At 41.7% G+C, this 72,089-nt stretch overlaps 1 protein-coding gene across 2 annotated transcripts; it reads right to left on the bottom strand.

The window, feature by feature from the left end:
- Nucleotides 1–14,800: 14,800 nt before the first annotated feature.
- On the bottom strand, nt 14,801–68,688 carry cxxc5b (CXXC finger protein 5b). Of its 2 annotated transcripts, none has more exons than XM_060915276.1 (3): nt 68,023–68,688; nt 46,316–47,347; nt 14,801–16,187 (listed from the first exon to the last, which is right to left on the bottom strand). In XM_060915276.1, the coding sequence occupies exons 2-3, from the start codon at nt 47,141–47,143 to the stop codon at nt 16,143–16,145; spliced, it is 873 nt and encodes a 290-aa protein (XP_060771259.1). In that variant the 5' UTR covers nt 47,144–47,347; nt 68,023–68,688; the 3' UTR covers nt 14,801–16,142. The 2 variants fall into 2 exon arrangements, with proteins under 2 accessions (XP_060771259.1, XP_060771260.1); XM_060915277.1 differs by having other exon boundaries at nt 14,801–16,184.
- Nucleotides 68,689–72,089: the final 3,401 nt, after the last annotated feature.

The raw sequence follows: 72,089 nt of genomic DNA, 5'->3' as shown, positions 1-72,089 counted from the left end.
TGGTCCCCATTAGTAAAACTGTTTTTTTTTTTATCTTTTTTTAAACTAAATATTTTGTTTTAAAAATAAAATCAAGAGCCAAAAGATGTCCTTTTGGTCACTGAGGTTAAGGTTCAGGTTAGATTTAGGTGCAGCATAGCATGAATTATTTGTTTATCATTATGCCAGAAGAAGGTCCTCAGTAAGTATGTCACTGAAAGGTCCTCAGAATGTTAGTAAGATAAATATGTGTGTTTGTTTGTGTGTGAGTTTGTGTGTGGATGCACACCTTACAGCACTAGAGTCTGGGTTGTGCTGATAACGTTGAAAGGGTCTCCAATCTGTCCCTCAGTGTCAGCCGTTCCGTTCCCACAGGTCACACATTGATGCATGCAAGCTTTCTGGAAAAGACATGGATGGTGAAGTAATGTCTAATAACCATGCACCTGTAGCGCCGGGAAAAAAAAAAAAAACACCGGATGCACAGGACACACCCGCAACGGCTCACTCTTTTCCAGTGGTATGTTCATGATGGGTCATGTGATCACTATGGAAAAAATTCCACCCAAACTTGTTATTCTTGTGGTGTTTGCTACTTTGGAAATTTTCTGATCGCTCAGAGACCACAAGTTGTCTGCAGTGTTGACGGGAAGCAGTATGACGAATAGTGGTCGATTCTCTACAGAATTACAATCCAATTTCACTTATAAATATTTGAGGAAAATGTTAATATTCCAGATAGTTTTGTTTGATTCTTATTGTCACATTGACTGTATACGATACTTATCAGTGAGGTGATAGTGAGCTAAATCATTAGACCCAGAGGGGAACCGTCAGAGCCTTCTAGGCCTTCAGAGAAGACCCAAACAGATCAGCATTTCAAATGTTATATTTAATTTCTTTCATTCTTTCATTATCATTATTCTCTTCTAATTCTAATTCGGACTCATTTTCTATCAAATGTGCTTCAGAAATGAAAGGGTTACTGTCCTGAAAACATTAAAATCGAGTTATCCAATGAGATTTTTTTGTTCGTTGTCTCTAGGCTGAGAAGAGTTTAGAGCTGCTCACTCATTGGTTAGGACTTCATTGCCGGGACAGAAGGCCATGGCAGTTTATGTTTATGTAGGAAGTGACAGATGACTGATTAACCAATCAGATTTTGATTTATAGTGGGAGGGACCAAAATTTATCACCCTAGACCTTCTTGAAGGCCAACGTGAGCTTAACCGTGACTCGACACCATCAGTGCAGCAGTGAAGTCACCTTCCAGCCAGTGTAGCATTCATCAGTAGTGTTAGCGAATGCTAATAAAGCAGTCAATCCAATGCTATCAAGAGCAAGTAACACAGGCTAACGACCGAGAAACTAAGATTTCTGTCTCCAGACTCTTCTTCCACGCTGCACGCTCACTACAGTATTTTTCACTCAGACTTAAGTATTCATTTCCCTGTGTAATTTACTTAGTTACTTTTAAAATCAACATCGACAGCTACACACAACGGAGTGACCTGGCAGCCTGCCGCTAATCCCTTGTAAAATCCTTTGCCCTGGTGTTTTTTTGGTGTCCGGCTAAGTTTTAGCTGAGCTCAAGTCCCAACTCTAATTGTAACAGTTTGCCAGTGTATAGTATAGCTATCACTCTGTCCGTCCGTCTGTCTGTCCATCTGTAAACATTTTAGTTTCTAGAGCATAACTCAAAAACTATTAGGAATTTTGTTCACGAAACCTCACCGTTATGTTAAGTGCCTAGAGAAGTTGTGCCTTTTGACATTTTGGGCTTTCTGTGATTTTTATTTTTTCCATATTTCCATGGCAACCAATTAAACTTAGGAAAATCTGGATTGGGGTTTTGTGTACGCGCTGGGGAGATATGTCATCTCCTGATGACTCTTGGTGTTTTTTTGTTTGTTTGTTTGTTTGTTTGTTTGTTTGTTTGTTTGTTTGTTTGTTTGTTTGTTTTAGCTATCACGTAAGAAAACCCTTAGCCTATAAAATAATAATCCTAACATTTTAGGTAAACATATTTTAAACAATCACTAACTATTTTCCACCACAAATTAACTCTATATAATGTAAAATAAAGAATTTACTGTCAGCTTGTGATACTTCCTGGTTTCCCCCGTTCTACAGCGCAGTGGAATGATTCGTTTCTGGAGAAACACGTGACTGAAATACGACACATGAAAGTGGATAAGTTTAAATCTGATTGTTGTGAGTTTGCTGTTTTCAGAGCAACACAAGAACATCGATGGACAAGACGCACATTCATATGAAACCAAACAGCAAACTAGTGATGTCGTTATAGCGACCGTTGCCCAGCTTATGTCACCTCAGCATTCCTACTGGTGGTGCGAATGCAAACAGAGAAAAAGCCCTTGAAAGTATGTAGTTCTAGGGGGAGCTTTACATGTGGTAGTTCCTCTCAATGAATCCCTAGAACAATAGTTTTGCACCTATTCTTGGGTTTCACATGACATCGCATCCACCTCATTAGTTATTCAAAACTTTAGCTGGCGGTCTACCAAAACTTAGTTGACAAAGTGTTTATACGGAGAAGCTGCATTGCTCGCATGAAAAATGCCTCACGCTTGGGTTGTTTTAGGTTGTTCGAATCGATTAAACTGTGAAACTGATAAAAGTTTCTTCAGGGTTCCCCGTGAACTAATAAAAAAGGGTGAACGAACACAGGATTTCACAAAAAGACGTGGAGAAAGGTGGCTTTCGAACCTCTCACTGAAATCGAAGGGAGCCGAGTCGAAGCGTGCTCGAGTTTGCAGTGATCACTTGGTGAAAGGTTTGTATTTCCCTCTCAGCTACGGCCTTAGTGTTTTCCAAGTACTTTTTTTGCTATGTGTCGTTATTTTACGGTACTTTTTTTTTTTACAAAGCGCTAAAGTCCCCAGCTGTTTCTTTGTTTACTCTTCACAAAGTCCATATGCATGAAGGTCGCGACAAAATTCTTCCCCAGCCGTACAGTTACAATGCGCCGTGATCACTTCTCCGTCCTGTTTAACTAAGATCCAGGTCTTTAAAGGGGTTTCTGATGATCTTTGTGAATGATTTAGCTGAGAGATAAGAGCCAACACAAGTGAGAATCAAGCCAACTGTTGTTTGTTTGCACTTCGTTATAAAGACACAAAAGAAAAGGTTAAAAAAACATACTTACACGGACAAAAACAATACAGGATTCATTGGGCAACGACTTGATAGCGAGGTCCTTTACCCAGCCACATACAAAAAAGTTGTAAGCCTCCATACTCTTCCACGCTTTCATCTGTTTTGCGGTGTAGAAGGACGTCTGCAACACTAGATAGTTCGAGATGTCGGGGAACTTGACTGTAGGGTTTTCAAGATCGTATGACAAATCCTTCTTTCCCAGACTGTAGGGGTCGATTCCATTGCACACAGCAATCTTCTGAATAGATCTAAAGCCAGCAGTGGCTTCTAGATTACGAGCGTACTCTGATAACATTGCTAGTTGTTTGCACTACGGCAGCCGTTTTGGTTTGCTAGAACACCAGCTGTTTCACCAGAAGTGAAATCGCTAAGAAAAGTCACGTGACTGAAACCCAAGAATAGTTACCTTCACTAACTTTGTTGGAGGTTATGTTTTCGCCTCTGTTTGTTTGTCCCCAGTGTAACTCTAAAATAAAAATAATGAACAGATTTTGATGAAATTTGGAGGAAAGGTGGACCATGGGTCAAGGAACAATTGATTAGATTTGGATGCAAATCTGGTGGATCCAGGATTTTTTTTCCTTTCTGTTCCCAACATAACTCAAAAAGTAGTGAACAGATTTGGATGAAATTTGGTGTACAGCTCAAGTATTATCCCTGGCGACTTGTCCAGGGTGTACCCCGCCTTTCGCCCATAGTCAGCTGGGATAGGCTCCAGCTTGCCTGCGACCCTGTAGAAGGATAAAGCGGCTAGAGATAATGAGATGAGATGAGCTCGAGTATTATCCTCACTTCACATGATTTGGTTTTGATGTTGATAATATATTGCTTGGTGGAGGTATGCACTCTACCGAGTGCCTTTCTAGTTAATTTTGTGTTTCTCATCTCATCATCTCTAGCCGCTTTGTCCTGTTCTACAGGGTCGCAGGCAAGCTGGAGCCTATCCCAGCTGACTACGGGCGAAAGGCGGGGTACACCCTGGACAAGTTGCCAGGTCATCACAGGGCTGACACATAGACACAGACAACCATTCACACTCACATTCACACCTACGCTCAATTTAGAGTCACCAGTTAACCTAACCTGCATGTCTTTGGACTGTGGGGGAAATCGGAGCACCCGGAGGAAACCCACGCGGACACCGGGGAGAACATGCAAACTCCGCACAGAAAGGCCCTTGCCGGCCACGGGGCTTGAACCTGGACCTTCTTGCTGTGAGGCGACAGCGCTAACCACTACACCACCGTGCTGCCCTAATTTTGTGTTTGTCTTTAAAAAGTCTTGCCTTTTATATCACTCCTCAAGTGTTCTCCATATTAGCTGTCTCATTACCTGTTAATGGGATGTGCACGTACTCTTTGCTACCAAGATGAAGGCAGGTAACATTTCTGACAATCATTTTACTCCACTGCTCTCGTGGATTAATACTGTATTTCTTAGCAAAGTCTTTACCCTTTGAATATTCCATGTTGATCCAGCAGCCACCACAAATAAATGGATAGCTAGTCATGTAAGCTAGCTGAATCATTAGCTCGATATGCTGCTCTGGTTGCCTAGCAACAGTGTTCTTACAACTTTACCCACTTGAGTGGCGCCGTGTCTTTGCCTTCTCGTGCTAAAAGCACTAACGCTCTTGTCCGTGTTCTCCCAGAGGGCCTCATTTATCCAACTGGATACAAATGAATGAATTCGTTCATCATTCATAGGAACATTTACACAAGAAATGTGGTATTCAAGAAAATCCAGTTATATCATTAAAATGTATTAAAATCATGTCCTGCAAGAGCTCCTTAGTGCCTTAGGTGGCTCAGTAATGTGAACTTCAATTGATCGCCTCAAATTACAATTAACTGGTGATTAGTTACTATAATTTTATACACGGATTACACTGTCGAGCTTAAACAGCCTATTTATTTCAATCACACATAAACGTACTGGAAGTTTTGTGAAACTCAAGTCATTTGCATATTAATGACTTCAAAGAAAGCAATCGAAAACAAATCTATAAATTAATACAAGTAAAACTAGCTGTTCTGTTCGGTCAAAAGAAATGGCACCCTGGGACAGGAGGAAGAGTTAAGGCCAATTTATATTTCTGCGTCAAATCTATTACAGTCATGTGAAAAAGAAAGTACACCCTCTTTCAAGTTTAGGTTTTAAGTGTCAGGACATAATAAAAAAATCAGCTGGTCCTTACCAGGTCTTCAGATTAGACAAATACAAGCTCAGATGACCAATAACACATGACATATTCACCCTGTCATTATTTATTTAACACAAAGTAAGCCAAAAATGCAGTAGCTGTGTCTCATCTCATCTCATTATCTCTAGCCGCTTTATCCTGTTCTACAGGGTCGCAGGCAAGCTGGAGCCTATCCCAGCTGACTACGGGTGAAAGGCGGGGTACACCCTGGACAAGTCGCCAGGTCATCACAGGGCTGACACATAGACACACAACCATTCACACTCACATTCACACCTACGGTCAATTTAGAGTCACCAGTTAACCTAACCTGCATGTCTTTGGACTGTGGGGGAAACCGGAGCACCCGGAGGAAACCCACGCGGACACGGGGAGAACATGCAAACTCCACACAGAAAGGCCCTCGGCGGCCACGGGGCTCGAACCCGGACCTTCTTGCTGTGAGGCGACAACACTAACCACTACACCACCATGCCGCCCTCAGTAGCTGTGTGTGAAAAATTAAGTACATCCTTACTGCTTCCATAGGAATTATGTAGGCAATTAGCAGCCAGGTGTTGCTGATCAAATGAATTTGATTAATTGATCATCAGCAAGTGTGGCCACTTCTTAAAAATCAGAAGTTTTGGCAGTTTGCTGGTCTGGAGCACTCAGGTGTATGTTAACACAATGCCAAGGAGGAAAGACATCAGCAATGATCTTAGAGAAGCAATTGTTGCTGCACATCAGTCTGGGAAGGGTTATAAGGCCATTTCCATACAATTTGAAATCCATCATTCTACTGCTAGAAAGATTATTCAGAAGTGGAAAACATTCAAGACAGTTGCCAATCTTCCCAGGAGTGGACGTCCCAGCAAATTTACTCCAAGGTCAGACCGTGCAATGCTCAGAGAAATTGCAAAAAAAAACAAGAACTACATCTAGGACTCTACAGGCCACGGTTAGCATGTTAAATGTTAAAGTTCATGACAGTACAATTAGAAAAAGACTGCAAGTATGGCTTGTTTGGAAGGGTTGCCAGAAGAAAGCCTCTTCTATCTAAAAAGAACAAGGCAGCACGGCTTAGGTTTGCAAAAATGCATCTGAACAAGCCACAAGCCTTCTGGAACAATGTCCTTTGGACAGATGAGACCAAAGTGGAAATGTTTGTCCATAATGCACAGTGCCATGTTTGGTGAAAACCAAACACAGCATATCAGCACAAACCCCTTATAACAACCATCAAGCACGGTGGTGGAGGGGTGATGATTTGGGCTTGTTTTGCAGCCACAGGGCTTGGGCACCTTGCAGTCATTGAATCAACCATGAACTCCTCTGTATACCAAAGTATTCTAAAGGCAAACTTGAGGCCATCTGTCCAACAGCTAAAGCTTGGCTGCAATTGGGTCATGCAACAGGACAATAATCCCAAGCAGACCAGCAAATCTACAGCAGAATGGCTGAAAAACAAAAGAATCAAGGTGTTGGAATGGCCAAGTCAAAGTCCAGACCTCAACCCAAGTGAAATGCTGTGGCGGGACCTTAAGAGAGCTGTGCATAAACAAATGCCCTCAAACATGAATGAACTGAAGCAATGTTGTAAAGAAGAGTGGGCCATATTTCCTCCACAACGATGTGAGAGACTGATAAAATCATACAGAAAATGATTGCTTCAAGTTATTGCTGCAAAAGGTGGTTCTACAAGCTATCGAATCATGGGGTGTACTTACTTTTTCACACATGGATTCTGCATTTTCATTTAATTTTTTTTAAATAAATAATGACATGTTGTGTGTTGCTTTACACCTAAGGTTAGAGTTGCATAGGACCTGGTAAGGATCAGATGATTTTTTTTTTTGTTATGTCTTGATTGGTAAAACCATGTAACTGGAAGAGGGTGTTTTTCACACAACTGTACATAGGGCACATCTTTGATGCGTTCCCAATAACATAACCTGATGCACACCTCCCAAAAAATGTAAGTACATGCCATGGCAATGCAGAACGCAACAACTGTGATTGGTCCACTTGGTAGCATTACATTTCCTGTACTGCTCCTTCGTCTCTGAGAAAATTGGAAATCTACGATCACCATATTGTCTCGTCTCGTCATCTCTAGCCGCTTTATCCTGTTCTACAGGGTCGCAGGCAAGCTGGAGCCTATCCCAGCTGACTAATGGGCGAAAGGCGGGGTACACCCTGGACAAGTCGCCAGGTCATCACAGGGCTGACACATAGACACAGACAACCATTCACACTCACATTCACACCTACGGTCAATTTAGAGTCACCAGTTAACCTAACCTGCATGTCTTTGGACTGTGGGGGAAACCGGAGCACCCGGAGGAAACCCACGCGGACACGGGGAGAACATGCAAACTCCGCACAGAAAGGCCCTCGCCGGCCACGGGGCTCGAACCCGGACCTTCTTGCTGTGAGGCGACAGCGCTAACCACTACACCACCATGCCGCCCCCTCACCATATGGTGTTAATATAAATATATAAAGTGTGGCGGCACAGTAGTGCACAGCAAGAAGGTTCCAGGTTCGAATTTCACAGCCAACAGGGGCTTTTCTGTGTGGACTTTTCATGTTCTCCCCATTCCAAGGTTTCCTCCAGGTGCTCCGGTTTCCACCACAGTTCAAAGACATGCAGATTAGGTAAAACTATCCAGCCATTGGGGTTGTACAAGCCGGTGCATATTTAGTACCAGTCCCAAGCCCGGATAGATTGGGGAGGGTTGCGTCAGGAAGGGCATCCGGTGTAAAAAAAAAAAACCTATGCCAAATCAAATATGCGGATCATGATGATCCGCTGTGGCGACCCATTAGGGGAGCAGCCGAAAGAAGAAGAAGAAGAAGAAGAAGAAATATATAAAGTAGATCATTATAACAGACAGTTTAATCCTGCAAGATCGCACATGTTTTGATATTTTTCTTCTTCCCAGTGAACACAGCGTGTCCGGTCTAAATCGTAGCGACTCAATAAAAATAATAAACCATCCGTCAGTCAGTGACTGATAGAATTCTGGAATTAAACCTTAGTTACGGTGAAGTGCTTCGAGCTGCTCATCCTACTGAATACAGACGAGTTCAAAGAGTTCAGAAATGTCTTCAGTGAGAATTCACAATTCACTTGGTTCATAATTAACCATGTGTAAAATTTATAATCCCGTGTAAAATTTGTTTCAAGGCAACATTTGGTTTATTATTCCTACAGTGAAACACTGAACTCGTGTTACTTTTTCCACGCCGATGCGTTAAATCAGTAAACACTGGTGTGTTTCATGCGACAGCACCTCCTAGATGAGACACACAACTTATGCGCAAGTATAAATATTTCACCATCAATGCCGTACCTACGGTACAGTGTGGATCCTACGCAGGAGAATAAATCAGCCTTTAGTGTGCAATTAAGGTAGCTGATTTGTTGCGGTGGCTGAACTGCATTACTAAAAGATTTAAAGAACTGAAGTCATTTTTAAACTTGCTTTATTTCTTAATTAACGTGTTAGTCAATTACGTTTTCAGTTTTAGTAACCTTATATTGCGACTCGTATCGGCAATTAAATATTATACTTATCAGCCTATTCGGTTTGTAGCCGTGTTGAATTGAGTTCGTTTGGTCCACGGCAGGCGTCGCTTATCCGCGCGATCTTCACGAGACTTGTGCGAGACTTCAAAACGTCAAGTGTCAGCCAGGTGTCAGTGCGGCCATTTTGAAAACTGTTTTCCAAACGAAGTATTGCACAAAAACGAGTTTAAATGACGATTACTGCCTACTTTTTTCAAACTTTCCTGATTGCTATCAAAACAAACAAAACTTCCAGCTTGATTACGTCAGCATTCGAAAGAGGGCGCGTGCATCTTTTGACAATATTGGCAGATGTCGGTCGCTTTGATTTCCGCTGTACGTTTTACTTCCGTCCTACGATGTCTCGCACAGGTCTCAACTAATCTCGTTTACGGCCATCGCTTTGACATATGGACTGATATATTACAGAGCATATTTCAAACACTCATAACTTGCTATAGCAGCAACAAAATAGCGATCAAAAATGCATTCCGATATTTAATAAAATGAGAGAAATACAATTTTGATAATAAAAAATTTGCCTTCAGTCCTCCTTTAATGCGTGTCATACCTAGTAGGCTCTCTTTCACCCTTTCACTATTTAATTGTCATTTTGTCTTTTTCAGCTGTCAGTTTCGCCTTTTAGGGTGTTTTACAGACGTCAATTCATATAAATCAGCTGTGTTGTGATCACTCTTGGTAATTTATGGGTGATTAGCATATATCAATTTATTCTATCCACATTCACTGGATATGAGCAATCAGGCACTCTGATTGGCTACTCTACTACTAGGATATCAGCTCATATACCGTGAGTAGAGAAAAACAAAATGGCGGAGCACATCAAGTCAGATATATCACTTTGTTATCAAGTACTTAAAAGAAACAAAAATAGCTAAAAGAATATATACAGCGCCCTCCACAATTATTGGCACCCCTCGTTAAGATATGTTCTTTGGCTTCTAATAAATTCAGGGGTTTTTAAAAATAATATAGGACAACAGTGCAAAAAAAGAGAAAAATCCAACCTTTAATTCAAGTGCATTTATTCAGTGGGAAAAAACTCCCACATTAAGAAATAATTATTTTCCATGAAATCATGTGTGCCACAATTATTGGCACCCCGATGTTAATACTTTGTACAACTCCCTTTTGCCAACAAGACAGCACTTAATATTCTCCTATAACATTTCACAAGATGGGAGAATACAGAGAGAGGGATATTCGACCGTTCCTCTTTGCACAAACTCTCTAAATCATCCAGAGTCCTGGGTCCTCTCCTATGCACTCTCCTCTTCAGCTCATCCCACAGGTTTTCAATTGGGTTGAGGTCTGGGGACTGAGATGGCCATGGGAGGAGCTTGATTTTGTGTCTGGTGAACCATTTTTGTGTAGATTTGGCCACATGTTTAGGGTCATTATCTTGCTGAAAGACCCAGTGATGACCCATCTTCAGCTTTCGGGCAGAGGCCACCAGATTTTGATTTAAAATATCCTGGTATTTCAAAGAGTTCATGATGCCATGCACCCTAACAAGGTTCCCGGGGCCTTTGGAAGAGAAACAGGTCCACAGCATCACCGATCCTCCCCCATATTTCACAGTGGGCATGAGGTGCTTTTCTGCATACTCATCTTTTGTGATGTATTAGAGTGTTTGTTGCCAAAAAGCTCTATCTTGGTCTCATCTGACCAAAGCACACAGTCCCAGTTGAAGTCCCAGTACCGCTTAGCGAACTCCAGATGTTTACGTTTATGCTTGTAAGTGAGAAAAGGCTTTTTCCATGCATGCCTCCCAAACAGCTTGTTGGCATGTAGATAGCGCCTGATGGGTGTTATGGAGACTTTGTGACCCCAAGATGCTACTCTTTGATGCAATTCTCTAACAGTGAGCTTTGGAGAACTTTTTCCTTCTCTTCCCATCCTCCTCACTGTGCGTGGTGGCGAGATAAACTCGCATCCTCGTCCAGGCTTATTTGCCACTGTTCCAATTGTTTTAAACTCCTTGATGATTCCTCTGACTGTAGATATGGGCCGGTGTAGGCGAGCGGCTATTTTCTTGTAGCCATTGCCTGACTTATGAAGGTCGACACACATCTGCCTTACTTGAACGGTGTGTTCTCTTGTCTTTCCCATGTTGAAGAGTGGATAAGAGAAATGGGCCTCTGTGTCACATCATATTTATACCCCAGGGAAACAGGATGTGATGAATTACTAATTAAAGGTTCCTAGATACTCTGATCAACTTTATAAACTACAGTAGAAATGACAGAAATGCTTCAATTACATTTATTTTCTAAGAATTGTTATGGGTGCCAATAATTGTGGAACAGGTGATTTTATGAAAAATAATTATTTCTTAGTCAGGGATTTATTTTTTTTAATTCACTTGAGTTAAGAGTTACATTTTTCTACAATTTTCAGTGTGAGATTATGCTTCTGCAATAAAAACTGAATTTATTTTAAGGCTTTTAACACATCTTAACCAGGGGTGCCAATAATTGTGGAGGGTGCTGTATATATTTTTTCCCCCAGTATCTCCTGTTCCACACTCCAGCCCAGTTGGTGACAGTAATGCACTTTTAAGTTGGTTTGCCAACCAGAAAAAACACCCTAAAGAAGAAGAAGAAAATGGTGGACCGTGTTGCTGAACCAACCGAGGACGAAATAAGACTCTACTCGAAAACAAAACCCCCAAAAATATTTTTAAAAAAGCAACAAAACATGGAATGAAAGTATTTCATGGTAAGAACGTCTCATTTTTATTGTTCAAGAATTATTATTATTATTATTATTATTATTATTATTATAGCATTTTTCACAAATTGTTCCTGTCATTTCACCGGTTTGTTCACATTCTAAGCGGAAATGATTCTGTTGGACGTTTTGTATAAAGTTTTTATTTATCGAATTTGCAAAGAATAAAAATAAAAATGCTCTGTTTCTCAAAATCCAGTGAATGTGGATAGAATAAAGCCCTATTCGCACGGGATTAGTATTACCTGTGAACCTCTGGCGATTTGTAATAATTGCAGAGAATGTCTGAGATGTTAGTCCCGTGCGAATGCACCATGTCTGTAATTTGTAAAGTAATAATTCTGCTGCGGGCGGCACGGTGGTGTAGTGGTTAGCGCTGTCGCCTCACAGCAAGAAGGTCCTGGGTTCGAGCCCCGGGGCCGGCGAGGGCCTTTCTGTGCGGAGTTTGCATGTTCTCCCCGTGTCCGCGTGGGTTTCCTCCGGGTGCTCCGGTTTCCCCCACAGTCCAAAGACATGCAGGTTAGGTTAACTGGTGACTCTAAATTGACCGTAGGTGTGAATGTGAGTGTGAATGGTTGTCTGTGTCTATGTGTCAGCCCTGTGATGACCTGGCGACTTGTCCAGGGTGTACCCCGCCTTTCGCCCGTAGTCAGCTGGGATAGGCTCCAGCTTGCCTGCGACCCTGTAGAAGGATAAAGCGGCTAGAGATGATGAGATGAGATGAGAATAATTCCGCCGCAAATTACCTACTATATTTTGTCAAACACAGACGTCCAGTGACAATACTAGTCCGTGTTTGTTATTGTAATTGCGCGCGTTTTATATCTTTTCCCGTTACTGTGAGTAGGCTAATGGAGGCTACGGTTGAAATTTTCATGAGTACTGTTTTAGGGGCAAGTGGTAGTCGTGCCCCATACCACACTACATGGAATCCGCTTCCCAAAAACAGCAAGAAATCCAAGAGGAGAGCTCGAAGATTTTTGACCTGGATGACTTGTGTGGCTGCTTTCAGTAAGGAACATTTTTAATATTTCATAGCTATAGCCAGGCCATATCCTCCATGGATTAGGGATGGCGAAAACTAAAAAAAATCTTGACCGACCACCGAGCCTCATTAGCCGGTTAAAGTCGGTTAACCTATGAGTTTAAACAGGGATGCAAACGGCGCGCCTTTTTCACGGCTCGTGCAGATCCGATTTTTTTTTTGGGGGGGGGGCGTTGGAGTGTCTGAATAATTTCATCAGAGTAAATTCTGTATTAAAATTACTACATAAGCAAATGCCGTTACAGTCCATGAAAAAGCCGTGAAAAAGTCGGCATCTGCGCCTTTAGTTTGTGTGGAGAGATCTGATCTGCAGTAACATGCATTGTTGGCTACAGACCAAAACATACTTTCAGAATGCACTGGCCAAGGCAGGACTAAACTCCATGTGCCTTCTAATAATAATTTTAAAAAAAACAGAATAGTAATTTGTAAGCTAAAAAGCCTGTGTCTACACTTTTTTCTTTCGCCGAGTGGCAGCGGGAGGGCGGGACATGACTGAATGGGTGTTTCTGATTTGTCAGCTGTCTTTAACTGGGGCGGGAGGGCAGGACATGACTGAATGGGTGTTTCTGATTTGTCAGCTGTCTTTAACTGGGGCGGGAGGGCAGGACATGACTGAATGGGTGTTTCTGATTTGTCAGCTGTCTTTAACTGTGGCGGGAGGGCGGGACATGACTGAATGGGTGTTTCTGATTTGTCAGCTGTCTTTAATTGGGGCAGGAGGGCGGGACATGACTGAATGGGTGTTTCTGATTTGTCAGCTGTCTTTAATTGGGGCAGGAGGGCGGGACATGACTGAATGGGTGTTTCTGATTTGTCAGCTGTCTTTAATTGGGGTGGGAGGGCGGGACATGACTGAATGGGTGTTTCTGATTTGTCAGCTGTCTTTAATTGGGGCGGGAGGGCGGGACATGACTGAATGGGTGTTTCTGATTTGTCAGCTGTCTTTAACTGGGGCGGGAGGGCAGGACATGACTGAATGGGTGTTTCTGATTTGTCAGCTGTCTTTAACTGGGGCGGGAGGGCAGGACATGACTGAATGGGTGTTTCTGATTTGTCAGCTGTCTTTAATTGGGGTGGGAGGGCGGGACATGACTGAATGGGTGTTTCTGATTTGTCAGCTGTCTTTAACTGGGGCGGGAGGGCAGGACATGACTGAATGGGTGTTTCTGATTTGTCAGCTGTCTTTAATTGGGGCGGGAGGGCGGGACATGACTGAATGGGTGTTTCTGATTTGTCAGCTGTCTTTAACTGGGGCGGGAGGGCGGGACATGACTGAATGGGTGTTTCTGATTTGTCAGCTGTCTTTAATTGGGGCGGGAGGGCGGGACATGACTGAATGGGTGTTTCTGAAGTACAGGATGTTACGACATATCCGGTCGTGATGTCTGTAAATTGAGTAAATTACGGACTTTGCTTATCCCGTGCGAATGCAAGGGATTTAACACAGAGGTTGGGTGGGAATTTACAAATTACTATAGGTTCACAGATAATACTAATCCCGTGCGAATAGTGCTTAAAACAGTTATTCCACTCAATCTGGTCGTACATGGCTTATAGCCGACTCGGCGCTATCAGCTCATGTACGACTCGATTTCGTGGAATAACTGCAAAATATGTACGAAGAAAATCAGCATTAATGAAACTTTTATAAACCTGTTGTGATTTTTTTTAAATGGTGTGGCTTATGAAGACATTACGCACAACCTTAGTGAACGATTCATAAATGAGGCCCGTTATTTCTGTACCTTGAAGGCTGAAGATTTAATCCAGGCAGAGCTTAGACACAGCGAGGAAAAGAAAAGGACAAAAACAAAACCCAGCCCGAGACACTCATTCACTCCTACACTTCAAACAAAAATACACTGATGTGACTGTTTTTTCCCCCACATGCAGGCTATAAATCCTCCCTACAGACTTTACTACTAAACACATTGTGACGTGGGAATGCGGAAATTTGCCTGGGCATCGATTTCACCCTGAATGACCTTTGTCGCAGCACCTGATCTGTTTTCTGATGATCCTTCGTTTCCGATAAACTTTGCACTCCAAGTGACACATTTACATATTCCAGGGTCAGGCAGTGTTGGTTGGTATTTCTATTTATTCCAAAGCTGAGGAAAGCTGAAACCTCAGAGCTGTCGCTTTCTAACACAGATACATGCATTTGTTTATTCAGTTTACAAACGCAGCCCTCAGGATGATGGCTGTGGAGACACGGATGCCGCACCAAACACCTTCAGACACTTTAGGGACCTGGGCTTCGTCCTTTTCTTGCTAGGCTTCAAGACAAAAATCAGAACAGAACACCACCAGCGTGACTGATTAATCGGATTGTGGTCAGCCATCCAAGATGGCCTCCACCATGTGGTTATGGTGCAGGAGGGAGGGATGTCTTTTGTCCTTGAGCTTTTTTAATCTCACTTGGAATCTCGCAAGCTAGGTAAAAGAAAAGTACAGATAGCTTTCTGATGTGCTTGAGTATGATAAGAACCTCTAGATTTTTTTGTTTTGAGATCTCTGGTGTGTTAGTGATTTCCGTTTGACCAATCAGAATCCGGTCGAGCAACAACCTGACGTGGAAAGTAATCTGATCTGTAAACGCTGCCGGCTGGTGTTCGTGCTCTTTTTTTCCGTTTGTCTCAGCCGTCCTTGAATGACGTCAGTGCAGAACTACATTGATTCTGTTTCACAATACAAAAAAAAAAAAACGGTAGATCTTTTTTTTTTAGTTTGTATGTTTGCCAAAAGGGATGCTACATCATCATCATGATTTCTGTCTTTTCATCTGGTTTGATATCAAACATCAATCTGAAAATCAGTTTTGTTGTTTTTTATGACAAACTATTCCCTCCCTCCCCAAAAAAAATAAAATAAAAAAGCCAAATCCAAATATACTCAACTCAAGCAGTCAGTAAGAACGTCGGTGCTAACTGTACAATAGTGCTCTGGATTAATAACTAGCTTTAACACAGAGTCTCGAGTTTACATTCTCTAATGCAAATACAGCATTCCTCCACACATGGACAAAACACAAAAAACACAGAAAATAAAATGATTGTACATCTTCTGTTTGGCGGTCCAGAGTTCCCAACGAAGGACACGACTCCACAATAAGAAGTCGAACCGTTCCCGATTGGAACATTCAGAACAATGGATGAACGAACAAACAAACAAACAAACAAAAAAAAACACCCAAAGCAGTGTCACACTGCTCTGGCAGTCTATTTTTGGTTCAGAAGAACTAGCTTCGTCCTCGTTTAGTGCCTTCTTTTTTTCCTCTCGGTTCGTAGAGGCTGTTTGTTTAGTCGTTTTGTTATTTGTGGCCAGTGTTTATAAGCCAGCAGCAGTCCGAGTGGGCGTTGGCATTGCGCGTGATTGGCAGTTTGTTAATTTGAGCTCGCCGGGGAGTCCGGTTGGCCGTCGTTCTACTGGAACCAGCGGAAAGGAGCTCCGGTGGGCAGCATCACCTTCTTAGAGACACAGGGAAGTAAAGGAGGGGGAGGGGGAGAGACAGGGAGAAAGAGAAAGAACAGCAGTGGTCAGTAAATGGAGCATTTTGCACCGATAGATAGCATCCTGTGAAATGGATACGTCATGTTTTTTCGACCGAATATCTACACTAATTTCTCAAAACTCACTTATTATGGAGGTCGAATCTGAAGTGGTGGCATCCATTATTATTATTATTATTACTATTATTCTATCCACATTCACTGGATATGAGCAATCGGGTGATCTGATTGGCTACTCTACTACTAGGATATCAGATCATATACCGTGAGTAGAGAAAAACAACATGGCGGAGCGTGTTGCTGAGTCAACCAAGGATGAAATAAAAACTACTCGGAAGCAAAACGCCAAAAAATGAAAAAAAGCAACAAAATCCATCCATCCATCCATCCATTATCTCTAGCCGCTTTATCCTGTCCTACAGGGTCGCAGGCAAGCTGGAGCCTATCCCAGCTGACTACGGGCGAAAGGCGGGGTACACCCTGGACAAGTCGCCAGGTCATCACAGGGCTGACACATAGACACAGACAACCATTCACACTCACACCTACGGTCAATTTAGAGTCACCAGTTAACCTAACCTGCATGTGTTTGGACTGTGTGGGAAACCGGAGCACCCGGAGGAAACCCACGCGGACACGGGAAGAACATGCAAACTCCACACAGAAAGGCCCTCGCCGGCCACCGGGCTCGAACAGAAAGGCCCTCGCCGGCCACGGGGCTCGAACCCGGACCTTCTTGCTGTGAGGCGACAGCGCTAACCACTACACCACCGTGCTGCCAAGCAACAAAATATGGAATAAAAATATTTGATGGTAAGACCGTATCTTTTTTTAATTTCTCCATGAAGCCTGGTTATGTTGAATTTACAGCGTCGGGTCTGTATGATTAGTGAGCCAGGCGAGCTCAAAAGTTTGAGTGGTTTAATGAATATCTACAGTAGGGGTCTATTTGCCCCAACTAAATTTATTTAACAGGTCAACAACAACTTATGTTCATGTGATGGCGTATGGTACACGGAAGTATAAACCGGCTTTAAATCAACAAACCTGCTTTAAGCTATTTGATAAATGTTGCATATAATATTTTATTCTATCCACAGTCAGTGGATATGAGCAGTCGTGCGCTCTGATTGGCTACTCTACTACTAGGATATGCGCTCATATATCATGAGTAGAGAAAAACAAAATGGCGGAGTGTGTTGCTGAATCAAACGAGGACGAAATAAAAACTCTACTCGAAAACAAAACGCCAAAAAAAGCGCAATTCGCCGGTTTGTTTACATTCTAAGCGGAAATTATTTTGTCGGATGTTTTGTATAAAGTTTTTATTTATCGAAGTTGCAAAAAACAAAAATAAAAATGCTCTGTTTCTCAAAATCCAGTGAATGTGGATCGAATAAAGCAGTTATTCCACTCAATCTCGTCGTACATGGGTTATAGCCGCTATCAACTCATGTACAACTCGATTTCGTGGAATAACTTAAATATACGTTTATGACACTTGCCTTCAGAAATTCACAGGGTTTTTTTGTAAACTCTGAAAGGATAAAGATCAGAATACTTTTTCAAAGGGAATAATTGTGGATTTGATCACTCATGGATGCAGCAGAAAGAAAAGCATAAGCCTAGGTCACAACCAGACGTACGATTTTTTTGGCCATGCGATTTTTGGCATTTCCCAAATCGCTGCGTTTTTTTTGTTCGTGGAGAAAGACGCACGTTGGCCGTAAGTTTGTCTTGCAACCTGAAAAAAACGTAAGCGCCCGTAGAGTTTGTTTGACATGACAAAGAACCTCTGCGGCCGGTCTGCGGCTCGAAAATCAGCATGTCAAAAAGCCTCCGTGCGTTTCTTGCGTTTTTTGCACGTAGACCGGCCGTAGGAGCACGTACTGTACGGCCGGTTGTGACCGAGGCTATAGCACTGTGTAATGCTGAAATCCCTCCCTCACTCGTTCACCATTCACTCGATCGACTGTTGTGTATAGAGAACTGGACAGGAAGACAGACTGAATTCAAACTTATTGGTCATTAAACAACAACAACAACAACAACAATTAAAAAAAAAAAACATTGATATTCCAAGATGGCCGCTTTGGTGTGTCCGTCCTGACCAGTCATTTTCGGGCTGAAAGAACTAGCAAGGCCCTGTATATCTCATCTCATTATCTGTAGCCGCTTTATCCTTCTACAGGGTTGCAGGCAAGCTGGAGCCTATCCCAGCTGACTACGGGCGAAAGGCGGGGTACACCCTGGACAAGTCGCCAGGTCATCACAGGGCTGACACATAGACACAGACAACCATTCACGCTCACATTCACACCTACGCTCAATTTAGAGTCACCAGTTAACCTAACCTGCATGTCTTTGGACTGTGGGGGAAACCGGAGCACCCGGAGGAAACCCACATGGACACAGGGAGAACATGCAAACTCCGCACAGAAAGGCCCTCGCCGGCCACGGGGCTCGAACCCGGACCTTCTTGCTGTGAGGCGACAGCGCTAACCACTACACCACTGTGCCACCCAGGCCCTGTATATTCTTCTTCTTATTATTATTATTATTATTACTTTAAGTAATAACAACATACTAGGGATGTAAACCTCAGGCTTCGACGTGATACGATACGATTTTGATTCAATATTTGACCATATCACTGATTATTCTACATACAGGACACTTTTTTGATGGAATAAAAACGTGTTCTATTCCCTTTGAGCAGGTTTCATTCATTTGGTTTGGTGGCATGCGATAATGTTCGCATATCGCTTATCCTACGTGTATTACGTCGCTCTACGTCACCCAATGGAGAATGAGCGTTGAATGTGGTTTACGATGTTGCATGGTTGTCAAGACAACATGACGTCACATGTCGGAGATGTAAAACTTCCGCGCTAGTGAGTGACAATTTGTAAACAAACATGGCCGCCAGGTTTGCTTCGTTAAATACGGAAGGAAGATTTTGAGAGAATTTGAAAGAGAAAGACGCGTCAAACACCCGAAAGGAATGTGCATGGATAATAATAATAATAATAATAATAAGAAGAAGAAGAAGAAGAAAAATATTGGTTATTGTTTTTTCGTGGTATAAATACGGAAGGAATCATTTACTCTGCCCCCCCAGTTGTTTACCTGATTTGCACATCTGTTTACCTGCAGTTGTTTGTTTATTTTATCTTATATTTATCTTGTTTATTTACTTCTTATTTCTTAACATCTTAGAAGAGATTGTCTTTATTTAGCATTTATTTATTGAGCACCTTAACTCCAAGTCAAATTCCTTGTACTTGCAACAATTACTTGGCAACAAAGCTTTTTCTGATTTTTTTTCTGATATCAGGTATATTCCATTCAGCTAGCGTGAGGCGACTCATTTTAGATTTTTCGGATCACGGATCCGCCGACGGCAGTTAAATACTACCGCTAGAAAAATAAAAAGTCTGTGCGTATTTTTAGTTTTATTTTAACCGCCGAAACGTACAAAAAGAAATGTAAAAAAAAAATAGTCGCATTTTTCTTGTAACAGCACTGTATCCCTGGTACTAGGTCATATTTCTTTAAGTAAAAAATATTAGAATCGCAAATACAAACGACAATGTGTGTTGTATATATCCACTTCAGCCGAGTCCGAAAACGAAACTATTTACGACACTGAGTATTCACTTGAATGTTTTTATGGTATTTACGGCCGCTTTACGACAGTGTCAGCCTCGTGCTGACCATAGCTGACGCTGACGGCATGGATTCCAAGCTATCGCCTCAACTGTACGTAAGCATAAAGTGTGGTAAAGAAAAGTCTTTTCACTGTCTCACTAACCAAAACGTGGGCGATTTCGTCTCTCAAGCGTTGAAAGTAAACAATGAAAAGATCAAAACGATCTTTGGTTCTCAGAAAGAAGGTGGTGATGTAACGAGCGCGATGCTGAATATGCCTGCCATAACGTTAGTTCGCGATTTTGGCTGCAAGTATCTGACTGTGGAATTAGAAGAGGATGGTGCCGCAGAGAGTCTTATCGAATCAAGTAGCACGAACGTATCAGCCTTCGATGTGCTCATGAGAGCTTAACGGTCATATGACCACATACCTTCAGAGAAGTAAGTACTGGAATGCTAGCCCGTGTTATAAACTTATACACAAGAACACACACACACACACACTATACACTACCGTTCAAAAGTTTGGGGTCACTTTGAAATGTCCTTATTTTTGAAAGAAAAGCACTGTTCTTTTCAATGAAGATCACTTTAAACTAATCAGAAATCCACTCTATACATTGCTAATGTGCTAAATGACTATTCTAGCTGCAAATGTCTGGTTTTTGGTGCAATATCTCCATAGGTGTATAGAGGCCCATTTCCAGCAACTCTCACTCCAGTGTTCTAATGGTACAATGTGTTTGCTCATTGCCTCAGAAGGCTAATGGATGATTAGAAAACCCTTGTACAATCATGTTAGCACAGCTGAAAACAGTTGAGCTCTTTAGAGAAGCTATAAAACTGACCTTCCTTTGAGCAGATTGAGTTTCTGGAGCATCACATTTGTGGGGTCGATTAAATGCTCAAAATGGCCAGAAAAATCTCATCTCATCTCATTATCTCTAGCCGCTTTATCCTGTTCTACAGGGTCGCAGGCAAGCTGGAGCCTATCCCAGCTGACTACGGGCGAAAGGCGGGGTACACCCTGGACAAGTCGCCAGGTCATCACAGGGCTGACACATAGACACAGACAACCATTCACACTCACATTCACACCTACGGTCAATTTAGAGTCACCAGTTAACCTAACCTGCATGTCTTTGGACTGTGGGGGAAACCGGAGCACCCGGAGGAAACCCACGCGGACACGGGGAGAACATGCAAACTCCGCACAGAAAGGCCCTCGCCAGCCCCGGGGCTCGAACCCAGGACCTTCTTGCTGTGAGGCGACAGCGCTAACCACTACACCACCGTGCCGCCCCGCCAGAAAAATGTCTTGACTATATTTTCTATTCATTTTACAGCTTATGGTGGTAAATAAAAGTGTGACTTTTCATGGAAAACACAAAATTGTCTGGGTGACCCCAAACTTTTGAACGGTAGTGTGTATATATATATATATCACATCACACTATCTCTAGCCGCTTTATCCTTCTACAGGGTCGCAGGCAAGCTGGAGCCTATCCCAGCTGACTACGGGCGAAAGGCGGGGTACACCCTGGACAAGTCGCCAGGTCATCACAGGGCTGACACATAGACACAGACAACCATTCACACTCACATTCACACCTACGGTCAATTTAGAGTCACCAGTTAACCTAACCTGCATGTCTTTGGACTGTGGGGGAAACCGGAGCACCCGGAGGAAACCCACGCGGACACGGGGAGAACATGCAAACTCCACACAGAAAGGCCCTCGCTGGCCACGGGGCTCGAACCCAGGACCTTCTTGCTGTGAGGCGACAGCGCTAACTACTACACCACCGTGCCGCCGTGTGTGTATATATATATATATATATATATACACGTGTGTGTGTATGTGTGTATGTAAAGTGTGTCTCTTGAATTTAAATTATTTTATCATCTTAATCCGACATTGAAATTTTGCCATGCAAAAAAAAAAAAAAAAATTGGACAAGGACACTTTTATTTTTATTTCGACCGACATGATCAAAAATATGTTGAAAAAATCCGTGAACCTAAAGATAAAAAATGGGTGGCCTGATATTGAACGAGTCGAAGACGAGTAGCTGAATGAAATATATCTGATACAGTACGAAAAAAAAGCCAGCCGATGTTGTTGTTATTATTATTATTATTATTAGGGTAGGTCAATCCTTAATTTGTGAATGATGCTGAATATCGATGAATAGTTTTGAATTCGCGTGAGTTTGGAGTAAACATGTTTTCTGGTTTTACGTGGAAGTGTGTTGAAATTCTCGTGTGTGGTAAAGACAAATATGCTGCTGATGTGTTGCGGGATTATGGGTAGGGATTAGACTGAAAACCACCGGAGTATTCCTGTAAGGTAAACATCTGAGAAGAAAACAGTATTGACAAACTTCCCAAAGACTGGAGCATTAACACCTGTGCTGCTGGACTGTGCTTTCTTTTTGCTCGTTCTCTCTCTCTCTCTCTGCCTGATTTACCCCCATTAGTCACGTTTGCTCTCTCACCCCTCCCCCATCTCTCTCTCTCTTTCTCTCTCTCTCTCTCTCAGTGTGCGGAGTTGGACTCTGAGCCTGTGGAGCCTGAAATGCCGCAGTAGTGGTGGATTCTTCCCAGCATGCCCTGCGGCTGTGGGGGCCGGCCGGGCGGCGGTGGGACGTGGGGACTGGCGCTGAGAGACTCAAGCCAACTGCAGCATTTCCTGGAAAAGCGAACCGTCATCACACGAGAGAGACAGAGAACAAGACAAAGAGAGAAACAAGGAGGAGTGAAGTTGCTTAATTACAAAGTAACATGGGCAGATGATGATTTCACCTACTGTGACTTAATAACCTCACACACACACACACACACACACACACTTTTCCTATCCTGGACACCCTCTCCCTCTCCCTCATTACTCTCCAAGATAGCTGACAGGACCTTGGCATATCTGTACACACTCACTCACACACACACACACACACACACAGTTCCCCTTATCCTTCCATGACCCCCCTGACAAGCCAACACAGATGGACGCCCGGCGCAAGCACATGGCAAATCAGTCCCTGGCCACACACACACACACACACACACCAACTAAAAAAAAAACACATCCTTCCCACGTACACAAATAAATATGACACTGCAGACAGTTTCGGTCGTTATTTTTCTCACTGTTATTTTTAATTTTCTCTCACTAAATCACACACACACACACAAACACACACATAGACATGTTCCTAAAATACCTCATCTGTCTGACTGTTGCTTAAGCTCTTTGGGAAAGGGGTGGAGCCTGGATTAATGCCATCCCTGTCTCCTCCCACACACAGCTGTCGAAGGTTTTAAGTGGAAAACATTACGTGCGCACGCCCACACACACACACACACACACACACACACATATAGTCCACTTTTACATTTTTCACACATCATCCTATATGCAACCGAAATGAAGACCAACCATCACACACACACACACACACACACACACACTCACAGCCCAGTCAATACATGCAACAGCCCCCCCCCCCCCCCCCCCCCGTGACATCAATAAGGGCTCTTTAAGCCGTATAAGCCTCCAATCCTTCACCTGCCATCCCCTCTTACTGCCAATACAACATCATGACACAGAACGGCTGTGCGATACGACGATATTATGCAAATATTGTGATAAATGATGTCAATCAAGGTATCAATCAGTCCAGTTTTACTCATAGTATTCATACTGACGCTAATAAAGACTAAAAACATACAGTTCAGCTTCTTACATACCTAAATATATATATATATATATATATATATAAAAGCCCTGCCTAAAAGCAGAGCTCCTGATGAGTTTATGAGCAAACAAGGCCACAAAATCACCCTGAATAGAATAATAATATTACAGCACCATGAATGAACCATCGAATTGTGTCGCGTCGTGTATTTCACGTCAATAAATTGCTGCATTGTCTTGTGACATTATTGTGAGACCAATAATGAGATACGGATTGCAGTTACGATACAGATTTATTCCTTTCTTTCACACTGCATGCCATGTGCCAGAAACAACACCACGACCTTTATTATGGTGTGACTCTGCTGGGTGTCTGGTGGACAGCAGTGAACCAGCACGTTCTTTCACTTTACATCATTACTGCAGAGTTACTATCCAATATCAAACTTGAGATGTCAAACAGTTGTCTAGTTACATCTGTCATGTACAAGCTCGCAGCACCTTTAGGACTAATTCCCATGCACCTGTTCCTGATTAGAACACAAGCACAGCGCATACATATAAAGACTCTCAGTAACACACAGACTTTGTGAAGTATACACTCTGTACCCGGCGTCTAACATTACCAAGCCTTGTATTTTGTATCGCTTTTCAAGTTTTGACCATTTGTGTTTTGGACTGTGAGTATTCTACACTGTAAAACCCGATAAGATCACTGAGCTCAAAAATTTTATTGAAACCGATTACGTAAACATTTTTGAGGTAAGTAACTTAAATTTTTTAAGGTAAGATTTCTTAAAAATTACACTATAGTTACACTTAATTGTAATTTTTAAGAAATCTTACCTTAAAAAATTTAAGTTACTTACCTCAAAAATTTTTACGTAATCGGTTTCAATAAAATTTTTGAGCTCAGTGACCTTATCAGGTTTTACAGTGTATTCCCTCTGCTATCCTATGATATCTGTGCCTCCCTGGACCACTGCCTGTTTTTCAACTCTGCCTCTGTCTATGTTTTGGATCTGTTTGCGAGCGTGCTTTCAATAAAACTCTTCCTGCACTTATATCCGTCTATCACTGTTACATGACAGAAACTGTCAACTGTCCAACAAGCTAATGGACTAATAAAACTGTTTTAACTAGTTTTATATGAAACTGTCATGAATATTTTCGGAAAAAAACGTGTTAGTAAATAATAATCCCATGTTATTTAAAAAAAAAAAATTTAAATAAGTGCTGGATAAAAACCCATCTACTGTACCTTACGTAAATAAAGATACAAATTTCGTTGTCCGGTGGTCAAGTGTTTATGAGATATGTTGCCTCGCACTTATGATCAGGTTCCCTGTGGTGGTACATGAGCATCGTACAGTCGCAAAAGCCATCAAAAATCAGGTTGATGCATTACCATATTCTCTTAAGTATGGCGCTCCAATCTGTGCACTTCGTACGTGTGGAGATCGGCTATAAAACTTGTACGTACGTGTTGTATTTTTAATGATCAATTACTATTTTATTAATTTCATTCGTGTCCTTTACTGCTGTTAGTTTACTATTAAATGTGATTTGCATGTGTGTCTTTATTTTACAAAGAATTTTCTTCAACCCTTTAATTACCATAACTAAAACAATCTCATGATCTGAGAACAACCTTAGCTAAAGTGTGAACAATCTTAAGTGTGACGGCCTTTCGGTTTCATAAAATTCGTGAAATTTAGTTCGCTCTGAAATGTGGTCATTGTGATATATGTTTATTTCTGAAATATCTCCAAAAAATATCAGGTCATTCCGTGGCTGGGAAGTTATTTAATTTGAGGGGATTAAAGCAAATAATGTGCATGAAATCGATCGCTTTGCACAGTCAAGCAGACAGAGGAAGTCCATGTGCGCATGCGCAGGTTTACCTTCTTCTTTTGGGTTTTACAGCAGCTGGCATCCACAGTGTTGCATTACTGCCATCTACAGGTTTACCTTTGACCGTGCACTGACCGTTCCATCATTCTGTTGCTAAACGAACAGCTGATCACACCGAGGTGCTCGCTGAGCGCCGATATTTATTAGTTTGGTCCTGCGTTTCCTTTCCTTCGTATATAACATCACGTCTTTTCTTCTCGCTTTCTTTCCGTTACTGTAGTCGGTCTTTCACGTTTCATTCGCACACTCACGTCCTCCATTTTTCTCTCCTGTTTCAAATTTGTATCCCACAATGCCTTGCACGAACAGGGAAAGCCCAGCGTGTGATGCATGATGTAGTATTTTGTATTGCGTCATGGTGAAGCAGGAAAAAATAGTGGAGAATTTAGGGCCACGTGGCTCTAAATTCATTAATTGTTCTATTTTTTTTTTTTAAACTCATAAAATTGGAAGTCTGTGATTCGAATTCAGTAGCTTTCGGTCCACTGAACAAAAATAATTGGGTGTCGGAGAAAATTCTTTTTATGACCTACACTTGAAAAATCTGAAAGGCAGGACAGCTTTAAATGCGATAAACCGCAAAGAGCAAAACAATGACACTGGAGACTCCTTCCATGAATGCTGAATAAATGTCTCCTTCCACAAAACGTCTTACGTTTTTCTTTGCTAAATAACGATACTTTTCTAAGAATTTGTTTATTATTAGACTTAAGTTACATAAGAGTCCGCTTTGAGTTAGCGGTTACTATAGAAACGGGAACATATCAGAACGAGTAGGTTAACATACTTGAATTGACAGCTATTACTAACTGCTGCGAGATGCTGTTATAGAAAATTAATCAACACCTTTTAACCCACTTGTTCGAGATACTCAAATAATCTAAGCCTAAAAATAAACAGATTTTTCCAAATGTGATTTTTTTATTGAAGAAAAAGAGAATCGTTGATTTCTGTAAAGAGATTTCATTTAACGTTTTTGGATGGAGTCTCTAGCAGGGCTTTGAACCGGTTCAAGGAACGAAAACGAAAACCGGGAACTTTTTCTATTTCACATGGAACAGAAACGAAACCAGAAACTTTATTATTATTTATGTTCCGGAACAGAAATGCTTATTAAAAATAATGGTAACCGGTTAATACCGGTTTTTATTTCGTTCCTCAAAGTTTCCGTAGCCTACAAATAAAAAAGTCATTCTTCTCCTGCGCAAGTTTCTATGACCCGCTGGGGTTCACTTCCTGTGTGACGTTCGCTGACTGAATGGAGAGAGCGGGAGGGTGGACTACTATCACGTCTCCACATCTTAAATAAGAGGTAAATATTGCAGTCTATCGTTATTCGAAAACGTCAATTTCAAACACGATATCAATATATTTGTCCACGTTAATGAGAGGCTCACGAACATTAAATGACATTAACCTCTGTTAGCCTATCAGTGCATAGGGCCTGACTAGCCTTTGGTAACACACTAAACGAATTATCTTTCATTTTTGGCACTTTTTCTGTTTGTGTAGATGGGAAGACATACTGAGAATCCAAATCGCCAACATTTGAAATAATAATTGTTTTGAATTATTTCTTGTCTTATTTAATGAAGGTTGTAATAGAATTAGCCTACATTTGGCTTAAGCTGGATGAGACAGAGACATAATTTTATAACCATTTGTTAAACAGCTGACAGGGAACGTAATTAACCGTTCCGGGAACGAAATTTTTTTGTTCTAACTGGTTCGGGAACGTCTATTTAATGGTGGAACCCAAAACCGGAAACGTTAAAATTCCATTTCTGTTCGGAACGAACCAATAGGAAAAAAATTCTGGTTCAAAGCCCTGGTCTCTAGTCTTAGTGTTGTGTAACGGTCTGAAGTAAAGCCTTTCCCTCACCTTTTCCACCTCTCATGATAATTCTTTCAACTCACCATTTTGAGCTTGAATCCCCTCTGCTTCTTGTTACTATAGTTACCATTTATCGTGCGTTATCCGCTATTGACATGCTGTATGCTTTGCTGTTACTAATCTATATCTTTTTAATACGTCGGCGTCGTTGTTGATTTTATTAAGCTGTAATTTTTGACTTACTGAGTTCAAGAGACCCTGATGCGAGAACAGTTTATAGCTGTTAAAAGCTAAGTGATAACTTGTCTCACAGATGTTTCATATCATTAAATGTAACTATAAATGGATTAAAAAATGACTCGTTCTTTAATTAATAGAAAAATGCAATCGATCAATTATTGTGTTATAAGAGGAATACAATTCTTTGGGATGTGCTCTAACTCCTCTCTCACAACTCCATTTCAGTTGTGTTTTCGTCCTTATTATCTGGCAGCTTTAGTAACGTTCCTGTTACCTGCTAGCGAGTGAAAATGCGACATGGCGATTGGGCGTTTTCTGTGTACATGTGCAAACAGAACCAGCATTTCAGCAACAACGTGGCAGGATGATAACCGATAGTTTTTCTGAACTCTACGCGAATTCAGTACAATGCTAGAAACTGACACATACGAACAACTAGCTCGAATAAGTCCTCAGATCAATCCTAAGGTCGCGTATTTATCACAAATTTAGCTCCTACCTCCAATTCGTTTTACTGTTTGATCCCCAAAAATGGAAGATAACCCTATAACTGTGGTTTTGTTGTATCCTGTCATATACGCTCTTTCCTTAAAGGAACAGTCCACCGTACTTCCATGATGAAATATGCTCTTATCTGAATTGAGACGAGCTGCTCCGTACCTCTCCGAGCTTTGTGCGACCTCCCAGTCAGTCAGACGCAGTCAGACGCGCTGTCACTCCTGTTAGCAATGTAGCTAGGCTCAGTATGGCCAATGGTATTTTTTGGGGCTGTAGTTAGATGTGACCAAACTCTTCTGCGTTTTTCCTGTTTACATAGGTTTATATGACCAGTGATATGAAACAAGTTCAGTTACACAAATTGAAACGTAGCGATTTTCTATGCTATGGAAAGTCCGCACTATAATGACAGGCGTACTAACACCTTCTGCGCGCTTCGACAGCGCATTGATACGGAGCTGGCCGTGACCGAAGAGGAGTGCAGGTATCAATGCGCTGTCGAAGCGCGCAGGTGTTAGTACGCCTGTCATTATAGTTCAGACTTTCCATAGCATAGAAAATCGCCACGTTTCAATTTGTGTAACTGAACTTGTTTCATATCACTGGTCATATAAACCTATGTAAACAGGAAAAACGCGGAAGAGTTTGGTCGCATCTAACTACAGCCCCAAAAAATACCATTGGCCATGCTGAGCCTAGCTACATTGCTAACAGGAGTGACAGCGCGTCTGACTGCGTCTGACTGACTGGGAGGTCGCGCAAAGCTCGGAGAGGTACGGAGCAGCTCGTCTCAATTCAGATAAGAGCATATTTCATTATGGAAGTACGGTGGACTGTTCCTTTAAACCTTCATAGAGCTGTTATGAAGAAAAATAAAACTTGGAAGGACGTAGCGTAGATCATTGGTTCACTGTGGTTGGTTCAATGTCTTATACATACCTCGTACACTTAGGTTTCTTTGCTAATCTGTCAGTGAAGCTAGTATGAAGCCTAGCATGTGACGTGTAAACTTCAACATGTAGACGTCAACCGACAAGCAACATGTGTGAAAGTAGGGTTAGCTGTCAGTAACCACGACTAGCTAACTAGCGATCTACAATCTCTTACATGAACCATAGACTTCAGTCCAGCCACCGTATCCCATTTAATGGCTGTTTTTGTAAGCTGTGGGTGTTTTGAAAGGTTGTGTGTGGAACACAGGTCATGTTTTTGGGTTGCGTTTCCATATCTACTGATTGACTAGTCCAGTTGTAGTTTACAGGGCATTAAGCTAAACACACACACACACGCACCTTTAAGCCCTTTCTCACTCTAACGCTGAGATCTCATGACCCCTTTAACTCCCAGCAAAATCCTCCCCAGAGAAACTGGAGCAGTCAGCATTCCCATGTACGTACGTACACACACACACACACACACATTCTTGTACTTATATCTTTATGGGGACTTTCAATGATATAATACATTCCCTAGCCCCTTACCCTATCCTTAACCATCACAAGTAAATGCTTAACCCCACCCCTTACCCTAACCCCACCCCTTTTAAAGTCAAAAGTCCTTCCCGCACCATGCCCTGGTCTTCCCAGGCAGTCTCCCATCCCAGTACTAACCAGACCCTTAAGGCACACTGGGCGGCGCCGATCTCCGTTTCCGTAGCCCTCGGCCTCTCGCCTATACAGCTAGGGTTACACTGGGGGTAACTGTGAGAGTTTGACTCCCCACTCACATCTGTATTGCAGTGTGCCATGAGAGAGGGTTAACACTAGCTAGTTCATTGCTCAGCAAGCAAGCCCCACTATCAACAGGGCAATGAACACAGCGTGTCACGTCCTTCTCTGGGTGGAGTCTTACCAAATGACGATTGAAGTTCGAGGTTGTCCCTGTCGTCTCATCAATAGTTCTTCTACGTATGGAACACATACTGTAGCAGCGTATTTTTTTCCCCACTGCACGAGAAGTCTGTATAAGCAAAGCGGACAATCCTAGGGGCTTCTCTCCAGGCATTTTAGCACCATTAAAGGAGAACTGAAGTAATTTTTAAACTTCTTAATTAACGTGTTCTTCAATTACATTTTCGGTTTTAGTAACCTTATATCGCGAGTCGTATTGGCAACTAATTGCAATTAAATATTATCCTTATCGGCCTATTCGGTTTGTAGCCATGTTGAATTTAGTTCGTTTGGTCCACGGCAGGCGTCGCTTATCCGCGCGATCTTCACGAGACTTGTGCGAGACTTCGAAACGTCAAGTGTCAGCCAGGTGTCGGTGCCGCCATTTTGAAAACTGTTTTCCAAACGAAATATTGCACAAAAACGAGTTTAAATGACGATTACTGCCTACTTTTTTCAAACTTTCCTGATTGCTGTCAAAACAAACAAAACTTCCGGCTTGATTACGTCAGCATTCGAAAGAGGGCGCGCGCGTCTTTTGACAGATGTTGGTCGCTTTGATTTCCGCTGTACGTTTTACTTCCGTCCTACGATGTCTCGCACAGGTCTCGACGAATCTCGTTTACGGCCATCGCTTTGACATATGGACTGATATATTACAGAGCATATTTCAAACACTCATAACTTGCTATAGCAGTGACAAAATAGCGATCAAAAATGCATTCCGATGTTTAATAAAATGAGAGAAATAGAATTTTGATAATAAAAAATTTGCCTTCAGTTCTCCTTTAACGTTAGTTTGTTCCTGAACATGACGTATGAACAGGTGAATGTGCATTCTCTTGCACGAAATTAGCATAAAAATTAATGTAGATATAAATATCTTATGCCAGATTATTATGGCATGTTACAAAAAATAAAGAAAAAGTCAGAGTCCGAGTCATCAGTGCTCAAGTTCAAGTCATGAGTCGTTAAAATTAGGGCATGAGTACTACAAGCCAGGTAGGTACCATTTTTATGATGGTCTTTGGTATGACCTGACCACAAGTAGAACTTAAGATCTTCCGATTGAGACGCAGACACGCTAACCACTAGGCTAGCTCGTGGTGCAACCCCACCCCTTACCCTAACCTAAATCTCATTCTAACCTGAGCCCTAAACCTAAATCTTAACCCTCAAACAGCCCTTTGAAGAAGTGAGGACCAGCCAAACTGTCCTCACTTCCCCAAAAATGTCCTAACTCCGCTCCTCAATATGTAATAAGGACAAGTACACTTACACACTTACACACACACATTCAGATGCTCAGCAACATACATGCTGGACTACAATCATTGCTTATCAGCTTCATATCCTGTGTAACTGATAAAAAAAAGGCAGGTTTGATCTATAGCTAATGCTGTGGCATGTACAAACACCACGACTGGAGAAGGGTTGTGTCTCTCTGATGCCAAATGACACACAAACATACAGACAGGATTCCAGGCCACACTGACACCTGGCGCTCCAGATGACAGCCGCAATGGCCAGATGGACTGTGTACGACTCACACACACACACCATCCCATCCCCCCACATACACATACACACGGTAGATGCTCGGACCAACAGACCCAGCCACACACCACGGTCACTTTTACACTTTTACACTAAACTGAAGATTAAACATACAGTTTACACTGAAATCAGATGTTGTGCAGTGATCACTAATGGAGCTCTCTGGACGTGTGGCAGAAAGTTCTGCACAATTATCTTTGCCGCATGTTCACTCATTGACCTGGAACTGTGCACTTACTGTATCTTCAGCTTTATTCAGACAGCATTAGTTTCTCAAGGTGACATCATGGAATGAAACATTCATCTCCTCTGTGATAAAACTATAACATCCAGTCAGTTATAAATTAACACAGAACACGCAGATTTCTTTCCTACGAATCTAAATGTTTGTGTCACACATCATCAGAGTGCTTAGAGAAAACTATAATCATGACACTGTAAAATAGATGACTATAAACTGAGATTTTATCCTGGCTAGATTTCTTAGAAAGAGTCTACTGGGCTTTTTATTGGCTTTCATTTCCTGGTTAAGTTTGTAAAGTTTATAAGTAGTATTTACGCATTTACTAGCAACCATTCAACACGCAATGAAATATCATGGAGACGGTCAACTGAATGAGACTAAAACGATCAGACCACCCTTGAGTTTGTCGGGAAAAACAGCACCTGGAAAGGATCATATTGCCTCAGCAGTCCGTGTAAAACTAGAACTCTTGCGTGATATCATTTTCAAAGGACCCGAATTATAAAATGTTGCTGTAACAGAGAACGTCTTCACACTACAGGGCAAAAGTGTCAAAGCAAGCAGCTAGTTTCAAAGTTTTGAGAATACTTTGCAATTAAAGTGGAATTAGTTGATTTCTTTATTCCTTACTTGGTCAAATAAACCGGATATGACTGTGTATTAGGGCCACAGTTGGCAAAAAATAATAATAACAGCACTGGGGGAGGGGGGGGTAATATTCAGGGAAAACTTGGATATTCTCTGAGATTGTAAAGTTATAATTTTACAAGAAAAAAGTCACAAATTACTGAGAAAAAAAGGCACAAACTGACAAGAAAATATAAATGTACGAGAAAAAAAGTCACTAATTATTGAGAAAAAAATCACAAATTTCTTAGAAAAAAGTAAAAATATATTACAAGAAAATATTCAGAAATATCTGAGGAAAAAGGTCACAAATTTCTAAGAAAAAAGTCAAAAATTTACAAGAAAAAAGTCACAAATTCCTGTGAAAAGTCACAAATTTCTTAGAAAAAGTCTAAAATTTACAAGAAAAAAATTCACAAATATCTGAGAAAAAAGTCACAAATTTCTGAGGAAAACAGTCACAAATTTACAAGAAAAAAAGTCAAAAATTTGCAAGAAAAAGTCAAACATTTCTGTGAAAAAAGTAAAAAAATTTCTTAGAAAAAAAGGCAAAAATTTACAAGAAAAAAGTCACTAATTTCTGTGAAAAGGTCACTAATTTCTGAGAAAAAAATAAAAATTTTACAAGAAGAAAGTAACAAATTTCTGTGAAAAAAGTCACAAATTTATTCGATAAAAGTCAAGAAAATTTTCACAAATATCTCAGAAAAAGGTCACAAATTTCTGAGAAAAAAAATTAAAATTACAAGAAGAAAGTCACAAATTTCTGTGAAAAAAGTCACAAATGTCTTCAAAAAAGTAAAAGATTTACAAGAAAAATTTCACAAATATCTGAGAAAAAGGTCACAAATTTCTGAGAAAAAAAGTCACAAATTTCTGTGAAAAAAAGTCACAAATTTCTGTGAAAGTCAGGAATTTCTTAGAAAAAGTCACAAATTTACAAGAAAAAAATCACAAATTTACAAGAAAAAGGTCACACATTTCTGTGAAAAAAAAAATTTACAAGAAGAACATCACAAATGTCTGAAGAAAAAAGTCAATAATTTACAAGGAACAAAACTTAAAAAAAATAGTGTGGTTTTTAATCAGTGAAGCACACCAACTACAAAGGCTGCATTCCCTCTAACTCTCAGCTCAGTTGTTTTAAATTAATACAGATTTTTGCAAATGAGAAGAATCCACACACTTTTCCTAAAGGAAACTGCTCATGCGCAATAATTACAAATTCATAAACAGCTAGACACGGAAAAACAAAGCTGCACAATTTATACATTCATCTCCTGTTGTATCCAGGAAGCACAACAATCAATCACGTGCTTCCTGGCTGCAGTGCATTCTGGGAAATGTAGTTGGAAATCTCTTAGTGCTTTATTTTTTTATATTGTGCGATCGAGGAAGAAAGACTGCATCTCCTATAACTCTCAGCTCAGTCGTGGTGTCTGTGGTGTGATCATGTTGATCTGACCTTGTAACGTGAAGCAATGAGGTTACAAAAAAACACTATTTTTTAATATTTGTTTCACATAAATTTGAAATTTTCTCATAAATTTGTGACTTTAATCTCAGAAAGTCTGTGTTTTTTTTTCTCGGAATATTACCCCCTCCACTCCCCAGCTCCGCTATTATTATTATTATTATTACCTACAATGGCCTCAGTAAGCAACTGTACACTGTAAGATATGTAGAACATGATTAAAACAAAGCAACACATTAAGCTGTTGTCTTAGCAAAAAAAGCACTTTAATTCGCTGAGAAAACCCATTTGGAAAACTGACGTCCGGTCTATAAAACCTGTTTGTGTTTGAACACACTTCTTGTCAGTCATTTTACAGACACCCTGTTCTCCAGGCCACTGCAGATCCTGTGGGTGGAGCTTCATGAATATGGGCAGGAATTATTCAAACGTTGAACCCAGCTAACTTTTAGAGATCTAATTTTGAAAAAATTGAAAAAAAAAAAAAAACCTTAATCTTACCTAATGCATCTTTAAATTACTCCGCCAACAGTGAAAGTGTTTGAGTATTTAAGGTCGTTTCCACCACATGTAAAAAAAAAAAAATTAAGAAAATTACAAAATTGCAAGGGGGCAGCATGGTGGTGTAGTGGTTAGCGCTGTCGCCTCACAGCAAGAAGGTCCTGGGTTCGAGCCCCGTGGCAGGCGAGGGCCTTTCTGTGCGGAGTTTGCATGTTCTCCCCGTGTCCGCGTGGGTTTCCTCCGGGTGCTCCGGTTTCCCCCACAGTCCAAAGACATGCAGATTAGGTTAACTGGTGACTCTAAGGTGGGGTTTACATTAGACCGTCTCAGTGGATCATCAGATTAACATTTTTAAAACGATTAGTGTGCACACAGCAACACCAATACATGATTTGCGTGCACACAGCAACACCAATACACGGATACGCTCGGCTCCGCAGGCATCCTGCGCTCCAAATCACTCCGCCCTGAACAGCGAGTGCCCTCTGGAGGGTGCGCACTCCGGCCCTGCGCAGCTCACAGAGCACGTGAGTGTACTGCACAAGCAGTAATTCGGGACTGAGCCGCTGTGTGTGTGATCCCAGCGCATATCACTTACCACTTGCAAGTGGAAGGATGGCAAGCCTAAAGACAATCATAACTACACAATGGGCAGTATTTGCAGCAGTATTTGCAGTATTTTCATTCTTTTATACTCTTTAATGAAAGGTGATACAAGGCGGAAGTCCGCGCCGTTTTTCAGCAGTTGCGTCACATGACCAACGCCAGCAAATCAGGAAGGTGGATGTCACAGTGACGTTGTCCAATGACGACGCCAGCTAGAGCTCAGCACAGCGTATCCGCGTATCTCAATGTTTACACAGCACCGGAGCTGACACAATCTGGATTGAATACGTGGACCCTGGCGGATTCCCGTTTCCCGGCGTTTCCAGGCGGTTTAATGTAAACGGATAGTGCATCCACGAAGAAAACGAGACAGATACGGTCTAATGTAAACTTGGCCTAAATTGACCGTAGGTGTGAATGTGAGTGTAAATGGTTGTCTGTGTCTATGTGTCAGCCCTGTGATGACCTGGCGACTTGTCCAGGGTGTACCCCGCCTTTCGCCCATAGTCAGCTGGGATAGGCTCCAGCTTGCCTGCGACCCTGTAGAACAGGATAAAGCAGCTACAGATAATGAGATGAGACAAAATTGCAAGTTAATATCACACAAATGTCACTGTTTATCCTGCAACTGCACACTAATATTCCACAACTGCACCTTTTTAACTTACAATTACGTATTAATATCACACAATGGCTTCTGTTTCCAGCAATCAATCCAAGCAATGTGAAAACCAGTGTTATTATAAACTACCTTAATATTCTTCTCCCTGAGAACTGGACACTCAGAAACTGTGAAGTATCTTACGAGATAAAAAGTCGCAGTTGTATGATATGATATGATATTGACTCACAATTGTGAGATAAATCTGTGTAATATTTTCTTATATGTGATGGAAACAAGCTTCCACACTTGCGACATCTCATTTAGCCAAAAAAAAAAAACAAGAAGAAGAAGAAGCTCCTCCGGTTTGGATTCACACTCTAACATACTGCAATATACAGGAACTGCTTTCAGCTGTGTGTTGATAACTGACCAGTTTTAATTATTCACTAACTTGTAGTTAAACACAGGTTCCTGTTAAACAGTCAGAAACCTTTCACTGTCAGAATGACATGAATGATTAAGGTTGCTATAAAAATCGTGAATGTAAAACCAAGAATCAGAATCAGACATAATTGAAAGTATGTTGTTCTATATTTATTATATGATTTAATTTAGTAATTAAATGACTGCATGCTATCTACTGAGGTAAAAATGTATTTATTTAGTTAGTTAGTTAGGCGGCACGGTGGTGTAGTGGTTAGCGTTGTCGCCTCACAGCAAGAAGGTCCTGGGTTCGAGCCCCGTGGCCGGCAAGGGCCTTTCTGTGCGGAGTTTGCATGTTCTCCGCGTGGGTTTCCTCCGGGTGCTCCGGTTTCCCCCACAGTCCAAAGACATACAGGTTAGGTTAACTGGTGACTCTAAATTGACCGTAGATGTAAATGGTTGTCTATGTCTCAGCCCTGTGATGACCTGGCGACTTGTCCAGGGTGTACCCCGCCTTTCGCCCGTAGTCAGCTGGGATAGGCTCCAGCTCGCCTGCGACCCTGTAGAAGGATAAAGCGGCTAGAGATGATGAGTTAGTTAGTTGCTTCCACACTTTTGGCCTGTAGAGTATAACCGAGCTTGAATTCTTGAATTGGTTCATTTTATTTTTTTTACAAATCTTTCTGTTTTTTTTTTTTTAATACAGTTTGGCTATAAGCAACACAATAGCAAAAAAAAATGGAAAAAGACAACTCTTTAAAGGAGAACTGAAGTCATTTTTAAACTTGCTTTATTTCTTAATTAACGTGTCAATTACGTTTTCGGTTTTAGTAACCTTATATCGTGACTCGTTTTGGCAACTAATTGCAATTAAATATTATACTTATCGGCCTATTCGGTTTTTAGCCGTGTTGAATTTAGCTTGTTTGGTCCACGGCAGGTGTCGCTTATCCGCGCGATCTTCACGAGACTTGTGCGAGACTTCGAAACGTGAAGAGTCAGCCAGGTGTCAGTGCCGCCATTTTGAAAACTGTTTTCCAAACGAAATATTGCACAAAACCAAGTTTAAATGACGATTACTGCCTACTTTTTTCAAACTTTCCTGATTGCTATCAAAACAAACAAAACTTCCGGCTTGATTACATCAGCATTCGAAAGAGGGCACGCACGTCTTTTGACAACATTGGCAGATGTTGGTCGCTTTGATTTCCACTGTACGTTTTACTTCCGTCCTACGATGTCTCGCACAGGTCTCAATGAATCTCGTTTACGGCCGTTGCTTTGACATATGGACTGATATATTACAGAGCATATTTCAAACACTCATAACTTGCTATAGCAGCGACAAAATAGCGATCAAAAATGCATTCCGATATTTAATAAAATGAGAGAAATAGAATTTTGATAATCAAAAATTTGCCTTCAGTTCTCCTTTAAATCTTATGGCCCTTTTCCCCTACCCTTTTTCAGCTCACTTCAGCTCGCTTCAGCTCACTTCAGCCCGACACGGCTCGCGTTTCGACTACCTCAGAGCGGCGCGACTCAGCTCGCTTCAGCCCTGCTCAGCACCCAAAACTTGCACGGTTTTGGAGTGGGGCTGAAGCAAGCCAAACCGAGCCGAGTGGGGCTAGGGGCGTGAGGAGACACTCCCCTGTGCACTGATTGGTGAGGAGGAGTGTCCTCACACGCCCACACACGCCCCGCGAGCACGCTGGGATCTGTAAACACCGTAAACCCGGAAGAAGAAGAATTACGAGAATTTCTGAAGCCTTATGCGCTTCGCCTCATCTATACGCTCTTGCCAGTATCTGTTGGCGTTGTCGGTGACAACAAGCCACAGCACCAAGACCAGCAACACTAACGACTCCATGTCTTCCAGGTTTATTGTTTACTATCCGGGTCGTGAGACTACCGCTTAAAAGGTCACTGATGTCACTGTTTGCGCCGCCTAACGACATCACGTGACGTCCACCCACTTTCGCTAACTCCACCCAATGTGTCCACCCACTTCCAGCCAGCACGGTTCAGCGCGGTTGTAGTCGAAATGCAACTCCAACAGCCCCGGTCAGCTTGACTCAGCCCAACTCAGCACAGCACGGCTCAGCCCAACTCAGCCACGTTGGTAGTGGAAAAGCGGCATTACACTATCTCACAGGCAACTTATCTGGTAGACGAACTACTAAACTACTGAATAAACAATATCTTTTCACCTGAAACAGAACTGACTTTGCATTTCAGATTTCAGATTCAGGGCTATAAACTAAGAAGTACCACAAGTTTATCATTAGCTGCTGTAACGTGAACTTCCCCTACCAGGGATCAATAACATTCATCTTATCTTATCAATTGATTATCACCTGACATACGCAGTCTTGCCTCACATCAGTGTTGTAGTCAAGTCACCAAACCTCAAGTCCGAGTCCAGTCTCGAGTCCCCAGTGTTCGAGTCCGAGTCAAGTCCAAGTCATTAAAAAAATTTTTCGAGTCGAGTCCACTATTGATCCGAGTCAAGTCCGAGAACAAGACTCCAACCGCACCATTTGACAGTGACTGTTTCAGCGCCATTAACATTTGTTCCTGAAAATGACGTATGACCAGGTGAATGTGCTTCTCTTTATCAGGGAGTGTGAAGTATTCTGTCAGAGATGGTTGGGAGACGGATGGAAGTGCAGAAGGTGTGTTTATTAATATAAATGAAGATGGTAAATAATCCAGAATGGCAGGCAAAATCATAAAACAGTGAAACAGGCAACAGGTCGAGCGAGGCACAAACAGGCTATCATAGACTCGGCAGAATCAAAGACGAGAAACAGGAAATCAGGGATCAGGAACCCAAACAAGGAAATAAGGCTCGGTAATGTGTCAGCAATGCAACTCAATACTTCGCAAAGTAAGTGTGTTTTCACAGTTTTTATATCGGCACACTGATTGCGCCTTAATCCTGTGCAGGTCCGAGTTGTTTACGGCGCATGCACGAGAGTCCACTTAGTGCGCGCACTGTCCGGAGCGCGCCCGAGAGTCTATCTGATGCGCACACCAAGGTGCACAGGTGTGACACTCTTACACGAAATTAGTATAAAAATTAATGTAGATATAAATATCTTATGCCAAATTATTATGGCATGTTACAAAAAAATAAAGAAAAAATCTGAGTCCTCATCTCCAATTTACGAGTCCGAATGCAGTTAATGCACGAGTCTGAGTCATCAGTGCTCAAGTCCAAGTCGAGTCATGAGTCCTTAAAATTAGGGCACGAGTCCTGGACTTGAGTACCACAAGCCTGCCTCGCATCACATTGTTTCTGTAATTAATGCTATCTGTAGACAATCATGAAAACTATGCAAATACGTCCTTTCATTCATTTCTTCTATGATAATAATAATAATAATTTATATAGTGGGCGGCACGGTGGTGTAATGGTTAGCACTGTCGCCTCACAGCAAGAAGGTCCTGGGTTCGAGCCCAGCAGCCAACGTGGGCCTTTCTGTGCGGAGTTTGCATGTTCTCCCCGTGTCCACGTGGGTTTCCTCCGGGTGCTCCGGTTTCCCCCACAGTCCAAAGACATGCAGGTTAGGTTAACTGGTGACTCTAAATTGACCGTAGGTGTGAATGTGAGTGTGAATGGTTGTCTGTGTCTATGTGTCAGCCCTGTGATGACCTGGCGACTTGTCCAGGGTATACCCCGCCTTTTGCCCGTAGTCAGCTGGGATAGGCTCCAGCTTGCCTGCAACCCTGTAGGACAGGATAAAGCGGCTAGAGATAATGGATGGATGGATGGATGGATCGAATTTATATAGCGCCTTTCACAGATCTAAGGTCGCTTTACAGGGAAAAAATTGCTAGACTAAACAAAAGAAAAGGAAGAAAATATTCATAGAAAAGAAAAGTCTTTAAATCAGATTTGAAAGTTGAGAAAGAAGAGCAGTCATGGAGAGATCGAGGGAGAGAATTCCTGAGCTCGGGGGACATGGCACTGCCTCCCAAGGTGGATAGTGTGGTGGTATGTGGGACTGTAAGTTGCAAAAAGAGGGCATGAGAGAACGAGAGAGTAGGGGGTCAGGAGTTCACGGAGGGAGAGGGGACCCACTTATCTATTGTGGGTGACACCCACAATACACCCTGGACAGGTCCCCAGTCTACCACAAGGCCAACACAGACATTCAGACGCCCATTCACACTCACAGTCACACCAAAAGGCATTTTAGAGTAGCCAGTTGACCTCATCCACATGTCTTTGGACTGTCAGAGGAAACCCACACAGGCACAAGAAGAACATGCAAACTCCACACAGAAAGACCTCCATCGGCCGGCAGGTTCAGTGGTTACACTACACCGCAGCGCTGCCCGACTATGCAAATGTAATTGCAATTTTAGCAAGTTTACTTAGTAATTCCAATGGCTGATATAGTTTCAAATCCAAACGTTGGGATCATTCTGGGTAAATTATTTTTCCCCTCAAATGTACTGTGTATTATGTTACAGGTATTCCAAAATAGAAAACTCGACTTCTATAACAGCAGTTTAAATACCATAGAGCCTCAAACAAACATTTATTGAAGAAATTTCAGAAGAATTTTCATTTTCGTGAAGTCTGTTTGTTCGTTTTGGTGTCTGTAATTACTTGACAACTCATCTTGGTTTTAATGTATTTGCATAATTCTAATTGACTGACATAACTGTGGATTACGTGTTACACTCAGAAAATAAAGTACATTATTTTTTTCGCGGTCCAAATCCTGCGCTCTGATTGGCTGGCGAGCGGGTCCGTATCCTACAATACAGACCCCAGTTACGGACCCTGGTTACGGACCTCTGGCGACTCGCTCGTTCACAACAACAACAAACATAGTAGAATTTTTTGTCAACATTTATCGGTTTTATAAGATTTATTTATAAGATTATCAAAAATCTTATAAATTTTTGCCAGCATTTCTCAGGAGAATAGCATTAATTTTACAGCATGGATAGCGATAACGACAGTGTTCACAGCGAAAGCGAGTTTTACTACCCTGAGGAAGAAGAAATAAAAGAAAACATTTCAGGAGAAAACTAAAACCTGTAATTTGCTAATACCAAGCAAAGACATGGCTGAATCCTGAATGACTCCTATTTGTATAAATAGGGGACTACATAGGCTGCAAAATGTAGTGTTTTTCCTGCCAGGGAAGTGCACTTGTATACTGAGGAGGAAGCCATTTGCATTACAGCCGTGAATGAGGATTCAAAATGGCGGCTCGGCTCAGGTCGGTTTTCCCTTTCGGGCGCTCTCGTTGTCTGTTAGAATTTGGTAAAGAAAAAAATAAATATATTATTTACCAGCTTAAGGTCGGTCCGTATGGTGAAATACCGTGACCTCGGCCCAGAGGGCCTCGCCCAGTACTTTCAAGACCTCGGTCACGGTATTTCACCATACGGACCTCCCAGCTGGTAAATGACATATATTTATTGTACCTGTCAGGGTACAGTGGCTTCTCACTGGAGCAGTACCCTCAAAGATACGTACTTTTTGTACCCTTTATATCCTGCTTGGGAATATATATGTAACTTTTTGGTGCTAAAAAGGTACACATAGTTACCTTGAGGTCTAATAATGAGCCCTAGGGCTCACATTCACTGGATATGAGCAATCGTGCACTCTTATTGGCTACTCTACTACTGGGTAGGCTTGTAGTGCTCGAGTCTAGGACTCGTGACTCGTGAATTTTCAGGACTCTTGACTCGACTTGGACTTGAGCACTGATGACTCAGACTTGGACTCGTGCATTAACTGCATTCGGACTCGTAAATCGGAGATGAGGACCTGGATTTTTCTTTATTTTTTTGGTAACATGCCATAATAATTTGGCATAAGATATTTATATCTACATTAATTTTGTACTAATTTCGTGTAAGTGTCACACCTGCGCACCTTGGCGTGTGCATCAGACAGACTCTCGGGCGCGCTCCGGACAGTGCACGCACCAAGTGGACTTGCACAGGATTAAGGCTCAATCAGCGCTCTGATATAAAAACTGTGAAAACACACTTACTTTGCGAAGTATTGAGTTGCGTTCCTGACACATTACCGAGCCTTATTTCCTTATGTGGGTTCTTGATCCTTGATTTCCTGTTTCTCATCTTTGATTCTGCCAAGTCTACGATAGCCTGTTTGTGTCTCGCTCGACCTGTTGCCTGTTTCACTGTTTTACGATTTTGCCTGCCGTTCTGGATTGTTTACCGTCTTCACTTGTATTAATAAACACACCTTCTGCACTTCCATCCGTCTCCCAACCATCTCTGACAGAATACTTCACACTCCCTGACAAAGAGAAGCACATTCACCTGGTCATACGTCATGTTCAGGAACAAACTAATGTTAATGGCGCTGAAACAGCCACCGTCAAATAGTGCGGCTGGAGTCTTGGATTCAACTCGGATCAATAGTGGACTCGACTTTAATTTTTTTTATTTTAATGACTCGGACTTGAACACTGGGGACTCGAGACTGGACTCGGACTCAAGGTTTAGTGACTCGACTACAACATTGCTACAAGGATATCAGCTCATATACCGTGAGTAGAGAAAAATAAAATGGCGGAGCGTGTTGTTGAACCAACCGAGGACGAAATAAAAACTCTACTAGAAAACAAAACCACAAAAAAAATGGAATAAAAGTATTCGATAGTAAGAACATGTCTTTTTTATTTTTCAAGAATTATTATTATTATAGCATTTTTCACAAACCGTGACTGTCATTTTGCCAGCTTGTTTACATTCTAAGCGGAAATTATTTGTCAGATATTTTGTATAAAGATTTTATTTATCGAATTTGCAAAAAATAAAAATAAAAATGCTCCATTTCTCAAAATCCAGTGAATGTGAATAGAATAAAACAGTTATTCCACTCAATATCGTCATACATGGGTTATAGCCGCTATCACCACATGTACGACTCGATTTCATGGAATAATTGTTTAATTGTACCTTGGGGGACAGAAATGGACTCCTACTGTACCCCTATTTCTGACAGTGTAGCTACAATACATTTGCCTTATAACTGGAGTGCAAAACTGGAAAAAAAAAAAATCAAACCCCAAGCACATCTTAACGTGTCTTAATTTTTGGTAAGTGATTTTTTTTCTTCAGATGTACTCTGTATTATTACATTGCAAGTATTCAGATCTGCTTCTGCTGTGTAGAAGACTAGATCCTAACTAAGAGAAGAGTAAATGTTGATATCCCTTTGGATATTATTACACTTTAGGATATTAGCCAAATGTGTTCATACACACACACACACACACCTGATCCAACCTATTAAATTTATTACGGATAATAGCACACCTTCCCATAACGCAACTCTACCTATTTATCGCATCCAAGTTCAGGTCAAACCTTCTGTTCCCATCATCCTGCCACAAAAAAAACACCTTAATGATTTAATTACTTAATGGATGAAAGTATAGAATCCGTGCAAATTATCCATATAATCAAATTATGACCGATTCTAGGCACGTACTCTTCCTCGGAGAAGTTTCCAGAAGGTCCCCATGGGCAGATAGTATGATGGTTTTGGAAGAAGTAAAGAGCAAAATTATTTCCTGCATTAGCGATGGGGTCTGCCACAATGGAACCTACAGTGGTTTGGCTAACGTTACAGCCCAAAAACCTTCCTGATGCAGCTCAGGAAGATCGTTGGTCCAACACCTTGGTCCATTTCATTTCATACTACAACTGGAATTTTTGTTCAATTCTAAACTGGAATTGAACTTTCTGATCCACTTTATAATTGGACAGATTTTGGTACCTGATCAAAGCTGATACAAAGAAGAACTAATTACACTTGGGGGCGGGACTAGCAGCACTGTTCACTGCTGATTGGTTAGTTACACATACACCAGAAAAAAAAAATTCAAAATAGTCTGATTTGTCTAAGTATTTTTTAATAGTAGAGCTTTAAAAAAAATTAAACTGTTTCATTTCTCGAAACTTTAGATTGTGTGTAAATTTGCTTTTTCCTTTTATATACCGTATGTACCAACGAAGCACGATCAAACAGAAAATGCAGAAATGTTTTTATTTTCTGTTCATCATTCATTATTTTGTTGTGCTTTGAATTTTCCTTGCAGTGCCAATTTCTTATTTTCGTTTCATCGTATTTTCATCAATTAGTCAAAACCGTTTTGTTCTTGAGATTGTTAACAAAATTTTAAAATTTCATCATCAAGTCTGAGTGACACGGTGGTATAGCGTTTAGCATTGTTGCTTCACAGCAAGAAGGTTCTGGGTTTGAGCCCAGGGGCTGACGGGGGTCTTTCTGTGTGGAGTTTGCATGTTGTCTGTGTGGGTTTCCCCCAAAGACGTGCAGGTTAGGTTAAAGGAGAACCGAAGTCATTTTTAAACTTGCTTTATTTCTTAATTAATGTGTTATTCAATTACGTTTTCGGTTTTAGTAACCTTATATCGTGAGTCGTATTGGCAACTAATTGCAATTAAATATTATACTTATCGGCCTATTCGGTTTGTAGCCATGTTGAATTTAGTTCGTTTGGTTCAAGGCAGGCGTCGCTTATCCGCGCGATCTTCACAAGACTTGTGCGAGACTTTGAAACGTCAAGTGTCAGCCAGGTGTCAGCGCCGCCATTTTGAAAACTGTTTTCCAAACGAAGTATTGCACAAAAACGAGTTTAAATGATGATTACTGCCTACTTTTTTCAAACTTTCCTGATTGCTATCAAAACAAACAAAACTTCCGGCTTGATTACATCATCATTCGAAAGAGGACGCGCGTGTCTTTTGACAATGTTGGCAGATGTTGGTCACTTTGATTTCCGCTGTACGTTTTACTTCCGTCCTACGATGTCTCGCACAGGTCTCAACGAATCTCGTTTACAGCCATTGCTTTGACATATGGACTGATATATTACAGAGCATATTTCAAACACTCATAACTTGCTATAGCAGCGACAAAATAGCGATCAAAAATGCATTCCTATATTTAATAAAATGAGATAAAAAGAATTTTGATAATAAAAAAATTGCCTTCAGTTCTCCTTTAATTGGTGGTTCTAAATTAACCGTAGGTGTGAATGTGAGTGTGAATGGTTGTCTGTGTCTATGTGTCAGCCCTGTGATGACCTGGCGACTTGTCCAGGGTGTACCCCGCCTTTCGCCCGTAGTCAGCTGGGATAGGCTCCAGCTTGCCCGCGACCCTGCACAGGATAAGCAGCTACAGGTAATGGATGAATCATTGAGTCTTTCAGCTGTAATTTTCTTGCACTAAACAGCAACTTTTTTGCCCCGAGAAAGACCAAAGATGAGATTTATGGACATATTGAAGTAGGATATGAGGACGGTTGGTGCAAAAGAAAAAAAATATGGAGGACAGGAGGAGATGGAGGGATATTATCCGCTGTGGCGAACCCGAATGGGAACAGCTGAAAGAAGAAGAAACAGAAAATTGGACAAAGAAACAATGTTAATCATAGCATGTCTACCACGTTAGGTGATGTTTTGTGTCGTAACGATGAATCAGTCACTTTTACTGTTGTTACTGTGACTGTTTCAGTAATCTCTTAAGTTAATGGAAAATGAACTCGAACTACATCCTGATCTTCTTGTCATGATGGATGTGCAATGGAAAAATATGTTACAAATTAGCAGAAAGTGATAATAATGGTGTGTTCAAAATGTAAAAAAAAAACAAAACATGTATTTCCTAAATGGGGATTTTATATTAGCGGCTCCAAGCTGCAAAAATGCACCTGTGAGATTTATTTCTAATGCTTCCTTACCTGAACACCATCTACTATTTTATAACAGAGTGATTTCACACAGACTGCATCAGTTTGATAAGTTTGAAAGGAGAGCCATAACTCTTTCAAGGACAGGGTATAAGCGGTGATTGATTTTCCGAGAAACTCAAGTGCGCCAACTTATTCCGACCAAAGTTATCTACAGGGTCATGTCAAATAGCTTCAAATTACGCTGTTTTCAGAAAAAGAAAGAATCTGGACAAGTGCAGACACGTTTGGGAAGAGCTGTGGCGTCGGTAACTTCTGGTCTCGAGCACCGCGGCTCAAAGCGTGTCCTATCCTACCTACCTTCTTGCTGATAAAGTTTCCACCAAGGCTAAGTAAAGAAAACAAATATCACATCCACGTATACGTATATCTCTAATATGATACCTATAGATTAAACATACCAGACAGGATCTACTGTTCATGCAAGGTCGTGTTCAATGTTCTGGGAAGCTATGGCAAAACTACTGGTGTGGCACACTAGTGCACCAAATTTCTTCTTCATTGACCAGTAACTTGCCAGTTTGTCTTCATTAACGTTTCATTACCTCTAGACCGCCAGCTGGTTTCTTCTTGAGCTCTTCACACTTCCTGAACTTGCAGATCTGGTGGCCGGTCTTGCGGTTACGGCAGCTACTGCACTGCTCGCAGTTGATCCTGCGCCTGCAAGGTGGGCACAAACCGCAGCGTTTGCGTTTCTTCTTGGCATTGGCGCTGGCAGCCGCTGCCATCTCACTGTGCGCTTGCTGCTGCTCAGAAGCTCCTGTCACCTGCGACAGTGCCCCATCAGCCAGGAACACTCCAGCTGGCGTCATGATGAAGAGGCCCGGGTGGAACGGGAAAGTGCCTGCGACTCCGCCACCATTGCTCAACAACGGAAAGTCCGTCACACTCCCAAGCGAATCAGAGGCTGAGACTGCCTCCATGTCTCCGCCCACACCAAGGCTGGAGGAGTCAGAGACAGGAAGTAGCATGCTAGCTCGTCGTAAGAGCTCAGCTGCCTGGGCCAGATGCAAACCGCTCGGAGAGTCCAGAAGGCTAGAAACCAGTGCTCCCCTGTCCAGTTTGGTAAGTCCCACCTGACCTCTGTGCTGGGCGTCTACCGAATGAGTCTTAATCCCTGTGGGTACTAAGGAGCTCTGGGCAAGTCTGTTAGCGTTAGCATTAGCAACTGCAGCTGCGGCAGAGCATGTGGCGATGTACTGAGAGAGCGCTCGGGAGTGTTTGAGGCTCTTGCTGAGCGGTGTGCTGATGATCCCGCTCCGGTTCCTTCTCTCCACCACAGGTGACGAATCTTCATCAGCGCAGCAGCTGTCCCGAGCATCCTCGTCCTCTCTAGCTTGGTTTCCCTCCATCAACCCCCCACTGGCAGACATGGCCCACAGCTCGAGGGGGAGGGAGAGGGAGGAGGAGGGGAGGAGGAATGGAGGGTGAAGGCAAAGGGCAGCAATGTTCTCACTGGTTGGTGCACGGCTAGGATTGATGCTAGCAGAGGTGGAGAGTCGGCCTCACGGTGCTCTCCTACAACTGACAGTACGCCGTGTTCGCACACATTTTAAGAAGCTTTACAACTTCGAGACCTGAGAAAGAGAAGGGAGAGGGAAGTTAGAAAATAAATGATAAGTCGACAGACGACTTAACAAGCTAGCAAAGATCTGCCTGCTTTATGCTCAAGCAGCTTTTAACAGCCAGGATTTTAACGTTGTTTTCACGGAAAAGAGAAAAATGACAGCAAGCTTTTCTCACAACCTTTATTTTAGAAAATCAGATTGTATTGTGTACTTAACAGTTATTCCATGAAATAGTCGTACATGAGCTGATAGCCGACGAGTCACGTAGTGCCGAATTGGCTATAAGCCATGTACGATGAGATTGAGTGGAATAACTGTTTTATTCTATCCACGTTCACTGGATTTTGAGAAATGAAGCATTTTTATTTTTATTTTTTGCAAATTCGATAAATAAAATCTTTATACAAAACGTCCGACAAATAATTTCCGCTTAGAATGTAAACAAGCCGGCGAAATGACAGTCGCAATTTGTGAAAAATGTGATAATAATAATAATTCTTGAAAAAAAAAGACATGTTCTTACCATCAAATACTTTTATTCCATATTTTGTTGGGGGTTTTTTTTGTATTTTGGGGGGTTTTGTTTTCGAGTAGAGTTTTTATTTCATCCTCGGTTGGTTCAGCAACACGCGCCTCCATTCTGTTTTTCTCTACTCATGGTATATGAGCTGATATCCTAGTAGTAGAGTAGCCAATCAGAGCACGTGATTGCTCATATCCAGTGAATGTTGATAGAATAACTCAATATATTTTCGTTTCAGTCAAGGTTCAAGGTTTAAAGTTTCATTGTCAAGGACAAGAAGATTGCAGAATTTGCAGCAATAAATGGTTTGCACATTTTGGTGTATCTTTATATACAATAAATATGGTACATGCTACCAAGCTCTTCAGATGTTAAATAGAACCAGTACAAATATAAAAGACAGTTAGCCTTCATCATATTTAGCCAAACCAAGCTCAGTCTAGCTTGATGTCATTGTCTCAGGCTTGTCTATGACTAAGGCAGGGGCTCTGTTCAGCTTGCTTTCAGTCAAAATTAGATTAAAACTGTGTATGTGTTATCAGTTTATTTCACAATTTTGTATACATTATTAATGATTTTCAAATATTTTATGAACACGGCTCTGTGTTTTTGAAAATGAGAAAAGTGTTGAACTGGTAAAGGTTTAGCTACATACAGTGTATAATGCATAACAATAATAATAATATAACCATAATATTACATTACATTACATTACAGGCATTTAGCAGACGCTGTTATCCAGAGTGATGTACAACACACCCAGAGCAGCCTGGGGAGTATTTTGGGGGTTAGGTGCCTTGCTCAAGGGCACTTCCGCCATTCCTGCTGGTCCAGGGAATCAAACCAGTGACCTTTTGATCCCAATGTTGTATATATTGTTATACAGTGTATATCGGTCTGGCAGTACAGTGGTGTAGTGGTTAGCACTGTTGCCCCACAGCAAGAAGGTTCTGGGTTCGAGCCCAGTGGCCAACAGGAGCCTTTCTGTGTGGAGTTTGCATGTTCTCCCCGTGTCCGCGTGGGTTTCCTCCGGGTGCTCCAGTTTCCCCCACAGTCCAAAGACATGCAGGTTCGGCTAATTGGTGGCTCTAAATTGACCGTAGGTGTGAATGGTTGTTTGTCTCTGTGTGCAGCCATGCGATGATTTGGCGACTTGTCCAGGGTGTACCCCACCTCTCGCCCATAGTCAGCTGGGATAGGCTCCAGCTTGCCTGCGACCCTGTACAGGACAAGCAGCTACAGATCATGGATGGATGGATAACATTCACCCTTACAATATGACACATTGAGTCACTTAGTTTTAATACAGTATATATGAGCTTGAATGATGCTTAAGTTTCATTATCTATCTTGTTACATTTTCTTTGTGCAAAATTTATCTTTGGCCTACAAAATCTGTACTCTGAGCTAATGTGAACTTTCATGTTGCATTCATTGTGTTCATGGTTTCTCGAGGAATCCCAGCAGATGCATGACAAAGCATGTATTTCTGCTACAGCCCTGTCTAATTGAGTTAGGTCTAAGTTTTTGCGTGCATGTGATTATACACTTGTGTTTTACTATTCGACTTGGGCTACCCCTCACCAGTTCTAATTACCGGTATGCAGAAAGGTTATTTCTTTGTCACAAGACATCCATTATCTAGCTGTTCTGAGAAGCCTTGGACACAGAGCGTTACAGTAGTCAGATTTGTCCTCGACAGGAAATTCTGCTATTGTTTCTGCTGTTTCTGTTGCCAGTCTTATCATTCATTCACTGACTAGTCAGCCAGGTCCCAAAACCAGTGTAATGGAGTATTAGATTTGGTGTTCAAATTGGTTAGAATTCGTTTTATTACAACTCTTCTGCCGTGCTCAACTCTCTCTGTGTCCAGATTTCCCGCCAGGTGATCATATAACAGACCATTCATGGAGATGATGGGTTTCATTTGAATCAATATACACTTGGGAACACACTATGTTCCCTGGCTGGCTGATTACTAGACCATAAACTGTCAGGAAAAAAAGTACTGCACAGGTAGACTGCTGTTCCCCAAGGTACCATGGAAATGACTGCCAAAGGTACATTTCGATGGTGCACTGCAGCCACTTTTCCTGGTAACTAAAGGTACCCATGAGGGCACCATCTCAGTGACAAATGTTTATACCCTGAAAGGTATAGACCTTTTTCTTCTGGGAGAGCAATGAAAAATCTCAGTCAACTTATGTAGCTGTGCAGGTACTCATGGTCAAGCATTCTTAGGGCCCAATGCCACTCTATTGGCCTAATGGTTAGAGAAGCAGTTTTGAGACCAAAAGGTCACTGGTTTGATTCCCTGGACCAGCAAGAATGGCTGAAGTGCCCTTCAGCAAGACACCTAACCCCCAACTGCTTCCCAGGCTGCTCTGGGTATGTTGTATGTCGCTCTGGATAAGAGCATCTGCTAACTGCCATTAATGTAATGTAAATTTGAAACATTGCCCATTCTTGATGGGTCCTGAGAAAATATTTCCCCAAAGCTTCATAAGTTTTATCAGTAGATCAGGCAATGATTAAATAGAATGGTTTAATAGGATGGCTGGAAATAATACATGTCCAACAAGGTATCTGTGTACAAATCTACACTCAGTAAAAAGCATTCTTCAAGGGCTCTTTGGATAGTGAATGGTCTTAGCTTCCTAAAGTGTTTCTTGGAATGAAACTCATGGAATCTTTAAACCTTCCCCAATATGACTACTCAGAGACGCAAATTTCTGGGTTCTAGATATACAACCCCGATTCCAAAAAAGTTGGGACAAAGTACAAATTGTAAATTAAAACGGAATGCAATGATGTGGAAGTTTCAAAATTCCATATTTTATTCAGAATAGAACATAGATGACATATCAAATGTTTAAACTGAGAAAATGCATCATTTAAAGAGAAAAATTAGGTGATTTTAAATTTCATGACAACAACACATCTCAAAAAAGTTGGGACAAGGCCATGTTTATCACTGTGAGGCATCCCCTTTTCTCTTTACAACAGTCTGTAAACGTCTGGGGACTGAGGAGACAGGTTGCTCAAGTTTAGGGATAGGAATGTTAACCCATTCTTGTCGAATGTAGGATTCTAGTTTCTCAACTGTCTTAGGTCTTTTTTGTCGTATCTTCCGTTTTATGATGCGCCAAATGTTTTCTATGGGTGAAAGATCTGGACTGCAGGCTGGCCAGTTCAGTACCCGGACCCTTCTTCTACGCAGCCATGATGCTGTAATTGATGCAGTATGTGGTTTGGCATTGTCATGTTGGAAAATGCAAGGTCTTCCCTGAAAGAGACATCGTCTGGATGGGAGCATATGTTGCTCTAGAACCTGGATATACCTTTCAGCACTGATGGTGTCTTTCCAGATGTGTAAGCTGCCCATGCCACACGCACTAATGCAACCCCATACCATCAGAGATGCAGGCTTCTGAACTGAGCACTGATAACAACTTGGGTCGTCCTTCTCCTCTTTAGTCCGAATGACACGGCGTCCCTGATTTCCATAAAGAACTTCAAATTTTGATTCGTCTGACCACAGAACAGTTTTCCACTTTGCCACAGTCCATTTTAAATGAGCCTTGGCCCAGAGAAGACGTCTGCGCTTCTGGATCGTGTTTAGATACGGCTTCTTCTTTGAACTATAGAGTTTTAGCTGGCAACGGCGGATGGCATGGTGAATTGTGTTCACAGATAATGTTCTCTGGAAATATTCCTGAGCCCATTTTGTGATTTCCAATACAGAAGCATGCCTGTATGTGATGCAGTGCCATCTAAGGGCCCGAAGATCACGGGCACCCAGTATGGTTTTCCGGCCTTGACCCTTACGCACAGAGATTCTTCCAGGTTCTCTGAATCTTTTGATGATATTATGCACTGTAGATGATGATATGTTCAAACTCTTTGCAATTTTACACTGTCGAACTCCTTTCTGATATTGCTCCACTATTTGTCGGCGCAGAATTAGGGGGATTGGTGATCCTCTTCCCATCTTTACTTCTGAGAGCCGCTGCCACTCCAAGATGCTCTTTTTATACCCAGTCATGTTAATGACCTATTGCCAGTTGACCTAATGAGTTGCAATTTGGTCCTCCAGCTGTTCCTTTTTTGTACCTTTAACTTTTCCAGCCTCTTATTGCCCCTGTCCCAACTTTTTTGAGATGTGTTGCTGTCATGAAATTTCAAATGAGCCAATATTTGGCATGAAATTTCAAAATGTCTCACTTTCGACATTTGATATGTTGTCTATGTTCTATTGTGAATACAATATCAGTTTTTGAGATTTGTAAATTATTGCATTCCGTTTTTATTTACAACTTGTACTTTTTCCCAACTTTTTTGGAATCGGGGTTGTAACATTTTTGATAAGAGTTTATGTAGACTGATTTGGGAAATAAAACAATGCTTGGGTTCTGGCTTACCATGCAGTGATACACTCTTTGAGGTTGGGATATAGTCATTGGTTCTTAGCTTTCAAAAGGGGTTGTACTTAAAACCCTGTCTGAGAGAGCGAGAGAAAGAAACCCTGCTACTGGTTCAATCCAGACTTGTTTGTGGTTTTTAATTTATAGGACAAATCAAAGAACAATTTCAACCTCTCGATTTAACCCTTTGTTCAAAGTGTACAGAGTTAATGAGAGGCTACTTGGTGTCTCATGAACATCACCAATATTTATATACTGTAGATAGTTTACTTTTTTAGCTCATCCTGCCATAGGCCAGGCCGGATGAACTTATGTGATCACGTGTCGTCTGTCTGTCGTCCGTCCATCGTCCATCCGTCATCCGTCCACAATTTACAAAAATCGCTACTCCTCCTACAGGATTGATTGGATTTCGATCAAACTCACATACAACGTTCCCAGGTGGGTGTGCATAAAAGTTGTCAAGATGGTGGCGCCACCTGTCATATTTACGATTTTACGGGCATCTGAAATTTTTGGGGGACACATCACATTAAACGCTACTCTTCATAAACTGCTGGGACGTTTTCACTGAAACTCACTCAGAAGACTCTAAAGACATATTCCAACAAGAATTGTTCACCAGGTGGCCCCACCTACCATAGATGAGGCTACAGAGGGATCATGTTGAATTTCACAAAAATCACTACTCCTCCTACAGGAGTGATCAGATTTTGATCAAACTCATATGGAATGCTCCCCAGGTTGGTATATATAAAAGTTGTCAAGATGGTCACGCCACCTATCATATTTAACATTTTAGGGGCGTTTGAAAATTTTGGGTGACTCGTCACACCAAACACTACTGTTCATAAACTGCTAGGATGTTTTCACTGAAACTCACCCAGAAGACTCTAAAGACATAAACAAGAATTGTTCACCAGGTGGCACCAACTGCCATACATGAGGCTACACAGGAGTCATATGCAATTTCACGAAACTCGCTCCTCCTCCCTCCCACAGGATTGCTCGGATTTCAAACTCACACACAACAACAGCGGCCGGTATGAGCCTCATTGAGGCTATTTTTTGTCCATTTCTCCTGGAAGAGATTTGCTGCTTTGGGACCATCAGGCCAAATATGAAGCAGTTTCTCCAGAACAGTAGGAAGCTTAAGAGATTGGAAAGCATCAAATGGTGTTGCTGTGTGCAGGTGGAAGGATTAGGAGGGTTCCCCCTCCCCCCTCCATACCACCCCATCTCATCTAATACCGTTAGAACGGGATGTGGAAAACCACACACCAAATCCAGACGACTGTTGAGCCAGAGCTTGTCCTTAACTGCAATGGTAACATGGGTGTGGCTGACCATTTGGAAGCTACTACAATGTTGGCTGTACTGGGAAAATATGGTGGGAAGAATGGTAGGCTTTTTTTTTTAATGGAGCGCTCACCATTTCCATTATAAAGGCACACATCAGACAAACTTTGTTCACAAGCTTCTTCCAAACAAACAGCTTTCAATCTGAAGGTAAATCACGAGATATGTGATAGCTATAGTGGAAGGGAGTGATGTTTGTGCTGGAGGGGTGACGATAGTAAAATCTCAAACCTGGTCCAGTTTACAGGTTGCAACATTGGTAGATAGTGGACGCTGGGCAAAGGCTGACAGATGAACAGGGACAGGTCAATAGTTTAGCAGAAATTTCACAAAGTCCTGCTTATGATCTGATTGCTACACCAATTTAGGATATGTTCTGATTAATCATTTTACATTTTATGCATCATCTCTATATACATGCATAAATACTCTATATTCAGTTCAGTCATTTTCATGTTCATATTAGGCTAAATTATAAGCTTCTTTAGAAAGTTCTCAAAATTGTACTGATTTATTACTTTGTCCAAATGTCACCTGATCTCTCAGTGTGTGTATTTCCTAAGTGCTAGATCACACTTAATAGAAAAGAGAAGGTTAATACATTAAACCGTTATTCCACGAAATCGAGTCATACATGAGCTGATAGCTATAAGACATGTACGACGATATTGAGTGGAATAACTGTTTTATTCTATTCACATTCACTGGATTTTGAGAAACGGAGCGTTTTTATTTTTATTTTTTACAAATTCGATAAATAATAACAACTTTATGCAAAACATCCGACAAAATAATTTCTGCTTCGAATATAAACGAATACTTTTGTTCCATATTTTGTTGCTTTTTTGTATTCTTCATGGTTTTGTTTTCGAGTATTTTATTTCATCCTCGGTTGGTTCAGCAACATGCTCCGCCATTTTGTTTTTCTCTACTCATGGTGCATAGACCGCGAGTTGGCCTAGTGGTTAGTGTGTCTGCCTCTCGACCGGGAGATCTTAAGTTCTACTCTTGGTCGGCTCATACTAAAGACCATCATAAAATGGTACCTACTACCATCTGGTAAGGCACGCTGCAATACAGATGTGAGTGGGTAAGTCAAACTCTCGCGGTTGCCAGAGGACCCGCCCCTCACTGTAACCCTAGCTGTTTAGGTGAGAGGCTGAGGTCTATCGAAACGGAGATTGGCTTCGCACCCATATGCCTTAAAGAGTTGGTAACTGGGACATGAGACTGCCTGGGAAGACCAGACTCTGGCGTGAGAGGGATTTTGACTTTTCACTCATGGTATATGAGCTGATATCCTAGTAGTAGAGTAGCCAGTCAGAGCGCGCAATTGCTCATATCCAGTGAATGTGGATAGAATAATTATTAATACATTTATTTATAAAAAGGGCTTAGCTATAATTTTGATAGGAATGACAGTGTGGTTTTTGGTCCTCCAACAATTACACGGTTTGATTCTATGAGTTGTACCTCGTTTAGCCTGAAAGCATACTACTAAAACATGTTTAACATTAAAATAATGAAAACATGAATAAACTAACTGACATAGTCTAAAAACAAACACAGTAAAGCTAAATGAACTTGAGTATTTCCAGCTTCACGGTTTGCATGTGCAGCTGCAATGCCATCACTTTGTTCAGGCCTGTCTTCATTCTTGCCTGGTGATCTCAGCTACCCCACATGGCTCCGTTCACGCCCACACAAGTGATCGTATTTATCATCTTACGTCCTTATAATCGTATCAGACATATCACTACCTTGAAATACCTTCGTATTTGGAAGGGTATTGCTGGTTCCAGGTACAAGTATTATTATCTATAAAATATACAGTGTCTTGCAAAAGTATTCATCCCCCTTGGTGTGTGTCCTGTTTTGTCGCATTATAAGCTGGAAATAAAATTGGTTTTTGGAGGGTTAGCACCATTTGCTTTATATAACATGCCGACCACTTTGAAGGTACAAATTGTTGTTTTATTGTGACACAAAGAATAATTAAGATGAAAAAAAACCCAGAAATCTGGAGTGTGCATAGGTATTCACCCCCTTTCGTATGAAACTCCTAAGTAAGAGCTGGTCCAACCAATTTACTTCATAAGTCACATAATTAGTTTATTAAGATCCACCTATGTGCAATCAAAGTGTCACATGATCTGTCACATGATATCTGTATAAATCAACCTGTTCTGGAAGGACCCTGACTCTGCAACACTACTAAGCAAGTGACATGTAAACCAAGGAGTCTCCAAACAGGTCAGAGACAAAGTTGTGGAGAAGTATAGATCAGGATTGGGTTATAAAAAATATCCCAAACTTTGAATATCCCAGGGATCACCATTAAATCCATTATAGCAAAATGGAAAGAATGTCACCACTAACAACCTGACAAGAGAAGGCCGCCCACCAAAACTCACAGACCGGGCAAGGAGGGCATTAATCAGAGATACAACAAAGACACCAAAGATAACACTGAAGGAGCTGCAAAGATCCACAGCGGAGATGGGAGTATCTGTCCATAGGACCACTTTAAGCCGTACACGCCACAGAGTGGGACTTTATGGAAGAGTGGCCAGAAAAAAAGCCATTGCTTAAGAAAACACGTTTGGAGTTTGCCCAACAGCATGTGGCAGACTCCCCAAACACATGGAAGAAGATTCTCTGGTCAAATGAGACTAAAATTTATCTTTTTGGCCATCATGGGAAATGCCATCTGTGGCACAAACCCAACACCCTGAGAACACCATTCCTACAGTGAAGCATGGTGGTGGCAGCATCATGCTGTGGAGATGTTTTTCATCTGCAGGGACAGGAAAGCTGGTCAGGACTGAAAGAAAGATGGATGGCACTAAATACTGTACAGGGCAATTCTGGAGGAAAACCTGTTTGAGTCGGCCAGAGGTTTGAGACTGGGACATAGGTTCGCATTCCAGTAGGACAATGACCCTAAACATACTGCTAAAGCTACACTGGAGTGGTTTAAAGGGAAACATTAAAATGTCTTGGAATGGCCTAATCAAAGCCTCAATCCAATTGAGAATCTGTGGCATAACTTGAAGATTGCTGTATACCAACGCAACCCATCTAACTTGAAGGAGTTGGAGCAATTTTGCCTTGAGGAATGGGCAAAAATCCCAGTGGCTAGATGTGCTAAGCTAATAGAGACATACCCCCAAGAGACTTGCAGCTGTAATTGCAGCAAAAGGTGGTTCTACAAAAAGTATTGACTTTGAGGGGGTGAATACCTGTGCCCACTCCAGATTTCGGGTTTTTTTCATCTTAATTATTGTTTGTGTCAAAATTAGTGCTGTCAAAGTTAACGCGATAATAACGCGTTAACGCGATCTCAATTTAACGCGATTTTAAAAAAATAGTGCCGTTAACGCAAATTCTAATTTGGCCCTGCGAGTCACCCGTAGTTCCTGTTGAGGCTTGTCGCGCGCTGCTTCAATAAGAGTACGTGTGAGTGATGGAGAAAGGCATAGACATAATAAACATCCTTGCCGCCATATTGGATGGGGCAAAGTGGAGATTCTTCAACCGTCTCTGGTATAGCGTCTAGACAGTAGCCGAGAATAAAGACGCCTCATTCATGTGCTGCGTTTAACTGTACCAACAGGTTTACCGTCCAAACGAGATCACATGGGATTACCTTTCACAAGTGAGACTGGAAAAATACTTTTCAATACTGTTCCTTCAGTCTTCAGTTTCCCAGCTCATCTCCACCGGGGAGGTGTAGAGTTATAAGCAGTGAGAATTAGAGAATACAGTGCCACACTATGATGAACGTTTTTGAACGTATGATGAATGTTTTTATTTTTGTTATCTGTTTTTTTCTTCTTTTATGGCAAATACTTCTCTTCAAAAGAAACTAATGAAGAGTAAAATAAAACATTTTTTTATTTTCACAGTGATATGCACGGGTGGCACGGTGGTGTAGTGGTTAGCGCTGTCGCCTCACAGCAAGAAGGTCCTGGGTTCGAGCCCCGTGGCCGGCGAGGGCCTTTCTGTGTGGAGTTTGCATGTTGTCCGCATGGGTTTCCTCCGGGTGCTCCGGTTTCCCCCACAGTCCAAAGACATGCAGGTCAGGTTAATTGGTGACTCTAAATTGAGTGTGAATGGTTGTCTGTGTCTATGTGTCAGCCCTGTGATGACCTGGCGACTTGTCCAGAGTGTACCCCGCCTTTCGCCCGTAGTCAGCTGGGATAGGCTCCAGCTTGCCTGCGACCCTGTAGAAGGATAAAGCGGCTAGAGATAATGAGATGAGTGATATGCACTTTATTTTTCATCCCTTGGTTTTCTCATCTAATATGGAAGTTATGGATGTCAGTGGCTGTGACAAGACGTGTTATGCTCTGCAATAAAAAAAAAAAAAAAACATTGGTACAAAGCAAGCCCATTCACTTTTTTATGCTGATAAGAGAATTACAATGGTTTTTCATGTGACAAAAATGTGCGATTAAATTGCGATTAATCGCGAGTTAACTATGACAGTCGCGACATTAATCGCCATTAAATATTTTAATCGCTTGACAGCACTAGTCAAAATAAAACAACAATGTGCGCCTTTAAAGTGGTAGGCATGTTGTGTAAATCAAATGGTGTTAACCTTCCAAAATCCATTGTAATTCCAGCTTGTATTGTGGCAAAACAGGACAAACACCAAGGGGGATGAATACTTTTGAAAAAAAAGACACTGTACACTAATTTCACTCACTATAGGTTTGAAACAACGTACAGACTATAGAATCTGATTTACAACGAAATTTGTAACATATTGTGATTGCTATACGAGTACACTTAACAGTTATTCCACGAGATTGAGTCGTACGTACATGAGCTGATAACCGACAAGGCGCGTAGCACCGAATTTGCTATCAGCCATGTACAACAAGATTGAGTGGAATAACTGTTTTATTCTATCCACATTCACTGGATTTTGAGAATTACAGCATTTTTATTTTTTGCAAATTCGATAAATAAAAACTTTATACAAAACATCCGACAAAATCATTTCCGCTTTAGGCGGACTTCTTAAAAACCTATCGATGGTGGCACGAACTGACTTTACTGCTGTTTTTTTGTAGAAAGTGCCGTCTTGCTGTCGTGCCGAGGTATAGAATAGCTTTAGACATTTACTTCATTCTTCCTTGGACATTTCAGTTCTGTAATTTTCCAACTTCTTTGTGCTCTTGAACCAGTCTAAAAAATTCAACAAGTTTTAATGCTTAAAAAGATGAAGAATGTAAACAAACCGGCAAAATGATAGTCACAGTTTGTGAAAAATCCGATAATATTAATAATTCTTGAAAAATAAAAAAGACACGTTCTTATCATCAAATGCTTTCATTCCATGTTTTGTTGCTTTTTTTAGTATTTTTTAAGGTTTTGTTTTCGAGTAGAGTTTTTATTTCGTCCTCGGTTGGTTCAGCAACACGCTCCGCCATTTTGTTTTTCTCTACACACGGTATATGAGCTGATATCCTAGTAGTAGAGTAGCCAATCAGAGCGTGCGATTGCTCATATCCAGTGAATGTAGATAGAATAAATGTGGATATCTTGTAACACAGAAAAACCCACTGGTTCATTGACATGCCAAGAACTGACCTACAATATTTAATCCCAGTGTTTTGCTTTCGCACTTGCAAATGTGACTTAATTCATATGAAAACTTCAGAAGGTTAAGATTAAGGTTAAAGCCAGTATCTCACTGGGCTGCGACAGCCTGCGACTAGTTGGAGACACAACAATTGCGATAAAATATGCGAATTAGCGACAATTTTCACTTGGAATCACACTGAATTGATATTCGCATATTTTACCGCAATTGTTGTGTCTCCAACTAGTCGCAGGCTGTCGCAGCCCAGTGAGATACTGGCTCGCACTTCCTGTCTCAACTCGCACTTCCTGTCTCAAGGAAACTGACTTGAGAAGGGTTCGTGACGGCTTTGTGACACCAGCGACGCATTTGCAGCTATTTTGCGAGAAATTCTGTCGCACGAATTTTTTGAACATGTTCAAAATTTCAGCGACGAAGGAGCGACACTTTGCGACTCATGCGAGGAAATTGAGAAGCACCGCGAATGTTTCAAGACACTTTTGAAACTCTCTCGCGAATGACATTTGCAATTTGTCGCAAGCTGTCGCAGCCCAGTGAGATACTACCCTAAGGGTGATTTTAGAGTTTGTACCATTTTGTACAACTAGGGTCCCTTTCACATCAGAGGTGGACAGTAACAAAGTACATTTACTTGAGTACTGTACTTAACTACACTTTTTGAGTATCTGTACTTTACTTGAGGTTTTTTTTTTTTGGAAACTTATGACTTTAACTTCACTACATTTGAAAGACAAATATCGTACTTTTCACTCCACTACATTTCTATCAAGGTCCTCGTTACTCGTTACTATGAAGCGGCTTTGAAAGTCTTTTTCTTTTCCTAAAACATGATGGTTTTTTCGCAGGTGACCCTGAGACAGTCTATCAGTAATCACTAGGGTCACGTCACGTCCATAGACTGGATAAAATCAAGTTCAGTGATTTCTCAGCAGCGTTATTTGAATTCGATCAGTTGATGGCAGAATGGAAGGAGGCGGATCTTCTGGGAAATGCACGCACTCATGGCCCATGAACCCATGTTTCAGTTTTCTGAAAGGATTAAAGATTCGTTTTGTTTTAAATGTTTGCTTTATTTGTCTAAAACAAATCACATCACAGCCTACAAAAACTCGCCGTCCAACCCGCGGAAGCATATTGAGGTCTATAAACGTTTTATTCCAAGAGAAAGCTTGCAATGAAGTTGTCTGTGCTTTTAGAGCTAGCGATAACGTTGCAATAGCTATGCAGTCTGGTTAGTCAAATAACTTTCTATGGATTTGCCCACCAAGTTGCCGTAGCCTTGTCCACAGCTAATGCTAACACACAGCTAGTTAACTTGGACACTGTTAGTTAGCATGTAAACACGGAGTTACGCTAACATGAATAACGTTAACTTATCTGAAGTGCTTTCAGAAATATGTTTTTGCATAATCTTGCCAAAAAAAATGTAGAAATCTTTCTTATTGGGTAGCTAATGCTACTAGAAATGATTTTGAGCTTGCAAAGAGTTTGCTAGCATGTCAGGTGGCACTTCACTGACTAGCTAGCTTAACGTTAAACCACCATGATGCACAGCACACGTTCATTTTGTGAATCCAGTTGGAGGCATGAGGTATTATAAGCGTTTTGTCAATAATACAACAGTGTGTTGACAGAAAATGTACTTTTACTACTTAAGTATTTTTTAAAAGCAAGTACTTCAGTACTTTAACTTAAGTAAAAATTTGACTGGACAGCTTTCACTTGTATCGGAGTAACATTTGACCAGTGGGATCTGTACTTTGACTTAGGCTACATCCACACGACAACGGCAACGAGATTTTATTAAAAAAAAATATCGCGTCCACATGGGCAACGGATCAGTAAAATATCAGGTACATATGGCAACACAACACTTGCTGAAAATGATGCAATACACATGCCACACCTCTACGTGCGCTGTAAGACGGTCCCATCGGAGACACCAGAACAATAGAAGTAGACGCATGCGCATAAACCCCTTCTTCTACCCGGCGTGAAGCACTCACAGGAACAAACACACAACAACAACAACAAGATGGCTGCGACTACGCGAGGAAATCGTGCCTTCTGTGTGTACAAATTAGTTTTATTAGTGTGCATAGTTTTATATAACTTAATTTTCTTATTGTGTGTGAACATTTTGAAAAGCATTTTTATATAATTTATATAACTTTTTATATTGTGTGTGAACATTTTGAAAAGCAGTCTTATCCAATAAAAAAAAAAGAAATTCAAGAAATGGTTCAGTTACTTGTTTATTTAAAAGAAAAGCTGTATACAAAAGTGAATGCAATGCAGTGGTTCATACAAAACAGCGAGAGTGCTGCTTGTTCTAGTCATGTGGTTGTGACGTCATCGTAAACAAATCCGTTCTACTCATCCAGACGACTTCGCAACGGCGCCGTTGCCAGATTTTTCCACTCTGGAACCCGTTCTCGTTTTGGGGCACCCAAAACGCCGGTGCCGTGTGGACGCCAGGCCGAAACGATAAACAATTTTATCAGATTCACCTGAATCTGTTGCCGTGTGGACAGCCTCTTAAGGAATGAAGTTGGGTACTCTGTCCACCTCTGTTTCACATGGATATGGATATTTTTCAATTTCGCAGAAAAAAAAATGCAGGTTTTTTGCTGCATATTGGCCTTCCAGTTTTTTTGTTTTGGTTAGTTTTGTTGTTTTTTTTTTAAATGAAAGCTGGAGAAATTTTACAACTCTGTTTTCACGGTTTTCTCATCGATTCTTGAGGTGTTAAGCCCAATTTACACTTCTGTATCAAATCTACACCGTGCGACATACCCTACACCATAGCCTCATGTGCATCTCCACAAAACTGTAACTGTGTGTTTCAGTGACCGAGATCGCAACAGCTATGATTGGTCTGTTTGGTCGCATCACATTTCCGGTTGCTCTTTCTTCTCTGCGTGAATCAGAAATATACTCTCATGAAAAATCGAACTTGCATTGCTCTTGTTCTGTGTGTAAAAGCAGTCAATTCTGGTGTGTTTCATGCAACAGAGCTTCCTACAGGAGACATGGAAGAAAATTTGACGCAGAAGTATAAATCGGCCTTTTTGTGTTGCAGTGTTGCGTGTTATGAATGTGCAAGGACACCATTTATCACAGCTGCTGACCAGGTTCTTACTTTGTGGTTTGTAATTTCATTTTTGATAACTTCTTTGCACACTATCTTCATATATTTTTTATGATACATAGAGGACACTTTTTGCATGGAATAAAAATGTGTTCTATTCCCCTTTTAGCAGTTTTCATTAATTTAGTTTGATAGCATGCAATATTGTTAGCATATCGTTTATCCTACGTGTATTACGTCACTCTACCCGATGGAGAATGAGCGTTGAATATGGTTTACGATAATGCGTGGTTGTCAAGACAACATGACGTCGCACGTCGGAGCTGATGAAAATATTCAATGAGAGTTTTCTGCTGTGCATGCACAGAAGCATTTCTTTGTTCGCCGGGAAAGAGAAAGACGCGTTGAACACTCGAAAGACTAAAAAAACTTCATTAGATGTCCTTCACGCATATTTACAAGAGAAAAACATACCAACGGACATTGAAAAGCTGGAAAAGTGACACAACGGAGATGTAAAACTTCCCCGCTAGCGAGTGAGCGACTGGGACAATTTGTAAACAAACATGGTTGCCAGGTTTGCTTCGTTAAATACGAAAGATTTTGAGAGAATTCTGAAAGAAAAAGACGCGTTGAACACCCAAAAGGAATGTGTGTGTATGTATAATAATAATAATAATAATATTGGCTGGTGTTTTCATGGTATATCAGATATATTCCATTCACCTAGGCCATTATTAAAAAGTGCTCTGTTTCCGGTCCACCGGCCAGGTGAATGCCGTTTGTGCAGTTGAAATTTTTTTTTAACGCCAGTTTTTTGACATTTTTTTTTTTTTAAGCTTTTTCCACCTTTGTTGGATAGGACAGTGTAGAGACAGGAAATGAGCAGGAGAGAGAGAGACGGGGAGGGATCGGGAAATTACCTCGGGTCAGAATCGAACCTAGGTCCCCGGATTTATGGTGTGGCGCCTTATCCACCTGAGCCATGATGCCCCCAGGTTTTTCAATATTTTTTGCGGGTTCATAAATCTAAAATCGAACTTGACATTTACGCATTCCGCGCAGAATATAGAATCGAATCAGCTCTACGCATGCGCCGTGCAGCACAAAAAAATGGCAGCCACCATGAAGGAAGGAGATCCGGAGTTTTCAAACATTTGCTTAAGTGTGAAATCGCAAAATGGTATTCTAGCGAACAACAAAACAGTAAAGATTCAGAAAAACAAATCATTCAGTGATCATTTTAATAGTGTAATTTCATCCGAACTAGGCCTAACGCTCGATTTAGAACTACAAAAAGTCCGCGTGTCGGACATTTTAAGTACCTTTGTAAAAGTTTTGCAAATGTTGCAGTCAGCATTTAAAATGCTAACTTAAAGTTTTTGTACAAGTTTCAGTTGATTAAACCGTCATATTTTATTAAATGTGTCTGCTTTTGTAATAAAAAAGTACTGAAAGAAAAAGCAAACACAGCATTGCGATTTCTTATCCATCTATATATATTAAAAAAAAAAAATCCCCCCCTCCCGACTGAACATTTTTTTGCTCACCCGGTGGACAGGAAACGGATTTTTTTTTAAGGATGGCCCTAGCATGATACTGAACTCGTCTCAATGCCAGCCAATATTGTTCAATTATTACACCCTTTGTAATTACTGTAATTAGGCACCACAATACGATATTTACTGTAACACTCCAAAATCAAGCACTCCACTGATACAAATTCTGGATAAGACCCAGGTACACTAGCAGCTGGCGGGACCACATTTCCAATCAGACACTGTAGTAGACATTCCCTGTGTCCGAAATCGCTCCCTACTCACTATATAGTGAGGACGCCATTTTGTAGTGCTGTCCGAAACATTAGTGAGCATTATTACACCCTATATAGTGCACTCAAAGTATCCCACAATGCATCACGAAAAGTAGTGTACAACGATGGTCACTAACTAAAGCAATATATCCCATCATGCATTGTGGTCGCGCTGAAAGAAATCAAATTAAAAATCTCAAATTTGATTTAATAAAAGGCAGCAGCAAAGAAGAAAGGATTCAGCCTTGATTTAAAAGAACTGAAAGCTGCAGGTACTTTGTATTGATTAATGTGGGAAATACGCTCAGTATAATATGGATTTATCACAAAAACACATGCATGTGTTTATTATTTTGAAAACCCACCAGCCGACTGATCTGGCACGTTTTAATTGTGCGACAGTAATGACGTAAATACCAGCGCGATGGATTAGTGTCCGAAAGCGTTTTTTTTTTTCATTTTACCAATGAGCTCACTCTATAGTCCTCTATATAGTAATTCCCTATATAGTGAGTAGGGAGTAGTGAAAGAGTGAGCGATTTCAGACACAGGGTTTGTAAAGAGTGAATTTCCACTTTCCGCCGTCTATAATTCTCAATAAGCACGCTCTTAATAGGATTCCTGAGGCGGTTAACGTAACAGTTTATCAGATACTACGACAACGTCCCAACGCTGGCGTACTTTACGTGAGCGTTTTCAAATCGTTTTTGCTTTTTCGTCTGGACGAACATGTTCGAAACTTGTCTGAAAGGAGCTAAAATCCAACCACAGCGCCCTTCCTTCTTCCTCTTTTGACTTTTTTTTAATGGGTCAGGTTGACTCATAGGTTGTGTTTGGACACTCCAAAAGAAAGAAAGAAAGAAAGAAAGAAAGAAAGAAAGAAAGAAAGAAAGAAAGAACAACTTTATTCATCACACACTTGTGAAATTCCTCTCTGCATTTAACCCATCTGAAGCAGTGAACACACACATGCACACACACTTGAGCAATGAGCGCACACACATACCCAGAGCAGTGGGCAGCCATGCTAACATGCTAATGTCGCAAAGCTGTCGCGAACCCTTCTCAAGTCAGTTTCCTTGAGACAGGAAGTGCGAGTTGAGACAGGAAGTGCGAGCCAGTATCTCACTGGGCTGTGACAGCCTGCGACTAGTTGGAGACACAACAATTGCGGTAAAATATGCGAATATCAATTCAGTGTGATTCCAAGTGGAAAATGTCGCAAATTCGCATATTTTATCGCAATTGTTGTGTCTCCAACTAGTCGCAGGCTGTCGCAGCCCAGTGAGATACTGGCTTTAGGTGCATCGTTCAAGGGCGCCTCAGCCCAAGGCCATCCCATATTAACCTAACCACATGCCTTTGGGAGAAACCGGAGCACCCAGAGGAAACCCACGCAGACACGGGGAGAACAAGCAAACTCCGCCCAGAAAGGCCCCCGCCGGCTGCGAACCCAGAATCTTCTTGCTGTGAGGTGACCGTGCTAACCACTTACACCACCGTGCCGCCCCAGAGACATCAAAAAGACATCTGGAAGGTCCGAGATTGATCAGGATGCTATGAGTACGCAGTAAGTTAGTAGCAGAGTTTGTTTACATTTTGCAACAAATAAATAAAAACAGCTTAATAGATAATAAAATGTGTAGCTCTAATCCTATTGTACCATCTTCATGTTCAGCGCAGGAGACAGGGGCTGGGGAAATGAATCTGGTAAATAGGATATGGTTATAACTTCTTAACCTACACTACACACACACACACACACACAGAGCCGGTGCATGACGGGAATGCAATGTCGACCTCAGTGAGGGGTGAAAAAAGCGACTTAACAGAATGCTAAGGCAGGTAGGAGAGAGAGAGGGAGAGAGAGAGAGAGAGAGAGAGGGAGAGATTAGACCGTCACGGTTCTCACTCAGGCGCAAGAGAGAGAGCGCGTGCGCACGCGCTATTCACGCACGCATGCATGCGCCCTGGTGAATTAACGGTGATGGAAGGTAGACATAAACTATAAACCACAAATCCACGTGACACTGATAACATGATCACGCGAGGCCATTATTCACAAACACGCACAGTATGTTCAGTCAGATCATTAGAAGTCGTATATCTTGACTCTGTGTGTGTGTGTGTGTTGATTAGAATTAAAAATAAAATTAAACATCACAAGTATTGCCTTTAAAAAAAAAAAATACATTGTCACCGATTAAACTCGTGTTCTGAGCGAGCACGAGGCAGGTATGGTATGAGTCAGGTGTTCACACACACACACACACACACACACACACACACACAGGTAGATGAAGCAGGCAGGACAAAGGGCTCGAGCTCGGGGCGAATTGAGCGTGCAGATGGATAATAAATGAGTGATGTGACACCCAGATAAGTTCCTTCAGGTGTTCAGGAGGTGAGGTAAGGGCTGGGAGAAGGTTTTACGTGCAGGAAGAGAGGAGACAGAAACTGCGTGATGACGCTGCGCGCTGCGCGCATGAGAGGAGAAAAACAGCAAAGCACCGCGTCCACACGCGTATTGCGATGGTGGTGATGATGGAGGGATGGAGGAAGGGGGGGATGGAGGGAGAGGTGGTGGTGGTGGTGGTGTGGTGTGGGGGGTGTCACGGTGATCTCCTGCACGAGTGAGGGACAATAGAGCGACGGTCACCGTGTGCGAACAATGAGCCCAAACCTGAAGGCAAATCTCCCTCTCTCCCTCTCTCTCTCTCTCTCTCATATATGCATTATAAATCTGTTCTCTAGGAATAAATCACGCACGAGCTGATCATCCCAGACTCATAGATTACAGATTAGAGATTAGAGATTAGAACCTGGCCTTGTGTATACACTCTACACTATGAGCTGCTCAAATGAATGAATGAATGAATGAATGAACGAATGCACAGTCCCTTCTTGAAAGGAAAGACGAAAAGTTTTCCCACCAACTCGTCTGGCTTCAGTCATTTACACACATGACAGTGTTATAATGACTCTGAGCGCGTGCGCGTGCACCTCCATGACATTACCAAACTGGCCAGATGGGTAAACAGGGTGTTGTTTGTTTGCTTGTTTGTTTGTTTGTAGATTTATCTTTATCTTATTCTTTTTATTCTGTAAACACATGAGCACTCAGAATGTAAAATTCCTCTTTATGCAAATCCGATTAGTCTGATTATAGCTAGTAGTGGAGAAGTTGTTTGTTTGACTGCAGTCGGTCACTTCTTCTTCTTCTCTTCTTCTTCTTCTCACGGTCATTTAGGATTATGGTACAGGAGAAGAAAACAACAATAACAACAACAACAATAATGATGATGATGATGATGATCTCTATTGTTGGAGCAGCTGGTCTGAGATCAGTGTGTCCATGGAGACAACAACAGCGGTTCGGTATGTGCGAGCACGTACAGAGAGAGAGAGAGAGAGAGAGAGCTGTTTCAATTCACCGACATTCTTTCCGTTTATTCCTCCTGCGCGAGCTCGCGCTCTTCCGGAAGAAGATGTCATTGTAACTTTGAATAGTCCTCGACAAACTCTGATCTCTCTCTCTCTCCCCTCCCCTCCCTCCTTCCTTCCTTCCTTCCTTCCTTCCATCCCTCCTTCTCTCAAATACTAGAGTATATCTGTATATTCACAAACACACGAGCCCCAGGTTTGATGTCTTTGATGTTGTCTTTGATGTTGAGTTTGATGTCCCCCCCCCCCCCCCCCCATTCGCACCGACCACCGCGCTCGTGACCCGACACGTACTCCACCGTCCGCGCGACCAAACCTGGGATTATTTATCCCGACAATTATAAACAACAACAACAACAACAACAACATCTGAATGAAGTAAGGACAGGAACAAAAAAACATTCAACACTCACCTGAGATTAAGGTCCGAGCTTGCTTTTGAAAAATAGAGGATAAAAAAGTCAAAATAAAAATTGAAACAAACAAACAAACAAACAAACAAATGCGCACACACACACAGAGAGAGAGAGGAGAAGGAGAGAGAGAGAGAGAGAGAGAGAGAGAGAGAGACGCGCGCGCATACACACACTCACACTCTCTCACACACACACACGCACACATGCGCGCGCGCGCACACACACGCACGCACGCACGCACTCACTCACACACGCACTTTGTTTACTGTATTAAGGAAAGCCAGAGAGAGAGAGAGAGAGAGAGAGAGGAAACGGTAACGGTGCTAGGATTGGGTCGGAACGGACGCGCGCGCGTGGGCTCCTCCAAGCCGTCGTCGCCTCGCGCCCCCCCACCCCCCCGTCCCCGCTCCGCCGAGAGCAACATGCAAACACATTTCATAGATTTTTGGAGCTTCACGCAAAAACCGAAGTGGACTTTTTTCCATCCCGGCGAGAGACGCGCCGAGGAAAGGAAGAAGAAAAATAACCCGCACAACAACAACAGCAGCACTAATAATAATAATAATAATAATAATAATAATAATAATCCTTTATAATAACAACGCGTGCACGCGCCCAAGAGCCGACTTTACATTGCTGTAGCATATGCATGCACGCGCACTGGAGCCTAATGAATGAAGTATAGTTATGGGAGAGAGAGAGAGAGAGAGAGAGAGAGAGAGAGAGAGAGAGAGCATGGATAGGTTAGACGCAGCCCATTGTTGACATTATTCTTGATGGCTGTTGGCTGATGATATTTTTTTGTTCCTCCCTACATGAGCCACATGGATTTTTATAGGCTGCCTCTTTAAGACACAAACTTTTTTTTCCTTTTTTTTTTTCCTTTTGCACATTCATGCTTTCCAGGAACTTTGACCTGCATCTTATAATAATATTCTAATAATATTATAACAACATTCAACCAGGAAGGAAGGAGAGGTGTGTGTGTGTGTGTGTGTGTGTGTGTGTGTGTGTGTGTGTGTGTGTGTGTGTGTTAGACACATTGAGAAAGGTAAATCAGATGCATTATACTATACTACTATGATGATGATATTAATCTAATGATTTCAGATTAATCAGTGTGACGTTTGATGGACAGAACAGAACAAAACAGATGTCAAGGCAGATGTGAAATGATGGAATAATAGCTTATAGCCGTTATTGTATATGTATGGTGTATTTATATTAACATCTGTATGATGAATGTTAAATCAATTGTGTGTGTGTGTGTGTGTGTGTGTGTGTGTGTGTGTGTGTGTGTGTGTGTGTGTGTGTGTGTGTGTTAGACACATTGAGAAAGGCAAATCAGATGCATTATACTATACTACTATGATGATGATGATGATGATGATGATATTAATCTAGTGATTTCAGATTAATCGATCTGACGTTTGATGGACAGAACAGAACAAAACAGATGTCAAGGCAGATGTGAAATGATGGAATAATAGCCTATAGCCGTTATTGTATATGTATGGTGTATTTATATTAACATCTGTATGATGAATATTAAATCGTGTGTGTGTGTGTGTGTGTGTGTGTGTGTGTGTGTGTGTGTGTGTGTTAGACCCGAGTTCCTGATTGACAAAGATTGAGAAAGGCAAATCAGATGCATTATACTATACTACTATGATGATGATGATGATGATGATGATGATATTAATCTAATGATTTCAGATTAATCAGTGTGACGTTTGATGGACAGAACAGAACAAAACAGATGTCAAGGCAGATGTGAAATGATAGAATAATAGCCTATAGCCATTATTGTATATGCATGGTGTATTTATATTAACATCTGTATGATGAATATTAAATCAAAGTGTGTGTGTGTGTGTGTGTGTGTGTGTGTGTGTGTGTGTGGAAAGAAAACCATGTGATCGTGTAATGTAACATCCACAGCCTAACACATGACATGGTTTTTGGTTGTTGTTGTTGTTTTATTATTAATCTGAATATTAATTATCAGACACTTATTCATGGACATTAATTATGATAATGATTGGAATGAAATTAAAATGAGATGCTCGTTACCCGACAGCCCCTTCAGCCTCTGGGTTTCTTTGTGCATTGAGTGTGGTCAGGTCCGGGTCTCGTGCCGCACCGGGTCGTGTCGGGTTCGGTTCGGTATGGTTTGTGGTAAAGGTCCTTGCAGACCCTTGCGCGTCTCTGCGTTCCCGCTCCTCTCCGCTCCGCTCCGCTCCGTTCCGTTCCGTTCCTCCGGCGCTCTATCCGGCGGCCACTCTGGTCCACTCCACCTCTTGCGAGCGTCCTGTGCGTTTGGCAGGCGGCCAACCGAAGCGCGGGGAAGCGACACCGCCAGGGCGGCAGAAAATTTTCCCCTCCGTTTCGGGCTCCTTCCCCAGCGGCAGGCGGGCGGACATTGGCTGGAAAGTGGAGCAGCTCGTCAGGGACGATCAATGAGCATCGATCCACCCTGGCCGCACTGAGGAGGCTTTGGCAACCAAAAGAAAGAAAGAAAAGAAAAGAAAGAATGTGATGCATGATTACTTTTTTTTTTCCTTTTTCTTTTCCCCCCTCTCCCACTCCATAATTGCAAAACATCCAAACTAGTTCAAGTTTTCATCATCATCATCATCATGACACTCTTAGAAAATAAAAAAGGTGCATTATTATATCACAGGGGCGGCACTGTCACCTCACAGCAAAAAGGTTCTGGGTTCGAGCCCAGTGCCCGACAAGGGCTTTTCTGTCTGGAGTTTGTATGTTCTCCCCGTGTCCACATGGGTTTCCTCCAGGTGCTCCGGTTTCCCCCAAAGGCATCAGAAAATAAAATAGGTGCATTATTATATCACAGGGGCCGCACTGTCACCTGGTGTCATGGTTAGCGCTGTCACCTCACAGCAAGAAGGTTCTGGGTTCGAGCCCAGTGCCTGACAAGGGCCTTTCTGTGTGGAGTTTGTACGTTCTCCCCGTGTCTGTGTGGGTTTCCACCAAAGACATGCAGGTTAGGCTAAGCTAATACACAGTGACACTATATATAAAGTTTGATGAGCACCTGAATAATAATAGAAACCATTTATATTAACTATATAACAATAATCAATAAAATATCATTATTAACAGTAAATGTGGATGTACATGTGCTAATTTGCTTAGGTTTGACTTTGTTATTCAAAGTTTTGACTAGAGGTACATTATTATATCACGGGGCGGCACTGTCACCTGGTGTCGTGGTTAGCGCTGTCACCTCACAGCAAGAAGGTTCTGGGTTCGAGCCCAGTGCCTGACAAGGGCCTTTGTGTGTGGAGTTTGTACGTTCTCCCCCTGTCTGTGTGGGTTTCCGCCAAAGACACGCAGGTTAGGCTAAGCTAATACACAGTGACGCTATATATAAAGTTTGATGAGCACCTGAATAATAATAGAAACCATTTATATTAACTATATAACAATAATCAATAAAATATCATTATTAACAGTAAATGTGGATGTACATGTGCTATTTTGGTTAGGTTTGACTTTGTTATTCAAAGTTTTGACTAGAGGTACGTTATTATATCACGGGGCGGCACTGTCACCTAGTGTAATGGTTAGCACTGTCACCTCACAGCAAGAAGGTTCTGGGTTCGAGTCCAGTGCCCAACAAGGGCTTTTCTGTCTGGAGTTTGCATGTTCTCCCCGTGTCCACATGGGTTTCCTCCAGGTGCTCCGGTTTCCCCCAAAGGCATCAGAAAATAAAATAGGTGCATTATTATATCACAGGGGCGGCACTGTCACCTACGGTTAGCGCTGTCACGTCACAGCAAGAAGGTTCTGGGTTCGAGCCCAGAAGCCGACAAGGGCCTTTCTGTGTGGAGTTTGTACGTTCTCCCCGTGTCTGTGTGGGTTTCCGCCAAAGACATGCAGGTTAGGCTAAGCTAATACACAGTGACGCTATATATAAAGTTTGATGAGCACCTGAATAATAATAGAAACCATTTATATTAACTATATAACAATAATCAATAAAATATCATTATTAACAGTAAATGTGGATGTACATGTGCTAATTTGCTTAGGTTTGA

The sequence above is a fragment of the Neoarius graeffei genome, chromosome 2 (assembly GCF_027579695.1).
Source record: "Neoarius graeffei isolate fNeoGra1 chromosome 2, fNeoGra1.pri, whole genome shotgun sequence".
Lineage (NCBI taxonomy): Eukaryota > Metazoa > Chordata > Actinopteri > Siluriformes > Ariidae > Neoarius > Neoarius graeffei.
The sequence above is the reverse complement of the archived record's forward strand: the minus strand, read 5'-3'. Positions and strand labels throughout refer to the sequence as shown.

Excerpts from the sequence above, each read along its gene's own strand:
- cxxc5b (XM_060915276.1), bottom strand. The coding sequence starts at position 47,143 with ATGTCTGCCAGTGGGGGGTTGATGGAGGGAAACCAAGCTAGAGAGGAC. Across the intron at positions 16,188-46,315 it reads AACCAGCTGGCGGTCTAGAG|AAGGTGATGCTGCCCACCGG; the intron begins GTAATGAAACGT and ends TGTGTCTCTAAG.